Below are 72,089 nucleotides of genomic sequence, written 5' to 3' on the forward strand. Positions count from 1 at the left end.
CATTTAACTGAGCAACCTATCATTTCCTGCACTTCTTTATATGTTTTCCCCTCTCCAATCAACTTTTTAATCAAGGTACGCTGTTCTTCTGAACAATGTCTGGAACGACCCATTTTGCTCAGAATTTCAGAAAGAAATGCACTGTAACCAGAATGTACAACATTTGCTGCCTTCCTTCCTTAAATAAGGGCAATAATTGCCACCTGTTTTTCAAAGAATGAATGACCTCACTAATAGAACTCCACACTGCTATTATTTTGAACATGCTCCTTTCAATTAGTGATTCAATTACACAGAATCAGCAGCATGCATGTCATGACTGTTGGGTCTGTTGGATTTCTATTACTCTACTACACCTGCTAGTAAATTATTTGCCATGTAGAAATATCATTTCTACCAAAAACAGTGATTGATCAGGTTAGTGATGTCTGACTGCTATTATTTTGAACACAACTGTATTTGTAAAAAATTTTGAAAACCATTTATCATTTTCCTTCCACTTCACAATTATGTGCCATTTTGTGTTGGTCTATGACATAAAATCTGCATTTTGCGTTTTATTTGTAACATGACAAAGTGGAAAATTTCAAGGGGTATGAATACTTTTTCAAGGCACTGTATGTGCATATGTTATTAAAAGAAATAAAGGGACAAACTCCATTTCTTTTTATTAGCCCACAACTAAGGTGAACAAAAACAGAAAATTGAATGAGAGATATTTACTGTAATTTTCCTTTCCGGACTCCATGTCAGCACAGCTGGGTAGAGGCCCCACCCCCCCATGCTTCCAGGACCTAAATTTGAGCCCACCCGCAGCCCTGGCATTCTATAGTACACCTACCAAGCTGGGTGGGAATTGTACTGATATGGAGCTCGTCAGTAAAGGAAAATTATGTTAAGTATTTGTCATTCAATTTTCCATTTTCCTGACAGTTCCATGTCAGTACAGCTGGGAACTAGCAAATCACAGAGGGGAGGGATACGGCTACACACTCCTCAATTTTGGCTAAAAGTAGAAGCCAGGATGCCTCTGCCAAACTCAACTGTCATTAAGACTACTTCTATACAGGAAGGTACAGTCAGGTCCATAAATATTGGGACATCGACACAATTCTAACATTTCTGGCTCTATACACCACCACAATGGATTTGAAATGAAAAGAACAAGATGTGCTTTAACTGCAGACTGTCAGCTTTAATTTGAGGGCATTTACATCCAAATCAGGTGAACGGTGTAGGAATTACAACAGTTTGCATATGTGCCTCCCACTTGTTGAGGGACCAAAAGTAATGGGACAATTGGCTTCTCAGCTGTTCCATGGCCAGGCGTGTGTTATTCCCTCATTATCCCAATTACAATGAGCAGATAAAAGGTCCAGAGTTCATTTCAAGTGTGCTATTTGCATTTGGAATCTGTTGCTGTCAACTCTCAAGATGAGATCCAAAGAGCTGTCACTATCAGTGAAGCAAGCCATCATTAGGCTGAAAAAACAAAACAAACCCATCAGAGAGATAGCAAAAACATTAGACGTGGCCAAAACAACTGTTTGGAACATTCTTAAAAAGAAGGAACGCACCGGTGAGCTCAGCAACACCAAAAGACCCGGAAGACCACGGAAAACAACTGTGGTGGATGACCGAAGAATTTTTTCCCTGGTGAAGAAAACAGCCTTCACAACAGTTGGCCAGATCAAGAACACTCTCCAGGAGGTAGGTGTATGTGTGTCAAAGTCAACAATCAAGAGACGACTTCACCAGAGTGAATACAGAGGGTTCACCACAAGATGTAAACCATTGGTGAGCCTCAAACAGGAAGGCCAGATTAGAGTTTGCCAAACGACATCTAAAAAAGCCTTCACAGTTCTGGAACAACATCCTATGGACAGATGAGACCAAGATCAACTTGTACCAGAGTAATGGGAAGAGAAGAGTATGGAGAAGGAAAGGAACTGCTCATGATCCTAAGCATACCACCGCATCAGTGAAGCATGGTGGTGGTAGTGTCATGGCGTGGGCATGTATGGCTGCCAATGGAACTGGTTCTCTTGTATTTATTGATGATATGACTGCTGACAAAAGCAGCAGGATGAATTCTTAAGTGTTTTGGGCAATATTATCTGCTCATATTCAGCCAAATGCTTCAGAACTCATTGGACGCTGCTTCACAGTGCAGATGGACAATGACCCAAAGCATACTGCAAAAGCAACCAAAGAGTTTTTTAAGGGAAAGAAGTGGAATGTTATGCAATGGCCAAGTCAATCACCTGACCTGAATCCGATTGAGCATGCATTTCACTTGCTGAAGACAAAACTGAAGGGAAAATGCCCCAAGAACAAGCAGGAACTGAAGACAGTTGCAGTAGAGGCCTGGCAGAGCATCACTAGGGATGAAACCCAGCGTCTGGTGATGTCTATGCGTTCCAGACTTGAGGCTGTAATTGACTGCAAAGGATTTGAAACCAAGTATTAAAAAGTGAAAGTTCGATTTATGATTATTATTCTGTCCCATTACTTTTGGTCCCTTAACAAGTGGGAGACACATATGCAAACTGTTGTAATTCCTACACCGTTCACCTGATTTGGATGTAAATACCCTCAAAGTTAAAGCACATCTTGTTTGTTTCATTTCAAATCCATTGTGGTGGGGTATAGAGCCAAAAATGTTAGAATTGTGTAGATGTCCCAATATTTATGGACCTGACTGTATATATTGAAGCCCAGGTAGCTGCCTTGCAGATAATGTCTGGGAACACTCAGCCTGATACCGCTCACAAGGTCAAGACCCTTTGAGAGGACAGTGATGTGATACCCCTGGCACAGCCAACCCTTTCCATTTGTAGGCCAAGGAGATGAGCTTCACCAATCAAAAGGCAATAATCTTCTTGGAAGCTGTAAAATCATTACACACTCCACCTGGAATGACAAACAAGTGCTCTGACTTCCTGATGCCAAATGTCGCCTTGAAGTAACATTTTAAAGCTTGGCCCACTTCTGATTTTCTAACTTCTTGGGTGCTCCCCAAGAGGGACGTAAGAATGATAACTTTTTGTATCATATGGACTCTGAAGGCCATTTAGGCACGATCTTGAGCATCAGCAGGAGTACCACCCTGCCCGGGATGAATGTAAGAAAGGATTCTTTAAACCCCAGGGCCGCCAATACGTACACTCTTCTGGTTGATGTAATTGTCACCAGGAAAGCAGTTCTCAGTGAGAGGTACCACAAGGGGCCACTTTGATTGATGGCATTTGATGCAAACAAGTTCAACACCAATGGGAGATCCCACTTCACAAACAACAATCCCTTGGGTAGGTTTTAACCAAGTTTCAGCTTGAAGAACAGTATAATGAATTGTTGGATGCCATTGTAAGCCGATGAAGGCAGAGACAGCTGAAATGTGGGCCCATAATGTTCTTACGCATAAAGCTAAATCAAGCCCCGCCTTCAGAAACTTCAGAATGTGACAGACTTGTGAAGAGCCCAGTGTAAAACCTTGATCAGCAGCAATTCTGTGAATTTATGTCATATTCTACTATAGGTACTGTTAGTGCTGTATTCTTTGCTTTCATCAGAGTATTCACAACCTTTACAGAGCGCCTGAGAACTATTAGCCTGTGTCTCTCAAGACACAAGCCATGAGCTTGAGCCTGTCAGGTGTTGGACAAATGGGACTTTGGAGAAGATCTGATCTTACCAGCAGAGGGAGAGGATCCTTAACACTCATTGGAGAGGCAGAGGGCACCAAGGCCTCTTCAAACATTCTGGGATCACCACCAGAACTATCACCTTTCCATGCCACAGCCTCAGCAGGAAGCTGATAATCAGGAGAGGCAGAAAGGCATAGGCTATCCTGGAGATCCATTCTGCGACCAGCACTACCACCGCGATTGCTTGTGGATGCCAGACCCTGGCATAGAACTTCGTCAACTTGGTGTTGATTGGGGATGTGAACAGGTCTACCTTTGAAAGAAATAACCAAGCCCTTTAGTTATTGAAAGACTTGAGGCAGTCTGGACCATGCATTGTCGTCCAGGATTATCCTGGAGAAATAGTTTGCTTAAAAATTATTCCGACCAGGCGCATAGGCCGCAGTTAGCTGCAGGATATTGACTTGGGCCAATTCTACAATCGGCGAAACCTCCTTCAGGAGGGAGGTACCTTGTTTCTGAATGCAAGCCACAGTTGTGCTATTCAACTTCACCAGGACAGGTCCACCGTGGATGAGATGACTGAAGGCTAAGAGAGACTTAAATTCCGTTCTTAACTGCAGGATGTTGGATCCTTAAAAAGGCCAATGGTCCATAGCCCATTGCTCCTGAATTAGGGTTCTCCAACTACTTTGCTGGTGTCTGACAGCACCACCAACCTCTTTATCTTCTAATGGGAATGACATTGCAGAAGATTCTGCTTCTCCAACCACAAGTTTAGGCTCGCTTTCCTACAGGGCATTATCCATATCTTCTGACCTAGGCCCTCTGATTGCTACGAGTCCAGAAACCCGACTTGAAAGGGGGTGAGAGTTCAACTGAGCCTACCTGACCTGCTAGAGCGAGGCAATTTATGCGGCCCAATCAGAGTATGAGACTTCTAATTGCCAGTACATATAACCCTTTCACAGGGTGAGTAGAAACAACTCTTTTTGAGTGTACTGGCCACTTGTTCAATGAATGTAACAACATGTTAGGTGTCATCAGCCTCATTTCTGGTTGCTTGAGCAAAGCAAAATTTATACTGTCATGTTCATCTCTCTTCCCCTTTGGAGAACCCGAAGAGGCTGTTTTGCCTGGGAAGGCTATGAGACTGCTCATTGTTAGCACATATAACCCCTTCACAGGGTCAACGGAACACTTACATTCATGTTCATCATAGTTATGTTCATCTGCATCGTCTTTTTTGAAAAGTGTGAAGAGAGTTGTTTTGCTTGGAAAAGCTCTGAGACTGCTCATCGCCAAACTAGATAATCCTTTCACAGGGTTTTGCTTAAAGCAGCTAAAAAAAAAAAAATCTAATGAAGAAGAAAATAGCTTGCTTAGTAACAAATTCTAAAGGGTTAACAACTGCTAGATGGAGGTTGATACTGCAACTTCCAGCCACAGCCCTGAAGTCACCAGGTGGTTAATGAACAAAACCTTAGCTTACCAAAAAACAGGACATGCGGAAAATGTTTTAAGAAGAGCAACAAAAAGGAATCTGGTACAGAATTACAATAATATTCTGCAATGTGTGGGCAGCACAGTGGCTAAATGGTTAGCACTTCCACCTGGCAGTACTAGCGTTGTTGGTTCAAATCCCAACCACAGCACCGCGTGCTTGGAGTTTGCATGTTCTCCCTGTGCCTGCATGGGTTTCCTACCACACTCCAAAGACATGCTGGTAGGTTAATTGGATCTAGGGGGGTGCTGGTGTGGGCTAAGCCCACCCAAATTTAAGTTGCACCCCCCAAAGCCAACTTCCACCCTGGACACTGTACCTGTCTGCTGAATGATACTTCAGACAGCTGCAGCTTCTCCCCTGCAGCTTTGTAACCATAGTAAATGTACTGCCCAGTTGATCATCAGGTCAGTGGGGTGGAGGAGGCTGTCTGCACCTCTCCCCTGTCATCTAATACAGGTCAGCTATCCCTCAGTACTCTTCACTATCCTCTGAGGTTGGTGGGTGTGGCCAGGGGTATGGGTGACTCCTTCACTCAGGAAGGGGAAAAGTGGATACAGCAGCCCTGGGAAGTCTTCAACACCAGCCATGCTGTAAATAACTGAGCACACTGTCATTACACACTGCCTCAGCCCTCCCACTATACAGCCCCAGCCCTCCTACTGCACTGTTACTATACTGCCCAAGCCAGCCACTATAGTGCCCTAATCCGCCATAGCCTGCCATTAAACTGCTTTACCTTGGCACTGTACTTCCCTTACCTGCTTCTAGCCTGCCACTATGCTGAACTAGCATAACCACATCTCTCTTATATGTGTGTGATTAAAGTATAGCATTAGGTTATGGTCAAAAGGTCCCCAGCTCATAATTGCAGAGCTACTATTTATGGCAAGTTGCTGCTGGTGCATCATGGCCACCATTGAGTTCCATCATGTGTGGTGTCAAAATGAGACCCGCTGGGCTAAAAGCTGATCTTCTGCCAAGAGAACCATGGCTGATATGATGACCTAAAGTGCCCATAAATTCTCCAAGGCTGAGGACCACAAAGTCGAGGATATACACAAGAAACATGTTTGAATTTTCTCTGCCAAAGGGAAGCCAATAGGTTAGTGCCGTTATCACACACAACATTTCTTGACTACAGTATGGTGTCAGCCACCTCTCAAGCCTTGGCCTGAATTGCTGGCAGCTGCTCTAGCTCAGTGACCCCCAGGTATCCCAGCTGCAACATAGCATGGCAGCTGGTACGCCTGTGGGACATACTTAATGCAATCCTGTCGCTGAAAAAGAGATTGAACAAAATTGATGAGAAGGAAGATACTTGATAGCCAGTAGCAGTTATTCACAATAAAATGCACTTGCTCTGTAATGCTGAAGACGCTTCACTGCCTAACCAAGTCACTTCTTTAATTTCTGAAGCTGCTTGATTAAGTTGGAAAATGCCTACATTACAGAACAAGTACAGTGAGACACGACTACTACTAGTGGTACCATGACCTGGATGAATAAGGACCTTCACAGACAAGTTACTTTATACTTACTTGGTCCAGTGCTTGTTCATGGATTTTTTCTTAGTTGCAGTGCTGCACCTTCTAAAGAATCAATATGGGTGTGTCAGCTGATTGTGTTCTCTGCCAGGCTCTGTGGTTCCTCCTGCCACCCCAACCACTTATACTTACAGCCTGCACATGAAATTTTAAAACAAGCTCACAGCTTAATGCCATGTAGTGTTGTACAGGTCAGTAAAGATTCATTTTAAAGTGTATCCAAACCCAAGGCTACAATGTGATATACTGCAGCTTACCACCCCTTAGATAACGTGACTGCATTAATTTTCCTTTTTCAGCCTCTTTTTCCTCTTTATTTTCATCTGGTTATTCTGAAGACAGCACATGTCCTGCCCTGGGTGACTAAGTTTTCTCAGTCCACTCACACTGTACTACAAATATGTTTTGCTTTGTTCATCTCAAGTTACATGGGTGTTGGGGAGATTAGCAATTTATAGAAGAAAGAGAACATATTTTTAGATTGGCACACAGGAAGTGACAAGGACACTGCATTTCTCTCAAAAATAAGAGGTAATTTCTGTACTTGCTAGAAATGTTCTTAGCCTGAAACATCCAAAAACTGTTAAGCTGTAATACATTACAGTGTCGTTATTAAGGTTTGATATCCTTTACCTTTAAAATGTCTCCACTGAACCTAGGAGCCCCAATCCCTTGTAAGTCATTTCTGACTGAGAAAGTCAATCTTAAAAACATTCCACCATGTGCTACCATGCAATAGAAATCCGAAGGTGCAGTGAAAGTGCTTTGAAGACAACGGGATTGATTTACTAAATCTAAAGAGTGGAAGATCTGGTGCAGCTGTGCATAGAAACCAGTCAGCTTCTAGTTCTTTTTTTTGTGAAAGCTTAAATTGAACAAGCAGCTTTGCATAGAAACCAATCATTTAGAAGCGGATTGGTATCTATGCAGATCTGCACCAGATTATACATTTTCAAAAATCAATCCCAATATCGGTATTCTGCAGGGATGACATCAATTAACAGAATATTCTGTATAGTTTAACCAATTCAATACCGTGCAATTTTACACCTTCCTGCCCAGGCCATTTTTCAGGTTTCAGCGCTCTCACACTTTGAATGACAATTGCGCGGTCATACAAGATTGTACCCAAACTAAAATTTTATCATTTTCTTCACACAACTAGAGCTTTCTTTTGGTGGTATTTAATCATCAGTGGGGTTTTTATTTTTTGCTAAATTAACAAAAAAGACCGAACATTTTGAAAAAAAAAACACGTTTTTCTTTGTTTCTGTTATAAAAGTTTGCAAATAAATAATTGTTCTTCATAAATTTAGGCCGAGATGTATTCTGCTACATGTCTTTGGTGAAAATAACCCAAATTAGGATGTATTTTTTTGGTTGTAGGAAAGTTATAGAGTTCACAAACTACTGACAGCCAATCTAATTTCTTGAGGTCCAAGAATGTCAGAACAGTACAGATATCCCCCAAATGACCCCTTTTTGCAAAGTAGACAATCTGACGTACTTCATAAGAGGCATGGCGAGTTTTTTGAAGTTGTATTTTTTTGTCATAATTTTTTGGAAAATGAAAAAAAAATTTATATATATTTTCACTATTTGTTTTTTACATACTGTCACCAGTGCAGTACAGTGTCATCATATAACTGGCATGGCGGTGATCAGGGACACTGACTGGTGACAGTGTGAAAAAAAAAAAAATAAAAAAAAAAAAAAAAATTATATATATATATATATATATATATATATATATATTTTTTTTTTTTTTTTTTAAATTTTTTATTAAATTTTTTTTCTTTAAGATTTTTTTTTTCATATTTCACTATGTCCAAAGTAGTACAATGTTACCATAGTAACATTGTACTACTTTGGGGAAGTGATCAGTATTTTTTTTTTTTTTTACACAATTTGCTTATAGTAAAGAATTACTTTGCTATAAGCAAGCATTTACCTGTGACATCGATTCATTCAGGGGTTTTTTTTTTTGTGCTTAGCTGTGATTTGGCCACAGCTAATCACATGACATGTGCATGTGATTAGCTGTGACCATTCACAGCTAGACACTAGTATACAATGGATGGCATGAATGAAGCCATCCATTGTATACAACTGTCATGTGACCTGCTGTGATTGGTCACAGCAGGTCACATGGTACTGGCAACGGGGGCCGGTACTCAGATCTGTCATCGGCCGTGTCCGAGGTACACGGCCGGTGACAGCTCGCGCCGTTGCGCGGTTGTGCAAGCACGCGAACTGCGCATGTGCGGGAGGACGCCATATGGCGGCCTCCCGGAAAGCTAATACATTTTTACGGACACCATTTGGCCATAGGCCGGGCGTCAAATGGTTAACATGATGTTAATATATATAGGTTTGGTTTATTATTCAGATCCAATAGGATCACATGGCATGCAGTGATGGACATGTCAGGAGAACAGAAAATTATAAACAGAACATAACAGACAATTTTGTTGGAAATGATACAGAAGTATAGGGGGGAAATCTAGATCTGGACCATGTCACAATCCATATCTGGTCTTGGTATCACAAAACACACACTGTGAAAGTCAGGTGGACTTATATTTGAGAATATAATATACCACAACAAAGAGATATTTTACACTGGGAAAGGTATTTTTCAGGATACTAAATGAATAAAAAGAGGAATCGTGATTAAGGCTTCAACGGTTTACCGTTCCCTTGCTGTCCAGAAAATCCATAAAGATTCATTGTATGCCCAACCAGCAGGAGGGTTCTCCATAGCTGCTACCACAGAAATGAGCCTCTGGTCATTACATAAAGTCTTTTCACGTATACTATTAAGTGCTCAGCCATACATCTTAATGTGGAGCTGCAATTAACACACAGCATTTAATGTCGTGCAATCTCCAGGCCCTTGTCTACTTGTAGAGTAATCCCACGGCCGCCTGTTTTCTGCAAATCCAAACATCTTCCTTAAGGCCACCCGAGCTGCCTCCTCTTCTGCAGCAAAAATGGTCTCTCCTGGTCCCTCTGCAATTAACTGCTTATTGCTGGAGAATGGAAAGGAAAATGGTCTGTCATTAACACATGGATTAAAGCTGTACTGTTCAGTATATGTTCACCAGATGTCATTAATTATATTATTTATATAAACCAACAGGTATCTCTGTGCGTACATGATTCTGTTGTCAGAATTTTCTTTGCCTAGCAAAAATATAGAAATGCATACACTTGTATGGAGATCACATAAGGCACTGTTTAAATTCTCCCTTAAAGCCCACCTCTGTGCAAAATGTTCCAAAACAAAGGTCAATATAAACAAAGGTTTAAACAAAAGGTGAATTTAGCCTTTAACCCTTTCACTGCCAGAGCCATTTTTGCATTTATTTTTTTTTGCACCCATTTAAAAATAATTTTAGGCCTGAAGATTACACAAAACCCCAAAACATTATACATTCTCTTAAAGCAGACAACCTACAGCAGGGGAAGGCAACCTTTCAGAGGTTGAGGTCTACCTGGACAACATGGAGTAAAGCAAAGATCCCCGGGGGGAGGGGTTTAATAGGTGGCACCCTTATAAAAAACATTACTCCCCCACAGTAGTGTCCTGTGTTCTTCTTTATACATCACCCCCCAATGCAGTGTCCTCTGCCCCCTTTTCATCACCCCTCCCTACTGTAGTATTCTTTGCCCCCCCCTTTCCCTTACAGTAGTGTCTTGTACCCCCCCCCCCCAAAGCAGTGTCCTGTACCACCCCAATGCAGTGTCCTCTGCCCCCTTCACTCCACATCCCCCCACCGTTGTAACATATGCACACTCCCGCCCCCCTCCACAGTGTCTCCTAAGTCCCCCCCCACAGTGTCTCCTGTGTTCCCCCTCCCATAGCATCTCCTAAGCCCCCCCCCACACACAGTTTCCTGTGTTCTCTTCATATAACACACACACAAGTAGCACAGACTGTCAGCATGTGTAGAGCAGAGTGGAGATCAGATGACACACAGTGCTGGGTGGAAGGCACAAGCAGGAGCTGCCAGAGTTCATAATCTGGTGATTGGTTGCTAGGACAGCCTAGCAACCAATCACTGAGCAGCTTCCACCCCCGCCTTCCATCCAGCACTATGGTGCCTCCTGCTCTCCGATCTGCCTGTAACATGAGACTGGAGGAGACAGAACCGGGGTCACGATCGATCTGTTGGCTTCCTGCAGTTGACTGGTTGATCGTGATTAGCGGCTTACCAACCTCTACCCTAGAGAATAAGTGGTAGTTCCAATTTTTTATGTCACACAATATTACCACAAAAGGTCTAGGAAACTCTAGATTTCAGAAAAAAAAAAAAAAAAAACCACACTAAAGTAAATTTTAGGGTAAACAAACCCAATAAATTACCCAAAACGTTTGGGAAAATATAAAAGATGAGGTTGCCCCGAGTAAATAGATACACAACATGCCAAACCTTAAATTTGTGTGTGCCTATGAAATGGTGACAAACTTCAGTATCCTATATTTTCTACAGGCAACGCTTCAAAAGCCCCTGTAGGTCATCAGTTTAACGTTACAGAGGAGGTCTTGTTCTAGAATTATTGCTCTCACTCTCTTATGTTCTTAACTATTTTTTCATAGCATGGGGACACAAAGTCCTCTATGTGATGATTTTAGGTACAGGTCCTCTTTTTTGAGACATGCAGGTTCTAAAAGACATCTGGACAAGCAAGGCCTGGAAACATGGCAGGGGCGCATGCGCTGGGGGGTGGGGCACCGGCGGCAGCACAGCAGCTCGACTGCTTCAACCTGACAGGCAGGAGTCTACTTGTCAGTTTTATACACAATATCGGTGGCTGCAGCCATCAGATTGTGTATAAAACCCCCTGCTGTCAGGTCCCTATGACGTACAGACCTGGTGGTGAAAGAATTAACCAGTTACAGATTCTGGGCGTGTTAGATACGCCCAAAAATGTCATAATTGTACACAGGGCATATGCAACACATGCAGTCCTTTTACCCTGCTGCTAGGACCTCTCCTGTCCCAGTGACTAATCAAAGCAATTGCCCTCCACAGAGAGAGTTCTGACAGCTGGAGCTGTCAAAGAAAAGCAGTCTGGCAATGTTTATCAACAACATTGCTCAACCATGAATACAGAAACATAAAGAAACAATGTTTCATTTTGTATCTTTCTGTGTATTCATCTACAGATCTAAGCTAAGGAATGAAATTTCATCTGCAGATAAAGTCAGTTAACCACTTGCCTTCCAGAGGATTTACCCCCCCCCCCCCTTCCTGACCAGGCCGACTGACAATTGTGTGGTCTTGCAACGCTGTACCCAAATAAAATTTACGTCCTTTTCTCCCCACAAGTAGAGCTTTCTTTTGATGGTATTTGATCACCTGTGCGTTTTTTAGTTTTTGCTATAAACAATTTTGAGAAAAACATAATATTTATGACTCTTTGCTATTAACCACTTGCTAACTGCGCCATAGCTGAATGACGGCTACAGTGCCGTTATCCAGTTCTGGGCGGGCGTCATATGACGTCCTCCCAGAATGTACCCTCCCACGTGCCCCCAGCGATCACTGTGATTGCTATGTCCTACGGACACAGCTGATCACGTGATGTGGTAAAAGGTCAATTACAGCAGTCTTTTACCACGTGATCAGCTGTGCCCAATGACACAGCAGATCACCGAGTAAATACAAGTTGCCTGTTATCGGCAGCACTTTCCTCACAGCGTGAGGAAAGTACTGCCGATAACCAGCAGCTGTCACAGAGCAGATCAGCACTGATCATCAGGGCACTGATGATCAGTGCCCTGCAGTGCCACCTATCAGTGACCAGCAGTGCCGCATATCAGTGCAGCATCATCAGTGCCTCCTCATCAATGCCCACCAGTGCCACCTCATCAGTGACTATCAGTGCCGTCTCATCAATGTACATCAGTGAAGGAGCAACATGTTATAATAAAAATAAAGAAACTTTTTTTTTTTCAAATTTTTTGCTCTTTGTTTATAGTGCAAAAAAATTAAAATACCCAGTGACAATTAAATACCACCAAAAGAAAGCTATATTTGTGTGAAAAAAAATTATAAAGATTTCATATGGATACAATGTTGCATGACCGGGCAATTGTCATTCAAAGTTCAACAGTGCTGAAAGCTGAAAATTGGCCTGGGCACAAAGGGGGTAGAAGTGCCTAGTAGGTAAGTGGTTAAACATGTCCAGTAGAAAACATTTTAAAACCTCAAATTTTGTCATAAATTTAGGGGAAAATGTATTCTGCTCCATGTCTTTGATAAAAAAAAATCCCAATACGTGTAAATTAATTTGTTTATGGCAAAGTTATAGCGTTTACAAATGGCGGTATATGTACTGGAATTTCCTTCTTTTTTTTTTTACTAGTAACGGCGGCAACCAGCGACTTATAGTGGGACTGTGGCGGGCATGCTGACACTGGGGGGAACTGACTTGGTATAACTGACATCCCCCGAGATGCCAATACAGTGATCAGTGCTAATAAAAAGCACTGACACTGTACTAATGGCACTGGGCAGGAAGGGGTTTACATCTGGGGCAATCAAAGGGTTAACTGCATACTGTGTGTGTTTCACTATGTGGGCTGTGTGTGCTTTCCACTGTATGCACACTGCTTTGTATGGCTCTGCTATGCAGAGCCATACAAAGCAGTGTGCTGGAGCTGAGAGAACTGTATTGTGTACATACAGTTCTCCCCCCCGTCGGTATTACTTGGCGATCACTGGGTGCCGGCGAGTAATCACTGGCTGGGACCAGGTGATTGACAGCCAAGGCCACGAATGGCGGCGCGTTTAGGGTACGTGAGCGCCCCCTACGTGGAAATGCAACATCAAGTATATATACGTGATTTTGCGCACCCCTGCTGCCCTGTAGCAGTATTTCTGCTAAAGGGTGGCAGTAAAGCATAGATAGTCTGGCTGAAAAAAGATAAGTCCATCCAGTTCAACCATTAAAAAAAAAAAAGTTATAATCCTATACCCACAGTTGATCCAAAGGAAGGCAAAAAAACCCCAGCAAAGCATGATCCAATTTGCTCCTGCAGGGACACAAAATTCCTTCCTGATCCCCCAAGAGGCTATTGGATATTCCCTGGATCAACTTTATCACTTGGCTACCGGACACTTTTACCCCCATCCTGCCCAGGCCAAATGTTCAGTTTTTAGTGCTGTCGTACTTTTAATGACAATTGCACGGTCATGCAACACTGTAGCCATATGACACTTTTATAATTTTTTCTCACAGAAATAGAGCTTTCTTTTGGTGGTATTTAATCACCACTGCTGTGTTTTTTTTCAAAACAAACGAAAAAAGACTGAAAATTTAGAAAAAAAAAATTTTTTCTTAGTTTCCATTATAACATTTTGCAAACAGGTACAGTTTCTCTTTCACTGATGTGCACTGATGAGGCTGCACTGATGAGGTGGCACTGGTGGGCATTAATAAGGAGACACTGATGAGGCTGCACTGATATGTGGCACTGATAGGTGCCAATGATGGGCACTGATAGGCAGCGTTGAAGGGCACTAATAGGCGGAACTGACTGGCAGCACTGATGGGAACTGACTGGCAGCACTCCTGGGCACTGTTGAGGCTGCACTGATAATCAGGGCACTGAAAATTAGTGCCCTGATTATCAGTGCAGATGTCTCCTTTCACACTTACTGGTCATTGGTAGTACTTTCCTCACGCTGTGACAGCGTGAGGAAAATGCTGCCGATAACTGGCAAGTGTGTTTACATCGTGATCAGCTGTGAATGGACACAGCTGATCACGTGGTAAACGGCCGCTATGATTGGGCCTTTACCGTGACATGTCGCGTCCTAAGGACATAGCGATCACAGCGAGTGCCGGGTGTGTGTTGCAGCAGACGCGGTTCAGGGAGGACATATGACGCCCTTCCAGAACTGGACGATCGCGCTCTTGTGCGGTCAGCAAATGGTTAAACTAACACTGCTCAAAAAAAAAAAAGTGTGTTGTGTTACAATTGTTTAAGTATTGCGAAAAAAAAATCATTGTTACAAGACAATATTCAGGAATAGAAAGCCTTGTTTGTCCTTAAAAAAAAAAGTATTAAGTTTTTATCTTAAGTAATGACAAAGTTATCGCCGAATAAACAGGCCCATATCAGAAATGTAAAGATTGCTCTGGTCCATAGGGGGTGAACAGGTGTTAGAGAAGTTAAGTGTTACTAAACCCACAACAGTAAAATCAGTCGGTATATGCAGTAAAGTATGGGTGCTCAACCTGTGGTCCTCCAGGTGTTGCAGAACTACAAGTCCCAAGAGGCATTGCAAGGCTGACACTTACAAACATGACTCCCAAAGGCAGAAGCATGATGGGACTTGTAGGGCCACAAGTTGAGCACCCATGCAGTAAATCATGCTTGTTATACTCAATGTGGAACCTAAGGGGTTAATCCCCTGCACTGTGTAAAAAGGCTGTTTGATGCTGTCTTCTCTGGTCCTCCCCTTCTTTTACTGCCCAGCAATCCATCTGCCATATACAGATCAGTAGTGGCAAGTCTGCACATTCTCTGTATGATGTGTATTGTTAGAGTGTTTTTTTGGTAGGGAGCATGTGATCGGCACAGGGCCAATCAGCACTGTTTGGACAGAGGGTTTAGGGGTCATGTAGCCACATAAGACACTCTCAAGACAAAACTCATCCTACAAGATTAACCAGTGCTTGGCTGGTTAAAGGAGATTTTAGTTGTGCGGCTGAACAGATTTGTTCCCTCTTTTCCTCACCAGGCAATACCATTCATTTCCTGAACTGTGTACGAATACCATGCACATTTAATCTACAGGACTTATCAAACAGTAAATAGAAAATACTAACCAATAGAGACCCACAAAATAGACAGGCAGCACAGTGCTGGTTCCAGATTGCCTTGTAAGCCTGGGTTCAGGAGGTGGTACATTTCGCTTTGACAGTTGTTCAACCAACAAAGACATAGGATCCATAACAGACCAGATATCAAACAGATCCTTGCCAATCAGTTCAGGAATGAGGAAATCCTAAAGAAAAAAAAAAAAAAACACAAACCATTAGCACACATTCACAATTTAAAGACAGGGATTGCAATGGAACCGCAAAATTGATATACCTGGAGAAATACCCCAGCTGCATCAGCACCAGAGCTTTGCAGAAGGGCTCCAATAACTCCACAGAAGGTTCTTTGTAGGGTCTCTGGAGACAAAGGACATTCAGAGCTCAGTGTTAGGTCCCCAACCCCAAGATTATTAGCGATATGACACAAAACTTGCTGGCAGGTGAGGTAGTCAACTAATGCTTTCACTCCAACAATAGGGAGGTTAGGGAAGGTTTGTTGTATTGTACTTGTAAGATAAGGAACCGTAAAGTCCAAAGCATGTTGTGCAAGCTCTCTGTTGTCTTGTAGGTTCAAGCTTGCGGTTTCTTTGTCTAAACCAAGCTCATGGCGTTCTCTCTCTTCTTTTACCACATAGGAATGGTTCACAAATGCAGTTTTTAGAAGCTCAGTGGCAAAGGATTCATTTAGACGTTTGGAAAAAGCCACAATTTCTGCATGATAGTCAAAGTGTAGCTGCTGGTACCTGTGGAGATACAAGAGGCAGGCAATTATAGAATGGATCTGACACACACACACACACTTCAGCGCTGGGGTTGGACCGCACATTGAAGAGCTCAGAAACAGGACTAAAGGTATTACAGTGTGCAGGCTACACTAAGGAGGAAAACTTAAAGTTTATGTTCATCTTTTCACAAAAAATGAAAAAGTGAACTAACACCCTACGTTCCCCGCTGCACTTATCTCCGTGGGTGATTAGCTGCCACTGCCCACTTAGCTGCTGTGGTGGTCCGGAAATTTGAAAGCCCCACTTTTCTTTCCCTTAGTTCCTCAGGGCTTCTGGGATGGATCAGACCCATTCTAATTGGTCAAAGTGGTCACGTGCCAGCATGCGATCAATCATAATCACTCTGATCCGTACTGGAAGCCCTAAAAAAAAGAAGGGGAAGAACAGGGGCTTTAAAATTCTTGGACAGCTGCATGGTGAAAGGTAATAACCGAGGGGGGGGGGGGGGTGTTGGGATGTTAGCTCACCTTTTCTTTTTTGGTGAAAAGGTGAACTTTAATGAATGGTTTCACTAAACTTGAAGTTGTCTTTTAAAGCATAGCTAAAGGCAAAACTTTTTTATCTTAGTTTTGGATAGGGTGGAGTTAGAACAACTGTCAGTTTTTATTGTTGTCTGTGCCCCTATTACCAGCCCTTCTGCTACTGTCCATCCTGAAAAGATCCCCCAACCCGTGCACTTGCAGAAGCTGAAGGGAGAGAAGAGGGGGAAACCAGCAGAGCTGTGGAGGGGGGGCACAAAGGGTACATTAAATCATGCACTAGTACACTAGTAGGGTGAATGATTAGTTCACTGTGGGGGAGGGGGGGCACAGGGAAGTTGATCTCCCTGCAGCAGCTGAAAGCCAGCAGAAGGGAGAGCAGGAGAAGCTGGATTTCAGTGAAAGGGAGAGACACACAGGGGATCAGTGCCTGGAATTGTCAACCCCCCACCGCACTTATCACCCCTTCTCCTGCCCACATTCAATTCACCTGCTGCTTGGGTGCCCCTTTGGCAGCCAGTTTGCTAAATGGACACTCATAGGAAGAAATGGATTGCCAAAGAGGAGGTAAGGGACTGCTCTGTCTAATATCATTACACAAAACAGGTAATTTTAAGGAAAAAAAACTCCATATGCATTTTTAGGCTAGACTTACACCCAACTGTGCTGCTATGGTAACATGTATAGTAACACCACACAGTAATGTGAGCTGTGTTATGGGCTGGCAATGCACCTTGATGGCCCAGCCAATGGACCTACACCTTTTCTGGCATGGCCCGTTAGTCTGTTACTATACACTGGGGTGCCATTGAGAATGACAGCAAAGTTCAGCACTAACACAAGTAGAGTACATTTCTACGCCCTTCCATAATGTAATCATGTGAAGGGAACCTCATGCAGAGCACACACCGCCATACATGTGAACAAGGCTCATAGAGAACTATTGTTTTCTACGTGTCCTTGACTGGAGCGTGAATTAGAATGCATAACCCCAATGCACACGTTCATGCGTTTAGAGATGGAGTATAAGCAGGTGCTGCAGCGACCATCGGCTGGAACTGAGAGAAGTCAGAGGAGAAGAATGTCACCAGATCACTGAGGATGGGCCCAAAGCTTTAATAAGCGATCACGTAGTTACAGCAAGAGCAATGTTTCTGAGCTTCGCAGGACCCTTTCATCAGGCAGATGTCATCACAGGCGTGGCTCCGAAACATTGCTCTTGCTGTAACTATGCGATTGCTTATTAAAGTGGAGCTCCACCCAAAAGGGGAAGTTCCGCTTTAAGGACTGCTCCCCATTAAGGATTGGTACCTTTGGGGGCAGGGGGGGAGCGGGTACGTGAATTTGACAGGTACCCGCTCCCACTTCCGGTCCGATCGCCTAGGCGAAAGTGGAAGGTGTTCTCCCTGTAGTCTTGTGGGACATGTGACAGGTCCCAGAAGACTACAGGACCATTCACAAAGAGCAGCGCTACTTGCGTATGCGCAGTGGGTACCCGGCTGTGAAGCTGCAAGCTGTCATAGCTGGGTGCCCACACTGAAGATGCCGGCCTCCTGGAATACAGGACGGCTGGTGAAACGGGCTGCGGGGGACACACCGCGGGACCGAGGGACAGGTAAATGGCTGTTTTTTAAAAGTCAGCAGCTACAGTTTTTGTACCTGCTGACTTTTATTTTTTGACCTGTGAGTGGAACTCCGCTTTAAAGCTTTGGGCCCATACTGGAGATCCTCCGTGTGCTGGTGACATTCTTCTCCTCTCTCTTGCCTTGAACCTGTGATCTACATAGGTCCACACAGCTCAACTGACATGGTGTGCCCCAGTCTAGGAAGGAATGGGAATCTCTGTGCACAGTGCTGGTCTATGATGTTCTTGTGAAGGCAATGACCCCTCCAGGCCTAGTGGAGATCCATGACCTACGTCTCCAGGCCCGATGGAGATCCATGTCCTGAGCCCCCATTCCCATCCCCCCATGGCTGGCCTTATACTGATTCCGGGGTGTCTGGTGCAGGGTGTCCCCTATGAAGGAAAGAGGGCAGTCAGCTCTCACCTCGGCACCGGCTTCGGGGGCTCCTCCAGCCGCTTCTTCCTCTCCAGCATCATGAGATAAGGCCGGAGCCATCTCTTCGTTCCCCTCACCTGGGTGTAACGGGTCCCCAACACCGCCACACACCGCACACCGAACAGCAACGAGGACATTGCAAAGTTTGATGACAGGGGGAGCGGTAAGGAGAATGCACACTTCCTACCGGAACATCAACTTCCGCCCAGATCCGAGATTCATTCGTTCCGCCTCTCCAGGGTTCCCACTGTGCAGAGAGTCAGGCTAAGCCGGGGAACTCTGAGCAGCTGGCTGGTTACCATGAGTTAGCTGAGAATGTTAAGAATGAAATAAAAATAGGTCGAGAAGGAAAAATGGAGGGTTCTATTGCTGGCCTGAGAGAAATCCTAGATGTCTAATGGCCATGCGAACCTTCTGAATTATACAGGTCATACAGCACAATTCCGAACAAATTTCTTTCGAATAATCGGAAATCTCCTGCGTTTTGTAATCTGATGGGCGTCACCACTGATTTTAAGATTCAACCAAACAAGCCTTCAATTTTACCTCATGTTGCTACAGAAAAGAATTTTCGTGGCCAAGAATATTCTTTTCTTCCAAGGTCACAGCTCATGCTTGTTTCTTTTTTGTTTCTCACACGATTCTCCCATCATTGATTCGAAATGTGTTTGTTTTTCAAAAAATTTCCAACATGCCCGATTACTCAAATTTGATAGTCACACAAAAACCGTCCATTTCTGTGATCCACTAATGGTGCCAAATTTGAATGAAAATTCTTAGAAAAGATATTCGAAAGAAAATTATTTTCGACCCATGTATGGCTGTCTTTAGGAGACACCAAGGACTCATTTACAACAGAGGTATTCATGGTACCCTGGCTGCCCTTTGTAGCACAGCCCCAATGCAAAGGCCTCATTCATATACTACAGCATATGCCCGTGTGGCCATGTTTACCCTCATGGGGATACACAGCTGTTCTCTGCAGTCCAATTAGGCCTCATTCACACCTGTCCGATGCGTAACATTTTTACCACGTTTGTCGTATGACAGCATAGGGTTGCCCTACATACACCAAAGTAGCTCAAATACCTCTGTTTGGCAATGAGCCGAGTGTGATTTGTTGCAGGACAAAGCACTGGACTGCTACTACATTTGGGGGTGCTATTAGGAAATAATGGCACTGCAAGTGCGATTCATATTTTACCACATTGTTTATGTTTCTGGAAACAGAACACTAATGCAGGCCATAGATGGTTCGTTTATCGGGCGATTTTTCTTCCAAAAGAATAATCGGCAGATTTTCGCACTGTTAGTGGGGAATGGCATCGGCCAATTTTTGGGGTTCCTCCTCATATCTTTTATCAGTCATGCTGGAAAATTTGTGAAAAATGGCCGATTTTCGCAATCATTGGTGGCAACAGAACGACCGATGTTTCCTTTTTTCGGATGAAAAATCGGCCGATAAACGAACTGTCCAGGGGCGGACTGACAACTCATGGGGCCCCCTGGCAATAGGGGATCATGGGGCCCCTGTTTCCTTGCCCAAACTCAAAAAAGCCTATGAAAAAAGGTACTAGGGGCATCTCATGGGGCCCCCTACTGACCCCGGGCCCTTGGGCAGTTGCCGAGTTTCCAATAGTCCACCCCTGGAACTGTCTATGGCCTGCATTAGGTGTAAAAGCAGCCTAATGTAGGCCATACATGGATCGAATTCCAAAATAATTTTCTTTAGAAAATCAGAAATTTCCTATGTTTTGTAATCCGATGGTGCCACCATTGTTTTTGAAATTCAAACAACCAAAGTTCTGTGGAAATAAAAAAGTACACAATGTGATGTGCTGGGATCACCGGAGTGAATGGGTCCTGCTGTGAAATTAACTTCTGACCTTCCTGTCTATGTAATTGCTCCAGGTAGGCCATTCAGAAAATAGGGTGAGAGCTAGGCAGCTAGCATTTTCAGAAGCATATTCATTTCCTGCAGCTTCTGATATGTTTTATCCCTCAGACCCCTGTCCGTTTTTACTGTCGTCTCTGGACTTGTTCTATTGTATCAAAATCTCCATTACTGGACACCGTATTCTAAATTAGGTCTAATTATAAACCTACAGTGCCTTGAAAAAGTATTCATACCCCTTGAAATTTTCCACATTCTGTCATGTGGCGTGCATTTGTATTCAACTCCCCTGAGTCAATACTTTCTAGAATCAACTTTCACTGCAATTACAGCTGCAAGTCTTTCTGGGGATAACTCTACCAGCTTTCCACATCTAGAGATACATTTGTTGCCCATTCTTCTTTGCAAAATAGCTCAAGCTCTGTCAGATTGGATGAAGAGCGTATGTGAACACCAATTTTCAAGTCTTGTCACAGATTCTCAATTGGATTTAGGTCTGGACTTTGACTGGGCCATTCTAACACATGAATACGTTTTGATCTAAACCAGTGATCTCCAAACTGCGGCCCCTGGGCCAAATGCGGCCCTTTACTTGCCTCTATCTGGCCCTCGGGGTACTATTCCTCCCATTGACACCAACAAGGAGGCACCATTTCTTTCACTGGCACCAACTATGGGGCATTTTTCCTTCCACTGACACCAATGCTGGGGCACAATTCCTCCAACTGATATAAACAATTAGGTACTATTCTTCCAACTAATACCAAGGATGGGGCACTATTCCTCCAACTAATACCAAGGATGGGGCACTATTCCTCCAACTAATACCAAGGATTGGGTACTATTCCTTCCTCTGATACCAATGATGGGGCACTATTCATCCCACTGACACCAATGATGGGGCACTATTCCTTCCACTAACATTAATGATGGGGCACTATTCCTTCCACTAACATCAATGATGGGGCACTATTCCTCCCACTGTCACCAATGATGGGGCACTATTCCTCCCACTAATTCCAATGATGGGGCACTATTCCTCCCACTAATACCAATGATGGGGAACTGTTCCTTCTAGTAATTCCAGTGATGGGGCACTATTCCTCCAACTGTTATTTTTATTATTATACAGGATTTATATAGCGCCAACAGTTTGCGCAGTGCTTTACAATACAAGGGAGACAGTACAATTACAATACATTTCAGTACAGAAGGAATATGAGGGCCCTGCTCATGGAGCTTGCAATCTAAAGGAAGGGGGAGGTGGTACAAAAGGTGATAGCTGTGGGGGATGATCTTGTGGAGGTGATTCAAGTACAGTTCTTAGGTAGAGGTGGGGTAGGCTTCCCTGAAGAAGTGAGTTTTCAAAGATTGCCTAAAGGCAGACAGAGTGGGGGCTGACTGGACACACTGTGGTACGGAGTTCCAGAGGATGTGAGAGGCTCTGGAGAAGTCCTGGAGGCGAGTGTGGGAGGAGGTGATGAGGGAGAGGAAGATGTCTTGGGAGGAGCGGAGTAGGAGAGTTGGGCGATATCTGTGGAGGAGGTTGGTGATATACAACTAATACTAATCATGGGGCACTATTCTTCCTAGTAATACCAATGATGGGGCGGCACTATTCCTCCCACCGATACCAATGATGGGGTACTATTCAGTCCACTGTCACCAAAGTTGGGGCATTATTCCTCCCACTAATATACAATGATGGGTCAATATTCCTCCCACTAATACCAAAAATGGAGCAATATTCCTCCCACTAATACAATGATGGAGCAATATTCCTCCCACTGATACCAATGACTGGACACTATTCCTCCTTCCACTGACTACAAGCATTATGTTATTATTATTATTATACAGGATTTATACAGCGCCAACAGTTTGCTCAGCGCTTTACAATATAAAGGGAGACAATACAGCAACAATACAGTTCAATACAAGAGGGTTAGGAGGGCCCTGCTCCTTGGAGCTTACAATCTAAGAGGGAGGGGCTGATGGTACAAAAGGTAATAACTGTGGGGTGTGAACTTATAGGAGAAATAGAAAATTCAGTTATTAGCTGAAGGCAGGATAGGCTTTCCTGAAGAGATAGGTTTTCAGAGATCACCTAAAAGTGGGCTGAGAAGGCGATAGTCTGATAGATTGGAGTAGAAAATTCCAGAAGATGGGGGAGGCTCTGGAGAAGTCCTGGAGATGCGCATGGGAGGAAGAGACAAGGGAGCTAGAGAGAAGGGGGTCGTGGGAGGAGCAGAGAGTAAGGTTTGGGTGATATTTGGAGACAAGATTGGTGATGTAATTTGGGCAGAATTATAAATGGCTTTATCTATTATTGTTAGTGTTTTGAATTTTATTCGTTGGGCAATGGGAAGTCAGTGGAGGGATTGGCAGAGAGGGATAGCAGATATGGAACGGTTGGTAAGGTTGATGAGTCTGGCAGTATCATTCATGCTAGACTGAAGAGGTGATAGCCTGCGATGAGGTAGGCTAATGAGGAGGGAGTTACAATAGTCAAAGAGAGAGATAACAAGGGAGTGAATAAATTGCTTAGTGGTTTCAGTTGTTAAAAACGTGAGTATCTTGGAGATGTTGCAGAGGTGAAGTCTACAAGATTAGGACAGTGATTGAAGTTGGGGCTGAAAGGACAGATGGGAGTCCAGGATTACACCTAGTACCCTGGCATGAGGGGAGGGACTGATGATTTTATTGTTGATCTTGATGGAGAAGTCAGGGGAGGGGGCACGGGCTGGATGGTATAGTATGAGCTCCATTTTAGAAAGATTTAGTTTGAGGAAGTGGAGTGACATCCATGCTGATATGTTAGTAGGTTCGTAATGTGCGAGGAGACTAAAGCGGTGAGGTGAGGAGTAGATAGATTTGTGTCATCAGCATAGAAATGGTACTTGAAGCCATGGGAGTTTATCAAGTGACCAAGGGAGGAGGTGTAGATGGAGAAGACAAAGGGTCCAAGGACAGAACCTTGAGGGTCCCCTAGAGAAAGAGGAAGTGGAGCAGAGGAGACAGAGTTATGGGCAATACTGAAAGAGTGCTGCAATAGGTAGGAGGAGATCCAGGAGAGACCAGAGACTTGGAGGCCAAGAGAGTGGAGTTTTTTCAGGAGAAGGGGATGGTCAACAGTATCAAAAGCCGCAGAGAGGTCAAGTAGTATGGAGTAGTGGCCATTGGTTTTAGCAGTTAGTAAATCATTGAGTTTTAGTAGGGCAGATTCAGTGGAGTATAGTGAGCGAAAGCCAGACTGTAAAGGGTCAAGAAGGTTGTTGTCAGTGAGGTAGGAGCTCAGGCGACTGTAGACTGTAGACTAAGCATTCTAAGAGTTTAGAAGTAAACGGGAGTAGGGAGATGGGTCTTAAGTTGTTCAGGATGGTGGGGTCCAGTGAGGGCTTTTTACGTATTGGAGTGATCTGTGCATGCTTTAGAGTGGAGGGGAAGGTGCCTGTAGAGAGGGAGAGATTGAAGATGTGAGTGAGGGAGCATAGGATAGAAGAAGAGGGTGACTATAGTAGTTGTGAGGGAACAGGATCCAAAGAGCAGGTGGTAAGATGGACTTCTGAGAAAACTTTAGTGACCTCTTCAGTTGTAGCAAAGTCAAAAAAGTGTTGAGGGAAGTTTAGTATAAGGTATGCGAAGTGGAACAGATGTCTGTGTAGTGGAGATGCCCCTATGAATTGCATCAATCTTGTTTTTGAAATGATTGGCAATCTCGTAAGCAGTGAGTGAGTTAATGGGTGGAGGTGGAGAACGTAGAGAGTTAAAAGTAGACAAGAGATGACAAGGACTGGATGACAAGGTATTAATAAAAGTGACAAAGTAGGCTTGTTTGGCAGCATGGAGGAAGGAATTGAATTTTAAGAAAGCAGATTTATATAGGGTGAATTCTTGCTGAGATTTGGTTTTATGCCACAATCGCTCCAGTGCACGACTATGTCTCTTAACCACTTCAAGTCCAGTCACTTTTAGCCCCTTCCCGTCCAGGCCAATTTTCAGCTTTCAGCGCTATCACACTTTGAATGACAATTGCGCGGTCATACAACACTCTACCCATATAATTTTTTAGCATTTTTATGAGACAGATAAAACTTTATTTTGGTGGTATTTATTCACCACTGGGATTTTTATGTTTTTGCTATATAAATGAAAAAGTCCAAAAAATTTTTTAAAAAAGTGTTTTTTTGTTGCAAAATTTTGCAAATAAATAATCTTTCTTCATAAATCTTAGCCAAAATTTATTCAGTTATCCTTTTAGCAAAAAAAAAAAAAAATAACCCAAATTAGTTTAGAACCAACAATTATAATTTAAACATTTTTTTTTACGTTGTTTTTTATATTAGGTTTTTTTTACATACTGTCACCCTAGCAGTACAGTGTCACCATAGTGACACTGTACTACTTGTGGAGGGTTATGAAGATCTTTTTTTTTTTACACTGATTGCTTTTACACCCATAAAGGCTGTAAAAGCAATCATTTCTCCTCTCTGGCTGCATTCTTGCAGCCATTGAGAAATACTGTGTGAGCTGTGATTGGTCACAGCTTGTCACATGGTACAAGGACATTATGAATAGTCTTGTACCATGTGACCTCTGATCATTCACAGATTTCACACGTAGTAAGCAATGATGTCAGAAGTGACATCTTGCTTAGTACTCTGCAAATGATCACTGATTGGCCAATCAGTGATCACATGATCGGGACCTCAAACAGAGGTCCTGTACAACGATCGGTGTTCCACTGTGTCCGGAGGACACAGTGGGCAGCGGATCACGGTGCTTTGCCCTCCCAGGGAGCGCAGACAAGCAGGGAGCAGGGAGGCCGTTTATAAACGTCCACCCGCCCCTACACTGCTCCCATCTGGTCATTTATATACATGGGCCGGACAGGAAGTGGTTAATATTTCTGATGTTAGGCTGCCAGGGCAGGACAGGGGAGAGATTCTGTTGGTCAGTTGCAGAGTGAAAGGAGCAGGGTTCAAGTTGTGCAGGTTTCTGCAGGTAATTGTTTGCTGCTTGGAGGGATAAGTGTTTGAAGATGAGAACACTGTGAAGGTGATGAGATTGTGATCAGAGAGAGGAAAGGGGGTGTTTGTGAGTTTGTAGGGAGTGCAAAGACGGGAGAAAACAAGGTCTAATGTATTCCCATCAGAGTGAATGGAGGACTATATACATTGTGTTAAGGCAAATGATGAGGTTAGGTTGAAGAGTTGGGATGTAGCTGTGTTGTTCACATTAATGGGGATGTTAAAATCTACAAGAATGATAGTGGGTATTTCAGAGGAAAGTAGGGTAGCCCGGCAGAGAAGTCATCAAGAAAGAGCGACTCCGGTCCAGGAGGCCAATAGATCACTGCAATCCTCAGAGAAATGGTAGAAAACAGCCAAATGCAGTGAGTCTTGAAAAAAGAGAAGGATAGAGAGGGAGGTGTAGGGAGGACTTGAAAGCTGCTCAGTTGGGGATAGAAGCAAACCAACTACACCTACTTTCCGACCACTGGGTCTGGGCGAGTCCAGTGGATGCCTCCATAGGAAAGAGCTGTGAGAAAAGCAGACTCTGATGCTTGAAGCCAGGTTTCTGTAATTGCTAGTAGGTTAAGGGACTGGGAGACAAAAAGGTCATGGACAGAGGTGAGCGTTCCAGAGTTCACATGAAAAAGGGAGGGTGGTTTTTGGAGCATGGGGATTGAGATTGAGTGGATTGTGGCTATTCCTGAAGGAAGGCAGGTGCCTGGTGTGGGGGTGAGATACTGGAGGACCAGGGTTCTGGGAGATATTATTATTATTTATCGAGTTTATATAGCGCCAAGGGGTTTGCTCAGCGCTGTACAATAGAGGGGGGGGACAATACATGAAACAGAACAGTAACATCAAACAGTACACAAGGGGTAAGAGGGCCCTACTCTTTCGAGCTTACAATCTAGGAGGGAGGGGGTAGAGGCACAGGAGGAAACGGCTGTGGGGGATGGAGTGGTAGGAGGAGGGAAGGGCAGCGGCTGCTAGGTGAGGGTGGGGTAGGCTTCCCTGAAGAGGTGGGTTTTCAGGGAGCGCCTGAAGGTGAGGAGGGAAGGTGACAGTCTGATGGATTGGGGTAGTGAGTTCCAGAGGATGGGGGAGGACCTGGAGAAGTCTTGCAGTCGTGCGTGGGAGGAGGAGACCAGGGAGCAAGATAGAAGGAGGTCCTGTGAAGAACGAAGGGTATGGGTAGGGTGGTACCTGGGAATCAGGTCGGTGAGGTAGTTAGGGGCAGTGTTGTGAATGGCCTTATAGGTCAGAGTGAGCAATTTGAATTTAATGCGTTGGGCAATGGGGAGCCAGTGGAGGGAGAGGCAGAGGGCGGTGGCAGAGCTGGAGCGGCTGGTGAGGTGGATGAGTCTGGCAGCTGAGTTCAGGATGGTCTGAAGCGGGTATCCGTGAAGATATCCCCAGAGGTTAGAAGAAGGAGGGTGAAGAAAGTAAGATGGTAGCAGGATGTATATGAGTGTACATGCCTTTCTGTTCTGGTGTTTGGGTCAGCAGGTGAGTTAAGTATCATTGGGAGGTGATGAGAGCAGTAGTAGGGAGATGGTAGCAGTGAGGGTGATATGTATAAGCTTTGGGGTGGAGTAGAGGGGTAAAGAAATGCGATTTTGAGAACAGAGGATAGTAATATGAAAAAGAGGAGTAGATGGGGTATATTAAAAAGGTAGATGGAGTGGGAATCAGACTTGTAGGAGATGTTTCCCAGGGTGTTTTCCTTGCAGTCCTTTCAAAGTGCAGTAGAGTGCTTCGTTGTATCTTCTTGCTGCTTTAGTTAAACTGCTGTTTCGCACTCCAGCAGAAAATGCCCTAACGCAGGACAATGCCCTATCTGTTGCTGTACCCCGTCTGTGACTTCCCCCATAAGCTGGTCTAAATTTATAGGGAGATCATCAAATGAGCAACTTTTCTCCGCCCCAATTAGGAACTGATAAGGAACACATGAATTGGGGGGAGATTGGTCAAAGCCAGACCAGCCACAGACACAGGCCAAAGTCATAAAAGATAATTGATTCCCCGATGGCAGAGGCAAAAAGGAGGTGAGAATCAATCACCAACAGACAAAAATATATAGATTATTTATCGTGAGTTTTGCAGAAAGTCAGTGTACAGCACTGAGACAGTTTAAGGTGGAGATGAAACAGCAGCATTCACACAAGACTATGTCATTTTGTTTTACTCCTACTGACGCTGAGACATTTTATACTCCCACTGGGTACTCCTGCCCTCCTAAAGTCTGAAGGTCAGTAAACTGGCCTTTTGTTTGGAAAGTTTGAAGATTCCTGATCTAAACCATCTATCATAGCTCTGGCTGTATGTTGGGGGTCATTGTCATGCTGGAAGGTAAACGTCTGTCCCAGTCTCAAGTTGTTTGCAGACTCTAACAGTTTTTCTTCTAAGATTGCCCTGTATTTGGCTCCATCCATCTTCCCATCAACTCTGACAAGCATCCCTGTCCCTGCTGAAGAAAAGCATCTCCACAACATGATGCTGCCACCACGTTTCACGATGGGGATGGTGTGTTCAGGGTGATGTGCAGTGTTAGTTTTCTGTCACACATAGCGTTTTGCTTTTAGGTCAAAAGGTTCAATTTTGGTCTCATCTGACCAGAGCACCTTCTTCCACATGTTTGCGGTGTCCCCCACATAGCTACTCACAAACTGCAAAAGAGACTTCTTATGGCTTTCTTCCTGCCACTCTTCCATAAAGGCCAGATTTGTGGATTGCACGACTAATAGTTCTCCTGTGGACAGATTCTCCCACCTGAGCTGTGGACCTCTGCAGCTCCTCCAGAATTACCATGGGCCTCTTGGCTGCTTCTCTGATTAATGCTCTCCTTGCCCGGCCTGTCAGTTTAGATGGACAGCCATGTCTTGGTAGGCTTGCAGTTGTGCCATACGCTTTTAATTTTTGGATGATGGATTGAACAGTGCTCTGTGAGATGTTCAAAGCTTGGATTTTTTTTTTATAACCTAACCCTACTTTAAACTTCTCCCATAACTTTATCCCTGAACTGTCTGGTGCGTGCCTTGTCCTTGGTCTCTAAATTCTGTCTAGTCTAAGGAAAGGCATGCATCCTAGTTGATGTTTTTGGGGTTCTTTTCCCTCTGTCACCCGTTTACTATCCTACTATCTAGTCTTACCAATTTTCATCATATTTTCTCCCCTCCTTTCCTTGTGGAAATGCTGTATACCATACATGTCTAGAAACTGCATTTAAAAGCAGTATTAAACCCAAAAAGCAAGCAATTATTATATTGAAGCTTACCAATTCATAGATATGATGTCTGCATTAGTTTTTTTTCTTCTATTTTCATCTGGTGATCTAGCCAACAAGTCAGTTGTTTTTCTATTTTTTGTTTTTCTATTTTATTAAACAAGCTCTCCTGCAGATGTATGCGTTACAGGGATGAGTCAAACTATTTACCACTGATGGGGTGCTTGGAATGATCAGCTTTTGTTTATTCGTGTAAAACCTTTATCCCAACAGCAAGAAAAAAAATGTTTGCTGTAAATGCTTATTAGCTATTAGATGGAGTTTAGCTTCAATTGTATTGTGTATTTAAATCTGCTAGCAGATCTAACACTTTCCTCCCCCAGACTGACAATGCTGTTGCCCAAAGGTACCCCCTGTGCTCCTTCACCTAGAGTGGGGGTACCACAATACACAAGGTGTGTAATTGGCCCGATCACCAGCTGGGCAATCTCTTGCTCAGATGCACCAAACTTCTGTTGTCTGGGATATGGCGTCTGTGTGCATAGATGTGCCACTAGCCTTTGCCAGGTCCAAGATACCTGGGCATGCACGTTCAGTAAGACTGCTTCTTGGTAATGTGTGAGGTGGCAACCCCAATAGGCAGAGAGGGGAAAGCAACCAAATGAGAACAGGATGATGTAATTTTTATTGAGAGAGAAGGGTTAGGACTTTTCTCAGATGTTTTTTTTCTGTCACATTCCAGGAGAAGGTTGATACCAGGTTAGATTCAAGTACTTACACTGCAGGCATTTAAAATGTATTTGAAGAGGAGGTTCACTGTGGAAAAAAAAATGAAGTCAGCAGCTACAAATCCTGCAGTGGATGACTTGTAATTAAAAAAACAGGCTAGTTCTTCACTAGGCTTTGGGTTCCCAGCCCCAGCATCCTAACCGTGGGGTCTGCCTTCATTATAATGGCATTAGCAAATCTCAATGTTCTAATGAGAAAAGATGCAGGGTCTGCATCCCTTCACATGTAGGAAAGTTGGTTGCAAACAGAAATAGCAAAGTCATTTTTGATCACATTAAATCACCTTGACTTGTGTAAAAATTAACTAAAAGTCTTTCTTTAAAATTAAAGATTTTAAAACAGCATCCCTAACAGCCCTCGACATGTGCTAACCATTTACTATAACAACTGTGGGGTCTGCCTTCATTATAACCGCACAGTATATGCACACACTGCCCACAGTGAATCAATAACACAAATAGCTGTGTGTTTAGATTTTATTTGACTAGTGTATAGTTACATCATCTTTGTTGAAGTATATGTACTCGACAAGCAGGACATAAAAAATGTAATAAAACAAATAGAGCACACAATCAAAACAAGAAGATAAATAAGTTATAAAAGTATTGTACACAAAAAGCTTCAGGAACTTAAGTACATCACACAAAAACCAAGACCCAGCGTGCATTGCATTTTAAGTGTTGCCTGGTGCATAAAAATGAGACCTCTGAAAGTATGGGCATGTCAACAATTTATTCTGGGTCATGTCATATTTTAATTTAATTCAAACATCCTGCAATACACATTAACATACTATATAATATAACCTATCATCGCTAATGTTAAAGCCTTACAAAAAAAAAAGTTTAAAGCATATCCTTTCTCCCAATCGCTCTACACCTACAGACCTTCTCTAATCCTTTGCACAGCATTTTTACATGCCTGTAGCATGTAGTGACCAAATGGGCCCAAGTCTTGTGTGTGATATGATTAGTTTGTCATTTACGCCATGCAATGTCCAAGAAACAGACAGGGCCAAATTAGAAAAGAAAAGAGGGGGAGGAAGGGGGAGAGCGCCTCTGAGTGTAATATTAGGACAGTTACACACGCACACCTTGTGGTCTCCATTTCTGCCTGTCGTTCTGATAGATGGCCTTGCTTCCGGACTCCCACTGGAACGGTCATTTTGGGAGGACAGCAGGGTGTGGCTAGATATTTTGGAGCATGCGCACTCCTTTTTCGAGGCTGATGGCTTGGGAAAAGAGCGTGCAAGCTTTGAAACACGTAGCCGTGCCCTGCTGTCCTCCAAATGTGGTGTTACTTACACCCGGCAGTGCATTCCATCGGAACTCCGAAAGCAAAGAGGCCATCTGTCAATGCTGAAGCCGCATAATATGGACAGGGACCACCCCTAGAGTGACAGGCAAAGATGGAAACCACAAGGGCCGTGTATATATGCGAAGAGTGAGCTTTCTACTTCCTAAGAGGAGTTGCCATTGGTGATTTTAACAATAACACTGTCCAAATACTAAACTCAAAGCCCCCCACCCCCATTTTTTTTTACATCCACAGAGATTGCTTCACTCTCGTGATAGCAGCCATAAGTGTTTATTGAGCTTTTTAACTTTTAGAGACTAATATTTTGGACCTTTGCATATTATGGTGTATACTACATTTCCCTAGGTGGTGCCATTTTTCCTATTTGCCCCATTCACTGTTTTGTTTTTGGAGAGCCAAATTAGAGCCTGATAAAACGAGGGACAAGATGTGATGTGACACCATTTCATCACATGTGTAAACTACCTATGGGGCCTCATCCAATACCGTAAATCACGTGAAATTGCTAAGCTGTCTAAAATGATGTAGTGTGTTTGGTCACTTGGAGCAAACAAACTGAAGTTAGATATCATCTTAACATTTCGGCATTATTATGCCACTATGTGCTCCCAATTTTTTTTACAATGTTGCCACAAGCACCATCTGGTATGCTAATTTATTTGATGAAAAACAACATCTAAAAAAATATAAATTCTGATTTACTGATTAACAAAAATTCTGTCACTTGCAAATATAAGGGCCTTATATGAAACCCGCATTGATGTTGAGGACCAAGAGAAGACTATAATTTCTTGAATTTTTTTCTCCTAGAAGTCAAGTCTCTCACTTTACTGATTTTCTCCACCATTTAGTTAAATGGATCCCTGAACTGAAATTGTAGGCTGCAAATGACTGACTGTCTCTGAGTTACTGACACAGAGCAAGCATGTAGTGAGTGAAACTAGATGAAAGTAAGAACTCAATCTATATACTAGGGATGCACCGAAACGTTGGCCACCCAAACACATCGTCCTAAAATAAACCCTATCGGCATTTTGCCGATAAGAAAAATTTAGCTGATGCAGGAGACTGTGTGTACTGCAGATGTGAGGGGGCGGCTGAGAAAGGCAGGAGAGGAGCAGTGTATACAGTGGCTGGCTGTCACATCAGTGTCAGTTTTTAAATGTAATTACCAGCTTTTTTTTTTTTCACTATAGCTCACAGAATTAGCTGTCACTTTCCCCCCAGATAAAAGAAACAAAAAGTTTCCTTTTAGTTTATTTCTGAGATAAAAGAAACAGTTTTCTTTAGCTCTGGGAAAAGTTGACAGCTAATTCTGTGAGCTATAGTTAAGAAAAAAAAAAAGCCAGCAATTGCATTTAAAAAAACGGCACTGACTTATAGTGACAGCCAGTGAGGGAGCCTCTCTGTATACACTGCTCCCCTCCTTGCACACACTGCCCTCCCCCCCTTACAAAGAGGACCTGTCACTCATATGCTATCACATAGGGGACCATTGGTTCCCTATGTGATAGCAATAAAATCATAAGTTAAAAAAAAATAAAAATATACATGAAAGTAGAAAAAATACAAAAAAAATTGGAGCCTCCCCACCCCCACATACGCAGACATTTTGCTTACGGTTTGGTTTTCGGCAACATGCATTCTGAATTTTCGGTATCGGCACCAGAATGTTCATTTTGGTGCACCACTACTATATACATGTTCTAAGTCAGAGCCTAAAAGTATTAAAGCCTATCGCAATAAATATTAAAAAAAAAAAGTGACAACCTATGTATTTTCACAGTAGACATTTCCTTTCATTAAACCCAGTTTTCATTAAGACACAAAATGGACAGGAGAAGAACGACATTAACTGGAGTTTTAGTCCTCTGTGGTCGTATTAGGTAACTCAAGTCTTGCATTTTCTAAAGACCAATGGAATAAACACTTCAACTATATTTTGAAACATCAGTTACAGCACGCAGACCATTTAGTGAATGCACAAAAAAGGCATTAGGCACATACATTACTAAATTGTACAAACGCTTTTCCAATAAATCTTTGCAATAAGTGGTACATTTCACCATGAATAAGTGGGAAACGTACTGTTCCCCCTTCCAGTGTCTGTCCAAACATGTCCATGGAACCAATTTGTTGTGCTATAAAACTATGTCTTTCATTTTATAGTGGCAAAATAATATCTGAACTTTGAAATCTGAACTAATAAATGCGGCAATAGCAAGAAATATTTACAAGGTCTGTTATAAAGATAATTTTATTGTACCTAAGCACCTTTTTAAAATCAATCCAACCTAAAATGGTTTGCTGTTTTAAATGTGACTAGTTGGAACTTCTACAAAGTCATTAAAGGAAACTTTTCAGAAAGTAAAAAACACCTGCAAGATGCCAAAGATCCCATTCTATGACTCCCAGACCATGTAATATAGTACTCCAACCACATCGCTGGCCTGGAACTAGCATTCAAACTAGAAATCCGGGGCAGCTTCTAGTTGAGACATACATGTATGTAAAGTCAAAACATTTGGGCATGGTCAGACCTCAAGTCAGTTTTTTTTTTTTTGTAGTCTGTGTCCTCCAGCAGAGATCTCCCTTCACTTCTTGTACCAAAGGCACAGCAAGAAGTAGAAAGATGTATCTTGAAACCTACAGGATATCCCTTCTAAGAAAAAATTCACCAGAACAAGTTTCCCCATTGGAACAATACCCCCTATTGCCTGTTTCAGTTACAACTAAAATATTCTGTGTTCTCTGTCACTTTTCATACCTGAGGCAATGGTCTCCAGGATAAATAGAGGAGTGAATCGCCAAAGTGAGGACACAGAGAGCAATAAAATATGACTAATCCTTTTATATTTTGTCCAAAGAAAAAAAAGTTTTGAATTTACATTCACTTGTAAGATGAACTCCAGGTAAATCACCAAATACCAGTTTTAATACATATATGGAGAGATTTCATTTGCCAAAGGATTTGGAATTTTGTCTTTTCAGTCCTGAGATTTAGCACAGGTAACCTCACTTATTTCTACTGTAATTCGGCAAAGCAGCGAGGTCACTTTCCTGCCCCTTGCCTGTAGTTGGGTCAGTAAAAAAGCAGACTGGTGAGCTCTCTATTCTCTCTTACTGTAATTATGTTCCTTGTCAGAACAAGTGTAAGTCGCAATCCCTGATAAGCTTAGAATACCAAGCTTTCACAGTCAGAATGTTGTTAAACTGGTGTTTTAAAAAAAAGCCAGTATCAAGACAGATGAAGATATTTACATTAGTTGTATTTAATACACATTAAGTGAATTTTAAACTGTGTATATACCTGGAGTTCAGCTTTAACATATAGGTGTTTTTAGCTTTGTGGCAGATTCCCTATAATGTTGTATAGGACTGTGCCAGAGAGATGCCCACCTGGTAGTCATTATGTCACATGCAGCGTGCTGGGTTCCCTATAGGAACATATGGAGATTTGAGGAGACACTAATAACAGAGCTGTTCATTTTAAAGTAGAACGATAATAGTGCCGGGACTCAGCTAGGGAAAGCTCACCTTGCTGGAGTCCCAGAAACCTTCAACAGCCTGATAGGGTATTGGGCCAAACCCCAGTAGACCCAATCTGCATCAATACACTTTAGGTTGAGTTGCTCTACAATGTTTCATGTGCCCATTTCAAAATTTTCTTCGGCTCATCACATAAACCTACAAGACAAGGTCATTATACTCCTACAGGTCAGGAATGATTCTAGCATGCCATATATAAAAATGAATTAAAATTTGCTCTCCGTGATGAAACAGACCCTTCTTGAGAATGAATATATGTAGTTTACTTGAACCCTATCACAGTCAGAGTTGCATGCACACTATGCAGGCCAGCTGGGTTTCAGGGAGTAAAACCAGGAGCAGGAATGCACAGTGTTTTTAGCTAGATTCCTGCTGCTGGCAAAAAATTGTGCCACGAACCTGGATCTGCATCATCCAAGACAGTTTTTTTTCAGGTTTGGTAGTTCTCTTTATATTTCTCTGTATGGTCAGCTCCTCACAGGTTAACGAGTAGAGAAGTTTTTAACGTCTAAACCAGAACCAACTGTTGAGTAGCCAAAAGGCCACTGTGATGGAGTACATGACCATCTCTCTCCTAACCCGTTCTTTGTTCTCCTCTTCCAAAAGAAGAAGCCGTCTGTTCAGCTTGATAATCTATGAATCATGAAATGAAACCTCATTTAAATATTATGTACAAAAAAATTAAACACTTAATGCAAACATCCCTGGCAAATGAAACATTTCAAATTGTTATTTTAGGATACCCCGCTGCAAAAAAGGAAACTACTATACAAGCCATAATTACATTATTTATCCACTATAGAGCCATACATTTGAACCTCAATATTGGTAACCTAGTGCTCTTATGCACCTTTCATTCACTGGGTGGAAGCAGATTACATATATTTCTAAAAAAGTTTTTTGTCTTTTCACTTACTAATTTAAGTGTGAGTTTATTACTTTACTGGTTTTCCAAAGCCTTTGGAAACAGGTCTGCCAGTGCATTGGCAGCACAAATCCACTATTTCCTTCTTTTTATCTGCTCAGACAATGATTGGTTGCTTGTGACACCAAGGTTATGGACTGGAGGCAGGTGATATCAGGAGGTATCCATACCCTGTCAAGAGTGGGCAGACCAAAAGAAGTTGGTAGTCTGTAGGTCACCGGGGCATTTTGCTGGAGACTTAACAAAACCAGTACAGTGAGCATGTTTATGTGCAAGCCTAGATTTGTTCAGCTAATGAAAGTTCCCTATAAATGTGCATAGACAGGTGCATCTCAATAAATTAAAATATTAAAAAGTTAATTTATTTCAGTAAAGAAATATAAACAATTAGGCTCTTATATTATATAGATTCATTACACACAGAGTGATATATTTAAAGCATTTATTTCTTTTAAGTTTGATGATTATGGCTTACAGCTAGTGAAAATCCAAAATTCAGTATCTCAGAAAATTAGATTATTAGATAAGACCAATAAAAACAAAAAGGATTTTTAATACAGAAATGCTGGCTTACTGAAAAGTATGTCCACATACAGTTTAGTATGCACTCAATACTTGGTTGAGGCTCCTTTTGCATGAATTTCTGTATAAATGTGGTGTGGCATGGAGACGGTCAGCACATGGCACTGCTGAGGTGTTATGGAAGCCCTAGTTGCTTTGATAGCAGCCTTCAGCTCTTCTGAATTGTTGGGTCTGGTGTCCCTCATCTTCCTCTTGACAATACCCCACAGATTCTCTATGGGGTTTAGGTCAGGCGAATTTGCTGGCCAATCAAGCACAGTGATCCCATGATCATTAAACCAGGTATTGGTACTTTTGGCAGCGTGGGCAGGTGCCAGGTACTGCTGGAAAATGAAATCAGCCTCTCCATAAAGCTGGTCAGCAGAGGGAAGCATAAAGTGCCTGGTAGAGGGCTGCGCTGACTTTGGACTCGATAAAACACAGTGGACCAACACCAGCAGATGACATGGCTCCCCAAATCATCACTGACTGTGAAAATTTCACACTGGACCGCATAGAATTTGGATTCTGTGCCTCTCCACTCTTCCTGCAGACTCTGGGACCTTAATTTCCAAATGAAATGCAATAGTTACTTTAATCCGAAAATAGGACTTTGGGCCACTAAGCAACAATCCAGTCGTTTTTCTCCTTATCCCAGGTAAGATGCTTCTGATGTTGTCTCTGGTTCAGGAGTGGCTTGACACAAGGAATGCTTCAATTGTAGCCCATGTCCTGGATACGTCTGTGTGTGGAGGCTCTCGACACCAGCCATAGTCCACTCCTTGTGAGTCTCCCCCAAATTCTTGAATGTCCTTTGCTTCACAATCCTCTCAAGGCTGCGGTTATCCCTGTTGCTTGTGCACCTTTTTCTACAAAACTTTTTCCTTCAACTCCACTTTCCATTAATATGCTTAGGTACAGCGCTCTGTGAACAGCCAGCTTCTTTAGCAATGACCTTTTGTGACTTTCCCTCCTTATGGAGGGTGTCAATGACTGTCTTCTAGACAACTGTCAAGTCAGCAGTCTTCTCCGTGATTGTTTAACCTACTGAACCAGGTGTTTTGAGTTAATTAACTGATTGCAGTGTGACACCAGGGGATTTACTAAAGCTGGAGAGTCCAAAATCAGACTCCCTTCTGCATAGAAACCAATCAGCTTCCAGGTTTCATTGCCAAAGCTTCATTGAACAAGCTGAGGTTAGAAGCTAATTGGTTTCTATGCAGAAGGGAGTCTGATTTTGGACTCTCCAGCTTTAGTAAATAAACCCCCATGTGTTTACAAAATTGAACTTTATCACAATATTCTAATTTTCTGAGATACTGAATTTTGGGTTTTCACTAGCTGTAAGCCATAATCATCAAAATTAAAAGAAAGAAATGCTTGAAATATATCACTCTGTGTGTAATGAATCTAATGAATAATATACGAGTTTCACTATTTGAATTTCTTTACTGAAAAACTAACTTTTTGATGATATTCTAATTTATTGAGATGCACCTGTATGTTTCACATTGCTCTGGTAAGGATAATGATAAGAAACATTGCTAAACATTACAAAGGCATGGAAAATGCACCCAGAATATAGTAGGAAAGTACCTGTCTTCTAAGTGAAGCTGCATCCACTAAAGTCAGGTCATCTGGTGTCCCATCCATAGTAGAGTCTAATGATGCAACTGCATACCTACAGAAGTGACAGTATACATGGGTATGAATGACAGTTTGAGAATCTGCTATGCATGAAAATGGACAATATATGTGTAGCACATTATTATGTGTCATCACAAAATGATAGTAAGTGTATTAAATATAACGCTTACACAAACCTGCTTGTTGAAACTGACTTTATTCTGTGGGGGAAAACAAGCAGTGAAATGCTGATGCAGGGCAGTTACCCCTAAACATCTGAAATATGCAATAGTATGAAGATATTAAAGGGTCATTCCAACCAAAACGAAATTATTAGGTAATAACCTGTTGGTGGAATCATCCACTAGCTTCTTCTATCTCTCTGATGTCCAGGGAAAGACCTCTATTTCTAGCGTTACCTACAGCCACAACAAGGAAGTCTGTTGGAATGTACCATTTTGTTTACATTACACAGAACACAGAAGTGTACAACTCCCCTTGCCGCTACAGGAGAAGTGAGATTCTTTACAGTAATGAACCCCAGTAGGGAAGATCTCACAGCTGGTGTCACTAAGAAATAGAAGACATCAGTGAGTTATTCAGGCTAACAGAATTTACCCATAACAGAAACATCTGTTTTTGTGAGTGACCCTTCAATACCCCAACTTGCAAAGAAATGGTTTCTAACAAATTGTCAACATTCTTTTAGGTTTGTTTTATTAGGTGATCAGTTAAACTGCAACAGACAAAAGCAGCACTTAAATCACAAACAGCAGAATTTGCAGCTGCCACGCAATCCAGATTTAGAAGCATATAGCTTGTTAGTTAACACACTGGAGGGAATTACACTCAAATTACCTGGTATTATCATGATGGGGAGCAGGAACAGAGGCAGAAGACCCTCCACGCAAGACTGGCCTGGAGTGTTCAGGATGGGAAACAAGGACAGAAAAGGAAGGCGTGAAGACAAGAAGGGCAGGAATCATGGAGTCACTCAACGATTGCAACATGTATAGGAATCACAAGGGTCCACACTGATATATTAATTACTGGAAGCACTGCATGTTTGGGCGACAGGGGTATTAGGAGACAGAAGAGGGAAGACATTCACCTGCGGTTGTCATCCAGCACATCAAGGACCTGCTGATAAGCCCTGCGGGTGGAGGTCTGGATGAGCGACAGAATGCCACGGGCAGAGAAAAGATCTGCTCCATCTGCAGGGGGTGAGGGAGCAGGGCACGGGCGGCCTGTGGGGGCAGGTGGAGTCGGGCTGACCGGAGGAGAGTAGCAAAGAGAAACACAGAAGTCAGACTGTGTGTGACTGTGCGTGGTGGTCACATGAAAAGGCGGCATGGAAGGAGAAGCACAATATGAGCAAAAGAAAAATCACTGAGGACAGGCAACAGTGGGAGGAGGAAGGAAGATTATTATGAAATAAGTATGGACAGAGAAGAGTAAATAAAAAGTGACAGGGTTAGAGAGAATAGTAATATAGATAAAAGTGTGGTTAAAATAAATGGGAGAGCAAGGCTCACAAAAAAGGAAATGAGACCACTAAAAAATTAAACATGAAGCAATGAGAGAAGCTGGGCAACACTTAATTCATGCACTCACCAAAGAATACTAAAGCTAGCAGTGCAATGGATACAACACAAGGAAGAGGCAGGCAACAAGAGTACTTTACTAAAATAATAATAATAATAATAGTAGTAGTAGTTGTGATCTCCTAAGAGGTCCATGTTTCAACCTAGAATTCCCTAAATTAAAGTCAGAGTACAGGTAATGCTAAGGCACACTGATGAGCTCAGGCACGTTCAGACACCAAGGCCAATGGCCAATCATATGTAGCAGAGGCATTCCTCACTCAACAGCCGCACGTATACATGGTTGGGGGGGCCGGGAATGCCTTCACCTCCAATGATTGGCTGTTGGCTTTGATAGCTTCCTGTTGGGATAGCTTAGATGGGTTGGGACTTGTGTTCGACATGCCTGAGCTCGCCCCTAGTAAGAAACAGACCTTTTAGAATATCACTTCATAAGAGTTAAGTGCTGCTCAGTTCAACACATAAGATATACATTTATATAGACAGTCACGGAGCTCAAGGTCAGATGTCTGAGCAGCTGGCTGAACAGAAAATACTGGTCTTGCTGCGCATGCTGTTGGCGAGTGTTTTGCAATGTGCATACCCACAAAGTCAAGCACAGAAGCTTGGTGCTGGCTGCATCAAGACATCAGGACACCAGGAGAAAAAAAATCACTTACAGCTTCACACCAGGCAAACAGCTAAACACACAGCAGAGATACTTATATGTGAACTCTCTTATCTGCCAAAGAACATGCATTTTGATTCTGGCAATCCTGTAATTCCCCCATCCTGCCAGACAGCATAGCAAATAAGGCAATACATTTATTTCCCAATTTAGCCTCCAATGTCACCGGTATCTGCTCACTGAAATAGACGGTTTCATATACAGGCATACCTCGGTTTACGAATTTAATTCGTTCTGCGGGACTTTTCGTATAGCGAAAAATTCATAAACCGAAACGCCGTTTCCCATAGGAATGCACTGAAAACCAATTAATCTGTTCTGGAGGTCAGAAAAAAAGTAAACGTTACTAAAATACGGCATTAGTTACTTTATCAAGTCATGTGGTATTTTAGTAGTGACAACCATATGTTAATGTTTCAGCTCTCACCGGGGTTCCCTACTGACAGCTGAATGTAAAAGAATTGTCGGCAATTAAAAAATAAAAAAGCGGCATGGGGTCCCCCCTCCCCATCCATACCAAGCCCTTCGGGTCTGGTATGGATTTTGAGGGGAACTCCCACGCCAAAATGTTTAAAAAAAGAAAAAAAAAATGGCGTGGGCCCCCCCAAAATTAATACCAGACCCTTATCCCTTAGGGTTGTGGGGAAGAGGCCCTAGTCCCCATCATGCTTGGATAAGGGTCTGGTATGGATTTTGGGGGAGACACGCAAGCCATATTTTGTTTTCAATTTTGGAGTGGAAGTTCCCCTCAAAATCCATACCAGACCAAATCCATATAGCTCAGAGATTCAGCGTTCACTTTACCCCCAGCTAAAATAAAGAAAGTTTCTTTTTAGTTTATTTCCCCAAGTTAAAAGAAACAATGTTTCCTTTTAGCTAATTCTGTGAGCTATAGTGAAGAAAAAAAAAAAGCCAGCAATTGCATTTAAAAATCAGCACCGAAATACACTTCGTATTGCGAAAACAATTTATAAAAAATTTGTAAACCGAGGCATTATTTTCAATGGATTTTCATTCGTGAACCAAAAATTACGTAAACAGAGGTACACCTGTGTATCCCTTATGTGTAGGCTATACCATACTGAAGCAGACAGTAACTCTTAACCTAATTCCTAAAATGAGAGAAAAAAAAAAATCCACTCGGGGCGATCCATGTACATTGCTCAGATTTCAACAAACTTTGTAGTAAAGTCCTGCATGTTTCTGTTCTTAAGAAAAGGCTGTATGTTCCACTATGTACTTAACAAGCATTATAAAACGAAAACCAGTAGGAAAGCCCATACAAAAAAAATAAATAAATCATTAACCACTTCCTGTCCGGACACTTTTACCCCCTTCCTGCCCAGGCCAATTTTCAGCTTTTAGCGCTATCACACTTTGAATGACAATTGCGCGGTCATGCAACACTGTACCCAAATGAATTTTTTACCATTTTTTTGAGACAGATAAAGCTTTATTTTGGTGGTATTTATTCACCACTGGGATTTGTATTTTTTTTGCTATGTAAATTAAATGAAAGTGTTTTTTTTTATAAAATTTTGCAAATAAATAATATTTCATCATAAATCTTAGCCAAAATTTATTCCGTTATCTTTTTAGTAAAAAAAAAAAATCCAAATTAGTTTATAAGCAAAGATTATAATTTTTAAAAAATTTTTTTACATTTTTATATTATTTTTTTTTTTACATACGGTCACCCTAGCAGTACAGTGTCACCATGGTGACACTGTACTACTTGTGGGGGGTGATGAAGATTTTTTTTTTTTTTTTTTACACCGATTGCTTTTACACCCATATAGGATGTAAAAGCAATCATTTCTCTTTCTCTCTGTGTGCATTCTTGCAGTCATTGAGAAGTACTGAGTGAGCTGTGATTGCTCACAGCTTGTCACATGGTACAAGGCTTTTGTGAATAGCCTTGTACCATGTGACCTCTGTGATCATTCACAGATTTCACACGTAGTAAGCAATGTCGTCACAAGTGACATCTTGCTTACTACTTTGCATGTGATCACTGATTGGCCAATCAGTGATCACATGATCGGGACCTCGTACAGAGGTCCCGTCCGACGATCGGTGTTTCACTGTGTCCCAGGGAGCGCGCACAAGCAGGGTGCGGGGAGGCCGTTTATAGACAGCCGCCCGACCCTGCAGTGCCACCGTCCGGCCGTTTATATACAACAGCCGGATGGGAGGTGGTTAAACATGTCAGAGCTTCATGCTTGTCTGCAAAGATCAAACTCTTCTAAATTCCTGCAGCTACCGAATGAGTCTGTTGGAGCAGTCTGTCATTGTACAGCTATAATTGATCTAAATGAATATATATATATATATATATATATATATATATATATATATATATATATATATATATATAAACACACACACATACACAGCTCTAAAAAAAAATTAATGGAACACTTTTTAAGCAGAATATAACATCAAGTCAATGAAACTCCTGGGATACTGATCTGGTCAGTTAAGTATCAGAGGGAGGTTGTTAATCAGTTTCAGCTGATTTGGTGTTAATGAAATTAACAACAGGTGCACTAGGCAGGCAACAATGAGACGCCCCCTAAAGAATGGTTTTACAGGTGGAGGCCACTGACATTTTTCCCTACTCATCTTTTCTGACTATTTTTCACTAGTTTTGCATTTGGTTAGGGTCAGTGTCAATACTGATAGCATGAGGCGATACCTGGACCCTACAGATGTTGCACAGGCAGTCAACTCCTCCAGGATAGCACATCAATACGTGCCATTGCCAGAAGGTTTGCTGTATCTCCCAGCACAGTCTCAAGAGCATGGAGGAGATTCCAGGAGACAGGCAGTTACTCTAGGAGAGCTGGACAGGGATGTAGAAGGTCCCTAACCCATTAACAGGACCGGTATCTGCTTTGTGCAAGGAGGAACAGGATGAGCACTGCCAGAGCCCAACAAAATGACCTCCAGCAGGCCACTGCTGTGAATATCTCTGACCAAACAAGCAGAAACAGACTTCATGAAGGTGGCATGAAGGCCCTGTGCTCACTGCCTGGCACCACAGAGCTCGATTGGCATTTACTATTAAACACCAGAATTGGCAAGTCAGCCACCGGTGCCCTGTGCTTTTCACAGATAAAGGCAGGTTCACCATGAGCACATGTGACAGACATGAAAGGGTCTGGAGAAGCCGTGGAGAACGTTATGCTTCCTGTAACATTGTTCAGCATGACTGTTTTGGTGGTGAGTCAGTGATGGTCTGGGGAGACATATCCATGGAGGGATGCACAGACCTCTACAGGCTAGACAATGGCACCCTGACTGCCATTAGGTATTGGGATGAAATCCTTGGACCCACTGTCAGACCCTGCGCTGGTGTAGTGGGTCCTGGGTTCCTCCTGGTGCACAACAATGCCCAGCCTCATGTGGCGAGAGTATGCAGGCAGTTCCTGTAGGATGAAGGAATTGATACCATTAGATGACCCCCAAGCTCACCTGACCTAAATCCAATAGAACACCTTTGGGATATCATGTTTTGGTCCATCCGACTCCGCCAGGTTGCACCTCAGACTGTCCAGGAGCTCAGCGATGCCCTGGTCCAGATCTGGGAGGAAATACCCCAGGACACCATCTGTCGTCTCATTAGGAGCATGCCCTGATGTCAGGCATGTATACAAGCATGTGGCGGCCATACAAACTACCGAGTACCACTTTGAGTTGCTGCAATGAAATTTCAGCAAAATGGACTAGCCTGCTGCATCATTTTTTCACTTTGATTTTCGGGAGTGTCTTTGAATTCAGTCCTCTGTAGGTTGAGAATTTTCATTTCCATCAAAGGATGGGGCATCCTTATGTTTCTAACACATTACCCAATCCATATTGGTATAGATATCCATTATGATATCTTTCCCCATTAAGATCTGATGTTTTCAAAGTGTCCCTTTAATTTTTTGGAGCAGTGTGCGTGTCTCTCTCTCTCTCTCTCTATCTAATTCAGCCATCAGGGCATGCAAGTGTGGCCGCTCACAATCTATTCTATGTAAGCAGCTCTGTTGTCATACTAAACCACACTAACACCGTAATCTGGATAAACAACACTATATCACCAAAGGAGAATAGTTTACAATCATTGAATTGCAGAAAAACAAAACCTTAACATGCCCAAGCTTTAAAAGGGACACTTTCTCTTTGGCCACTGCAAAGGAGACCCTAACCATTTATACTTACCTTGCTTGTGCTCCCCTACCAATCCTTCCTCTGTCACAAGGGGAAATGTGACAGTGTCTTTAAGATTAAGCATCAATATACTATTAAAATTGCCGGCTGTCAACTACCAGCTTTTTACCTTCCAAAGGAAAACTGCAATCAATAATAAAAGCTGAACCAGCACGATTTGGGGTATGATTCTTGCTGCCCACAAAAACCTGTTTCTACATTTTACTTCCCACTCCAGTATTAGAGAATAAAATGAAGAATGACAGAAATAAGGACTGTCCTTCCTGTAAGGATCAATAATCCTAAAACAAAAAGATTATGCCTTATCAAATGAGCTACACGTAACATTATCATGCATGCAGGTGTACACCCATAACTACTCAGGAATGTCACACTGGACATTTATGGAACTTACTTATTCAAACCACTCTTACTTCAAATTATGTTGTCAGGTTAAAAAGTATAGAATGTATTATTGTGGATTTGTTTTTAATTGTGCATGCTTTGTAGTGCTCATCCTTATACCTTGCTCACTTAGTGAGTCACTGACTTGGAGCAAGCATGTGAGGTGTTGGGACACATATATATCTTTGCCAGTGACTCACTAAACAGGGTACAAAAAAATCAGGAGCAAATGCACTCAAAAATAGATCAGCAGTGGTAGCTACTATATTTTCACCCTGAGAAGATTCCTTTAAAAAAGTGGCAGTTAAAAGTTATGGGAACACATACCAAAATGCCTACCAACTATATTCAGAGTCTCTGTAACTGCAAAGGTGACCTTGCATTCACTCCAGATACTTTATATAGAAAACCCTGGCAGAAAGTATCCTGCAGAATCATTCAATAAAACCCTTTAAAATGTTTTAAACTTTTTTTCCCTAATCTTGGTCAGTCCTCGCCATGCTGTGATTCTCACCTAGGTGAGAATAAAACGAAGCCTCCTCCTGCGTCCTCCTGGGATACGGACATCACATATTTCAGGAGGCTACAGAAGGCTTCCCCACAATACCAAGTGAATCATCACTCATCAGGTACTACGTTAACGACTCCTGTTGACAAAGTAAACAAGGGAAGCGATGTGGGACAGGATGTGCAGCAGAAGAATGGCGAGGGGACTCAGGATTTGCTGAGTTTGTGAGTATGTTTTTGTTCAATAAAAGACCATCAAAGAAAAGTGACAAATTGTGGATATATTTCACCCATATTGAGGGTGTAATATAAAACACAGTCTCATTCCCTAACCCCCCCCCCCCCCCCTTCAAGCCAGCATAACCTCAACACAACTGGTGTGAACAAGTCCTTAAGGTCCACAGGGTGCTCTTACACACTTGTGAAAATGAAGCTGCAGGAGAAATGGACAATATATGACTTTTATGTTACACAAGGCAAATTAATGATTTCAGGAAACATGAAGAAGATAATGAAAGCCAAGGGATAAACATTTACAGTACAATACATACAAGGTGGACGTCTTGCTATACTTACATTGAGTCATTTCTGACCAACTGCCCATTGTGTCGTATGGTGTTTTCACTAACTGACCTCTCTCTCTTCTGACGTCCCATGTGACGTACCTAGAAATTTAGGACAAGAATGTTGGTAGGAAAACAATTACACTTTAATATACCTTGAAGCTCAGGTAATTCTAGCAATCATCTATGATAGCCTTTAAGTACAGGCAAATAAGTTTAGGAGAATAGGAGTATATGTATGACAAAATGCAAAAGTATACTTTTCTGTGGGGGACCACTCACGCCATTACATCAAGTGGTACTTGGCAAAAAGATATTTCTATAAACATACACAATAGATTCATGGCTGGTCTATAAAGTAGAGTTTTGGATATGCAGTCAAAATTAAAACCATCATTAAACATGCAACCTTAAACACAAAAAGCAGTCTTGTGAGATTAGCCTATGCAGAGAGGCAGAGGAGGCATGCTGTAGAAAGTTCTAGTGCCAGCTTTTTAGAGGAAAAAGAGCAGCAATAGAGAATGGATTTTTAAGTAGGCCAATCACTATTTCCCCTGATGAGTCTTGGCCAGCCGAACCTCAAAGATTTCTGATTGTGTTCCAATCAAGCTGCATTGGCAGATGATAATCCATTGTTAACTGCTTCCCGACCGCCCTATAGCAGAAATAATGCTATATGGTGGCACAGGTGCGCAAAATCATGTATGTATGTATGTATGTATGTATGTATGTATGTATATATATGATTTTGCATTTCCACTGCCATTCGTGGCATCAGCTGTCGATCACCAGGTCCCCGCCGGTGATTACTTGCCGGCACCTAGTGATTGCCGAGGATCTCTGACGGGGAGGAGAACTGTATGTAAACAATACAGTTCTCCTCCCTGTCAGCTTGTGCACACTGCTTTGGATGGCTGTGCGTAGCACAGCCATCCAAAGCAGTGTGCTTACAGTGAAGCCACACGGACACAGGACAGAGTGAAACAGCACACATTTAACCCTTTGATCGCCCCTTATGTGAACCCCTTCCTTCCCAGTGCTTTTTTTTTATAGCACTGATCACTGTATTGGTGATGTTAGTGACACCAAGTCAGTTCCCCCCAGTGTCAGAATGCCCGCCACAGTCCCGCTATAAGTCGCTGATCGCCGCTATTACTAGTAAAAAAAAGTGTAAGTGTGTGTGTGTAAAACTTTCACGTAAACCAATAAATTTACACGTATTGGGATTATTTTTATTTTATTTTATTTTTTTTTTAGCAAAGACATGTAGCATAATACATTTTGGCCTAAATGTATGACAAAATCTGATTTTTTAAAAAATTTTTACTGGATATGTTTAATAGCAAAAAGTAAAAAATATTGTTTTTTTTTCTCAAAATTGTCGGTTTGTTTTTTATAGTGCAAAAAATAGAAACCGTGCAGGCGATCAAATACCATTGAAAGAAAGCTCTATTTGTGGGGAAAAAAAGGACGTAAATCTCATTTGGCTGCAGCGTTACATGACCGCGCAATTGTCAGTTAAAGTAACGCAGTGCCGTAATGCAAAAAATGGCCTGGTCAGGAAGGGGGGTAAATCCTCAGGAGGGCAAGTGGTTAAAGGACAACTTAGGAAGAAAGTAGGGAAACCGACATACAAGACCAGTATCAGCCTTTCAGGGGAAACAACAGTTATCCCACTTGCTGGTTCACTAGAAAACTGCTGGGGTGTTTATCAGTACACACAAACCATGAGGAACACAGACATCGTCATCTACCACATATGGATGGAAGACCTGGGTCATGAGAATCTTTATACAATGGAGGCACTGTTGAATGGTCAAATCCCTTTGCCAACTTGTCATTCATGAGGTGGCATGTTTATCAAGTTCTAACTGAAAAGCAGATCTGTCATAAGATGGGCCATTACATTTAGAGTATTGATCTAATGCAAAATAAATATGCTATACACAAAAGTAAAAGGAGGTTGGGATAATCCTTCTAGCACTGGCACTTTTTGCAGTGTTACCAGCCAATAAAACAACCCTGATCCCAAATATTTAACATATGTAATCCTTTTTCATACACACCTTTATATTTTTCCCTGTTTTCATCACGTAAATTTAGAATTTTTATAACTGTCTGTGGTTTATATATAAAAAGGAGAAAACCCCTAGGTATACAAACCCTCAACTAAAGGAAGCTACTTATAGCTTGAGGAACTTTCTTGTTTTTACTATGACAATGACACTTGCCTCTTCATTCTGTGGAGTGACTGCTGTGGGTCTTTCCAAGTCCAGGAAGTCTAGCGGCCTCTCACTGAGGGTCAGAACCCGTGGTGGAGTCTTCAGAGCCAAGGGCTCAAATGGGGTGGTCTGAATAAGGTCCAGATCTGCAGGCCTTGAGAAAGATCCATCTTCACTTTGACCTGTAGAATAATTTATGTACAGACAACATAAAGGTACATGGACAATTTGTCGTTTAAACACAACTATTTTACCATATAAAATTATCAAAATAATTATTTGGCAGGGTCATTATACGGTAACTATCATGTTGAAGCATGTCAAATCTAGTCTCCACCAAACAAGTCCACTTTGCTGCCAGTACTGACCTACTTCAGAAAATAATAGTTTCCAGACTTCAACACTTTCTGAGAGACTGACCTGGAAGAAGCATGCAAATAAAAAAGTCAAAGCCCCTAAATGTACAAACTTGTTTTAGGTCAGTACTTTAGAAAGTTCTGAAGCCACTGGATCAGCATACCTACAGGTTTCCTTTAAGGATAACTGTACTTCACGTAATTAACATGAAGTATGTAAAAGACTGGCTGCCTTTAAAGTTGTTGTAAAGGGGGAAGGTTTTTTTTACCTTCACACAGTTTATGCACGATGGTAAAAAACGTTCAGTGTACAGCACCCCTAACACTTACTTGAGCCCAAATCTCGACTCAGGGAGGTGCTCGAGGGCAACGGCTCTCCTGGGTCTCTCTTTCCTCATTGGCTGAGCAGCCACTGATATGGGAGCAGGGGGCAGGACAATGCCATGCTCTGTGTGTGTCCCATATACACAAAGCCAGCTTAGGAGCAAGCACGTATGAGTGCCTCCAGAGAAAATAGCTTGCTCTAGGGGCACTTGGCAAGGGGGAGGAGCCATAAGCGTTGGCAGGGGACCTGAGGACCAGAGAAGTAAATTGGGACTGCTATGTGCAAAACCATTGCACAGAGAAGGTAAGTATGTTGTGTTTATTATTTAAAGAATAAAAAAAAATATCAAACCTTTAAACCACTTTAAATGCTTTCCTTGTCACATCTGGAATAGCAGTGCAGCGCTTAAAGCTCCTCTTACCTCTGCCCAGATGAGTTGTGTCAATGCAAGCTGCAGATAAAGTGTACGGTATCTTTTGCACACTGCCCCACACTTTCTGTAAGCTAGCTTAAGACAGACCCTGTGCTCACATCTGTTCAGAAGCGTGACTTACTCCCAAGTGAGAGTACTTAGGCCTAGAAATTGGCCGCCAGGACCAAGCACCGTTACATGACAGTGGGAGAGGTGACGTCACTAGCCCCCTTACCTTCAATATCAGGCATTTTGGTGCCAGCTGTGAAGAAAGCGAGGCAGGAGAGTTCTGACAAGGTGAGGATCGGGGCAGGGGGAGCCTTTATATGTCACTGTTCATTTTTGCCCTTAATGGTGATAGCATCTCTTTAATACACATGTAGCCTTCAAGTAGACATGGGCTTGCATTGAAAACCAAAGAAGAGTCTTAAGACATTAGTTCTAGATGTCATTTCTAGGGTATGTTCAGCCCAGGTTAAATGTTTTCTATGAAGTGTAATTTAACACAGTATGTATAATATTTACCTGCTACAACAATTCTCTCTGGTACTTGCATAATAGCGCCAGGGAAAGAAATGTCACCATCTGCTTTGGGATCTGATTCAGTGTTACTTGGAGCAACCTTTAGCTTTTCAGGGACCCGCATTCTCTGACTGATACCCTCTGTGTATTCAATCTCATACTGCATCCGGTTTATCTCTGCCATCTCTGCTGCAGGTGGTGAGAAGCCCCCGTTGTTCATCCTAAAGAGATGGAGGAATGCACAATATACTTCACAACTAAAGAAATTAAATCTCACAAATGTCTTCTCTGCAGCATTTGTGGAGACAAGTATAATCTAGGACTTTTATGTCTTATTTGTGTCCTTTGTTTCAATATGACATACAGTAGCAAAATCTCTGTTCTCCATGCAATTTAGGATCCTGGTGCTACTGTGTGACTTGAAGCAGTCATCCCATTGAAATGAAGTACAGCTCAGGACAGAGCCCAGCAACCAGAAGTGTGCCAATAGTGGCTGACCTAAGGGGAGGGCAGAAATTTCTTTGTGGTGTATCTGCCAAGGATAAATAGGAGGAACACGTATTATACAGATTATAGAGGACTTAAAAATACGTATACTACTATAAGTTCTCAAAGGGTACTTCTGTATATCAAAATATTTATAACACAGTTCCAGCACCGAGACCGAGCTGTCGGTGACAGCTCTGGTTTTTGTGCCAATGATCAGGAGCCAGTAAAACTGAATTCCGATCATGTGATTAGACAATCACAGTAATCACTACTATGGTTAACAGTGTAATGCCTGCACCAATGTTGTTTTGGTTCTGTGGAGGAAAAGATACAATGTATTTTTTCCTCTTCAAAGTCTAGAAAAAAAAAAAATCTGTTAAAAAAAAAAATAAAGATTAACTAGTTCAGGGCTTGATCTAGTTTAGTGAACATTTGAGTAAGTGTCAGTGTGCTTTAGGTAAGAAAAAAAAAGAAAGTTTTATATTTTGTGTCAGTGTGTTTTGGTAGGACAAAAACAAAAAATAGCACACTGTTGTTTCTTGACCCTAATATGGTATACTAATAACACATACACATGTGGCATCACTAGGATTGTCAGGAGAGGGAGAATTTATTTAGTATTTTTTCTGGTAGTGGTTCATGGTAGTGGAATAATAATATACAGCTACATTTACAAAATTATATTTGGTATGATTTTGGACCAGTTTTTCTTTCATAATAAAACAAAAATCAGGAAATATCAATTACCATTTACAACCAAACAAAAGCCCAATCTGTACTAAAGAAAAAAAAGCTATAATTCACTTGGATACACTAAGTAGTTGCCATGATACGTACAGTTTTATGAAGACATATCAATGTTGTAAAACTCGGTTTGGGCGTTGGAGTGGAGGTCCAGTCAAATACTAACTAAGCTTAACCTGCACCCACCCCATTCTAAGCCCTACACCAACAACCCAGTAAAGGAAAGATGTGTATACTTGCCTAATCAAAGGGCGCTCTGGTCCTGTCACATGATCTCCCCTGTGGCCGGTTTGTGAGGAGAAGAGAAAGCAGAGGCAATGGCTGTAGAGCCTGGGTGGTGACATCACTCATAGGCTTACTATGGGGCATCCTTTGTCGGCTGTCCCTCCTCTACACTGAAACTGGCACTGGGAGCGGATCACACAACCGAACCAGAGTGCCCTGAGAATAGGTACATATTGACATCTTTCTCTTACAGGGTAGTTACAGGGGTGGGAGTAGGTTTCAGCTTAGTTATGTGTCAACTGGACTTCGACTTTTAAAAAGCAGATTATTTTCCATTGTTTACAATTTGGGCTCTCCCCTTGCCTCCATTCTTGTCTAGGAGGGAATGTAGTGTCCCCAGCTCCTGCAGCCTCCTGGACAATCCCCAGAGTGTGCAGGAACAGGGACACACAGCTGCTGGAGGGCGGTTCTGGCAAAGCATCACTACGGGGTCAGCCACAAGAACATGAAGAGATGGCTGGCTCCTGATGACATAGGAAAGAAAGATGGTGGCATGGGACCCGGTGTGTGACAGGGGAGCACCGAATCACAGCAGGGCAACATTGGATTGGCTACGCAAGCATTTGTATTGAAGAATAACCCTGCAAAGAATGAAGGATGGGGAGAGGGGGGTTGAGAAGAGAGAGAAAAAAGCATGTGGATGGGGGGTGAAGCTCCTCATTAATATCTTAAAGGTGTAGTTTACCTTTAACAAAAAGCTGCCTGCACAGAGCAGAGGTGTCTGTAGATAAAAACATACTGGGCAGCTTTGACTAAAATGGAATAATCCCTTGCTAATAGGTGTAGGCCATTTACATACCTCATGAAGCCTGCCTGGAAAACTCGCAGAGCGTTGCCAAGAGATGTCCAGCTAGTATTGCTCACCTCCACCATCACAGCAGTGAGCTCTTTCTCTGGTTCAAACTTCCTCACATGCTCTTTCCCTTCCCTGATGTACTGGCTCTGAGCTCAGCATGACAGCTCACTCCTGTGATGGTGAAAGTGAACAGTAAGTGTGGATTTACACATGTGAGGTGCGAATTGAAGGTCCATTTTTACAGCTAACAAAGTAGTTTTTCAGGCTAGGATCAGGTCAGGATTTTATCCTGTTTACAACTGAAAGACATGTGCGACTCAGAAGAGCTCCCATAGAAGTCAATGGGCCTGAAATCGCACCCGACAGCTCGGAAAACTGACTGGACTCTTTTTCAATTTGCACCGAATCCGCACCGGACATACACTATATTGCCAAGAGTATTGGTCGGCCTGCCTTTACACGCACATGAACTTTAATGGCATCCCAGTCTTAGTCTGTAGGGTTCAATATTGAGTTGGCCCACCCTTTGCAGCTATAACAGCTTCAACTCTTCTGGGAAGGCTGTCCACAAGGTTTAGGAGTGTGTCTATGGGAATGTTTGACCATTCTTCCAGAAGTGCATTTGTGAGGTCAGGCACTGATGTCGGATGAGAAGGCCTGGATCACAGTCTCCGCTCTAATTCATCCCAAAGGTGTTCTATCGGGTTAAGGTCAGGACTCTGCGCAGGCCAGTCAAGTTCCTCCACCCCAAACTCACTCATTCATGTCTTTATGGACCTTGCTTTGTGCACTGGTGCGCAGTCATGTTGGAACAGGAAGGGGCCATCCCCAAACTATTGTCCAAAAAGTCTTGGTATGCCAACACCTTAAGAGTTCCCTTCACTGGAACTAAGGGGCCAAGCCCAACCCCTGAAAAACAACCCCACAGGATAATGCCCCTGCCACCAAACTTTACACTGGACACAATGCAGTCAGGAAAGTACCATTCCCCTGGCAACCACCAAACCCAGATACAGCCATTGGATTGCCAGACAGAGAAGCATGATTCATCACTCCAGAGAACACATTTCCACTGCTCTAGAGTCCAGTGGCAGTGTGCTTTACACCACTGTATCCAATGCTTTGCATTGCACTTGGTGATGTAAGTCTTGGATGCAGCTGCTGGGCCATGGAAACCCATTCCATGAAGCTCTCTACACACTGTTGTTGTGCTAATCTGAAGGCCACATGAAGTTTGGAGGTCTTTAGCTATTGACTCTGCAGACAGTTGGCCACTTCTGAGCACTGTGCGCTTCAGCATGCACTGACCCCGCTCTGTCATTTTACGTGGCCTACCACTTCATGGCTGAGTTGCTGTTCCCAGTTGCTTCCACTTTGTTATAATACCACTAACAGTTGACTGTGGAATATTTAGTAGCAAATGAATCTCACAGATGGACGTATTGCACAGATGGCAACCTATCATGGTACCACGGTTCAATTCACTGAGCTCCTGAGAGCGACCCATTCTTTCACAAGTGTTTGTAGAAGCAGTCTGCATGCCTAGGTGCTTGATTTTATACACCTGTAGCCATGGAGGTGATTGGAACACCTGAATCCAATGATTTGGAGGTGTATGCCAATACTTTTGGCAAAATAGTGTATGTGAACAGGCACCATAGGAAGCAATGTTCTTTCACATGTCATGCAAACTGGATGCGGTTCAAAACACGTGTGAAGCGGCTCTCTCAGCTGGGGCTCTCTTAGCAACGACCTTAGAAACATTCTGGGAGTTTCCCAGTCAGGCTCCAAGAGAATGGTTTGTGACCCCTAATCTCTGTGCCAAGCAGACTATTCATAGAGGAAGACATGTGACCCCAGTGTAACACTGTCCACAATTCTGGATGACACAGACCATGGCTGTCAGTGTTCAGGAAGAATCCCCTCCCGGGTCACTACAATGGTGAGAATGGAGGGGACAGGGTAGGGCCTGTACACAGCACTCTCTCCCCTCACACGGCGCCCTATAACCGGACCCCACTCACAGCTCAGCGCCCGAAAGCTCCGCAGCTCGCTAAAGATGAGCCTGGCCGGCCGCCGTACCCCGGAAATCGGCCTCTCTCGGTCACATGACCCCAGCGGAACAGGAGGACGTTTCAGGAGCGGCAGGTGACGTGACGTAGAAGGTGACAGCTGTCAGTGCTGGGGGAGGCGGAGGTGACGTATGAGAGCCCTATGGAAGGAGACGTGTGAGGGTCACACAGCGCTGTGCTGGAGACTGAGAGCGGCCGCTGTATGGAGAAGACCTGGGTGTTGTTAGATGGAAGTTCCTACGGCTGTCCGCTGGGTGGCGCTGTAGGCTCACTTCTTCCTTAAGACTGTATGTTTTGTCTGTGTTAAATAAAGTTGTTGTATAGCTCAGCTGCATTATATTTTCTCACTGTGTTTTTCAAATACTTTTATTACATCTTTTATTGCATCTCAGTGCTGCTGATCCCCTGCAGCTTTTTTACAGCCACCTCCTGTGTTATGCATGCTGGGTGACAACAGTGGACCATGTCTGTGTGTTCAAACCTTGTGGTCAGGATGACAGCGTGTGATTGGCAGATGAGAGCAGAGTGTTGTCACCCCAAACAAGGACCCTCTTGGCAGGATCACCAGGAATTCATTTAATAAAAGGTGCAGATTTGAAAAATAAAAAAATACTGCAGATGACTTCTAAATGACATAAACTGGTTAAAGCTTCTATGTGACTAGTTATTGGGTTATTTTTATCTGTTTATAACTCTCAGGGCAGAAAATGTAATTATTTCTGTTTATATGTGAATCTGAAATGAAAGTTTTATATTCACCCTGTGAAGGCAGCACATGGAGCTCTAGGACTTTACTGCTATGATCTGCATAGCCTATGCTAAGAATAGACCTCCAGAGCAGCAGATGGGATTACCCACATTGCTGAAAAATGCAGAGAACGGACCCCTCCTTTTTCTCTTCTTACCTGTTTTCATTGCTGCAGCTGACAGCAAAGTGAGCAGCTGGTGCTGGGCTTTCTCTTCAGACAGCCCAGCTCTGTGCACCTCCAGCCCTATCTGTAACCTAACAAATGTTAGCACTATGGGGCCTTCCCCAGCTGGTCCCCCTTCTCTCCCTCTCCATTGTTTATCCCTTTCTCTCCTATGTATACATAGCAGTAGAGCTAGAATCCCCCCTAACCACGTTCAGCACTTTGCTTACTGTATACTACCCTATACTGCTTCGTACCAAAAATAAAAACAATTTACAAAGTCACCCACACCTCTGCCCCCAGCTACATTACCAATCCCCTCTCAAAATATCACCCTCACCATCCTGTGTGCTCCCCCCTAAGACCTCCTGATCTCCAGCTCCCTCATCACCTCCTCCCATGCACACCTCCAAGATTTCTCCAGAGCCTCTCATATGCTCTGGAACTTCCTACTCCAGTATGTCCAGCTATCTCCTACTCTCCAGAGCGTCTCCTATCCTCTGGAACTCCCTATCCCAGTATGTCCAGCTATCTCCTACTCTCCAGAGCGTCTACTATCCTCTGGAACTCCCTACCCCAGTAAGTCTAGCTAGCTCCTACTCTCCAGAGCGTCTACTATCCTCTGGAACTCCCTACCCCAGTATGTCCAGCTAGCTCCTACTCTCCAGAGCGTCTCCTATCCTCTGGAATCCCTACCCCAGTAGGTCCAGCTGTCTCCTACTCTGTCCACCTTTAGGCAATCCCTGGAAGCCCATCTCTTCAGGGAAGGCTATCCTGCCTCCATCTACAGTGCCTTGAAAAAGTATTCATACCCCTTGAAATTTTCCACATTCTGTCATGTTACAACCAAAAACATAAATGTATTTTATTGGGATTGTATGTGATAGACCAACACAAAATTGCACATAATTGTGAATTTTAAGAAAAATGGTTTTAAAAAATGTTTACAAATAAAAATGTGAAAATGTGGCGTGCATTTGTATTCAGCTCCCTTGAGCCAATACTTTGTAGAACCAACTTTCACTGCAATTACAGCTGCAAGTCTTTCTGGGGATAACTCTACCAGCTTTGCACATCTAGAGAGACATTTGTTGCCCATTCTTCTTTGCAAAATAGCTCAAGCTCTGTCAGATTGGATGGAGAGCGTCTGTGAACACCAATTTTCAAGTCTTGCCACAGATTCTCAATTGGATTTAGGTCTGGACTTTGACTGGGCCATTCTAACACATGAATATGCTTTAATCTAAACCAGGGGTCCTCAAACTACGGCCCACGGACCGGATACGGCCCGCCAAATCCATTTATCCAGCTCACTGGGCCAGCTGAAAATAAATAAAAATCGGAAAACAAAAAACAAAAAAAACTGGACCAGCAAATAGCTAGGCTGCTCACGGGGTCCTCGTCCTCGAGGACCCAGCGAGTGGCAGCCTGGAAGCCCCTAATTTCACCTGCTGCAGCCACAGGAGTAACAGCAGAGGAGGAGAGCACACCAGGCACCAGGTACAGTGCATTGTGGTGTCTAGTGTGTCAGTGTACAGTGCATTGTGGTGTCCAGTGCGTTACAGAGTACAGTGCATTGTGGTGTCCAGTGCGTTACAGAGTACAGTGCATTGTGGTGTCCAGTGCATTACAGTGTACAGTGTATTGTGGTGTCCAGTGCATTACAGAGTACAGTGCATTGCGGTGTCCAGTGCGTTACAGAGTACAGTGCATTGCGGTGTCCAGTGCGTTACAGTGCATTGCGGTGTCCAGTGCGTTACAGAGTACAGTGCATTGCGGTGTCTACTGCGTTACAGAGTACAGTGCATTGCGGTGTCCAGTGCGTTACAGAGTACAGTACATTGCGGTGTCCAGTGCGTTACAGAGTACAGTGCATTGCGGTGTCCAGTGCGTTACAGAGTACAGTGCATTGCGGTATCCAGTGCGTTACAGTGCATTGCGGTGTCCAGTGCGTTACAGTGTACATTGCATTGCGGTGTCCAGTGCGTTACAGTGTACAGTGTATTGTGGTGTCCAGTGCATTACAGAGTACAGTGCATTGCGGTGTCCAGTGCGTTACGGAGTACAGTGCATTGCGGTGTCCAGTGCGTTACAGTGCATTGCGGTGTCCAGTGCGTTACAGAGTACAGTGCATTGCGGTGTCTACTGCGTTACAGAGTACAGTGCATTGCGGTGTCTACTGCGTTACAGAGTACAGTGCATTGCGGTGTCTACTGCGTTACAGAGTACAGTGCATTGCGGTGTCCAGTGCGTTACAGAGTACAGTGCATTGCGGTGTCCAGTGCATTACAGAGTACAGTGCATTGCCGTGTCTAGTGCGTTACAGAGTACAGTGCATTTTGGTGTCCAGTGCGTTATGTACAGTGCATTTCGGTGTCCATTGCGTTACAGAGTACAGTGCATTGCGGTGTCCAGTGCGTTACAGAGTACAGTGCATTTCGGTGTCCATTGCGTTACAGAGTACAGTGCATTGCGGTGTCCAGTGCATTACAGAGTACAGTGCATTGCGGTGTCCAGTGCGTTACGGAGTACAGTGCATTGCGGTGTCCAGTGCGTTACAGTGCATTGCGGTGTCCAGTGCGTTACAGAGTACAGTGCATTGCGGTGTCTACTGCGTTACAGAGTACAGTGCATTGCGGTGTCTACTGCGTTACAGAGTACAGTGCATTGCGGTGTCTACTGCGTTACAGAGTACAGTGCATTGCGGTGTCCAGTGCGTTACAGAGTACAGTGCATTGCGGTGTCCAGTGCGTTACAGAGTACAGTGCATTGCGGTGTCCAGTGCGTTACAGAGTACAGTGCATTGCTGTGTCTAGTGCGTTACAGAGTACAGTGCATTTTGGTGTCCAGTGCGTTATGTACAGTGCATTTCGGTGTCCATTGCGTTACAGAGTACAGTGCATTGCGGTGTCCAGTGCGTTACAGAGTACAGTGCATTTCGGTGTCCATTGCGTTACAGAGTACAGTGCATTGCGGTGTCTAGTGTGTTACAGAGTACAGTGCATTGCGGTGTCTAGTGTGTTACAGAGTACAGTGCATTGCGGTGTCCAGTGCATTACAGAGTACAGTGCGTTACACAGTACAGTGCATTGTGGTGTCCAGTGCGTTAATGTACAGTGCCATGCGGTGCCAAGTGCATTACAGTGTACAGTGCATTGCGGTGCCTACTGCGTTACAGTGTACAGTGCATTTTAAATATGGCATTGTTTTTTCCTGTTTTTTTGCACTAGAAATAAGATATGCGCATAGGAATTTGCTCATATTTTTTTTCAAGCTATAGTCCAACCCCCCAACTGTGTGAAGGTCTGTGAACTGGCCCCCTGTTTAAAAGGTTTGAGGACCCCTGATCTAAACCATTCCATTGTAGCTCTGGCTGTATGTTTAGGGTCGTTGTCCTGCTGGAAGGTGAACCTCCTCCCTAGTCTCAAGTCTTTTGCAGACTTCAACAGGTTTTCTTCTAAAATTGCCCTGTATTTGTCTCCATCTTCCCATCAACTCTGACCAGCTTCCCGGTCCCTGCTGAAGAAAAGCATCTCCACCACATGATGCTGCCACCACCATGTTTGACGGTGGGGATGGTGTGTTCACTGTGATGTTCAGCATTAGATTTTCACCACACATAACTGAAGGGGAATGTATGTCTTTTAGGTCTGTCATTTTGTTTTCCCCCAACTCCATTCTATATTTTGCACTAACATGTTGATTAATTGTTTTGTATTATACCCAGAATGAGTTAATGAAAATATGCTGTGTCAGTTATGTCTTACAGAACTGTACTCAAAATATTCTTCTATTTTTTTATCTTACACACGGTAGAGGGGCCTTGGTAGAGATGGAGATAGTATCCAATTATTTCTTTGTATTAACAGCACCTGTTTATGATATAATTAAAAGTCAAATACTTCTGTCCCATGGGCAAATAATTGTTGGATACTTGTAACTGATTTCAAGGCCTGAGAAAGTCATGTTCATAGCCTTGACAAGTATCTAGCGAGATTCTATTGTATGTAGTAGATAAGTGTTTTAGAAACAATGTAGAAACTTTCTTTATTGTTGGGAAAATGAAACCCCGCTTCTCATCACTTTTCAGAATTGACGTCAATGTTTGTCTTTTTGTATTCAGCCAATCAAATACTGACAACTCAGCTTTTTGATACTCTGTGCCCCCCACCTTTCTTTTTTCTGTTATATTAATTTTCTTCCCACTAATAAACTTGAGAGATTGATTTTACCTATCACTGTGTGTATGTGTATGTCTGTCTTTTCTGAGATGAAGTCAATCTCCCCGACGCGTCCGTACCTGAAACCGACTATAAAGACTGATAGCCAGGGGCTATGGACAACCTTTCAATAACGTTTTACTTTTAGGCCAAAAAGTCCAATTTTGGTCTCGTGATCAGAGCACCTTCTTCGACACATTTGCTGTGTCCCCCACATGGCTTCTCGCAAACTGCAAACGGGACTTCTTATGCTTTCTTTCAACAATGGCTTTCTTCTTGCCACTCTTCCATGAAGGCCAAATTTGTGGAGTGCACGACTAATAGTTGTCCTGTGGACAGATTCTCCCACCTGAGCTGTGGATCTCTGCAGCTCCTCCAGTTACCATGGGCCTCTTGGCTGCTTCTCTGATTGATGCTCTCCTTGCCTAACCTGTCAGTTTAGGTGGACGGCCATGTCTTGGTAGGTTTGCAGTTAAGCCATACTCTTTCCATTTTTGGATGCTGGATTGAACAGTGCTGTGTGAGATGTTGAAAGCTTGGGAAATTTTTTTTTTAACCTAACCTGTTTTAAACTTATCCGCAACTTTATCCCAGACCAGTCTAGTGTGTTCCTTGGCCTTCATGATGCTGTTTGTTCACTAATGTTCTCTAACAAACCTCTGAGGGCTTCACAGAACAGCTGTGTTTATACTGAGGTTAAATTACACAGGTGGACTCTATTTACTAATTAGGTGACTTCTGAAGGCAATTGGTTCCACTAGATTTTAGTTAGGTTTATCAAAGTAAAGGGGGCTGAATACAAATGCATGCCACACTTTGCAGATATTTATTTGTAAAACAATTTTGAAAACCATTTATCATTTTCCGTCTACTTCCCAATTATGTGCCACTTTGTATTGGTCTATCACATAAAATCCCAATAAAATACATTTCTGTTTTTGGTTGTAACATGACAAAATGTGGAAAATTTCAAGGGGTATGAATACTTTTTCAAGGCACTGTATAAATTGTACTTCTATATCAGCTCATCTCTCACATTTATGACTTTTTGTATCATTTGCTCCTGCATCTAGAATAGATTGTAAGATCTCATGAGCAGGGGCCTCAACCTTCTTTGAATTGTTTTCTAATTGTATTGTCTCCCTTTAGTTTGTAAAGCACTGCACAAACTGTTGGCACTATATAAATCCTGGATAATAATAATACTAAAACTCTACTGTTCAGGGGCGGACTGACCATTTGGGAACCAGGGCCCTGGGTCAGTAGGGGGCCCCATGGAATGCCCCTGGTACCTTTTTCATAGGCTTTTTTGGGTGTGGGTGAGGACACAGGGGCCCCATGATCCCCTATTGCCCGGGCTCCCCATGAGTTGTCAGTCCGCCCCTGCTACTGTTACATACAGTGGGGATCGAAAGTTTGGGCACCCCAGCTAAAAATTTGTATTAATGTGCATAAAGAAGCCAAAGAAAGATGGAAAAATCTCCAAAAGGCATCAAATTACAGATTAGACATTCTTATAATATGTCAACAAAATTTAGATTTTATTTCCATCATTTACACTTTCAAAATAACAGAAAACAAAAAAATGGCGTCTGCAAAAGTTTGGGCACCCTGCAGAGTTAATATCTTGTACTGCCCCCTTTGGCAAGTATCACAGCTTGTAAACGCTTTTTGTAGCCAGCCAAGAGTCTTTCAATTCTTGTTTGAGGTATCTTTGCCCATTCTTCCTTACAAAAGTCTTCCAGTTCTTTGAGATTTCTGGGCTGTCTGTCACGCACTGCTCTTTTAAGGTCTATCCATAGATTTTCAATTATATTGAGGTCAGGAGATTGTGAAGGCCATGGCAAAACCTTCAGTTTATGCCTCCTGATGTAATCCCCCGTGGATTTCGAGGTGTGTTTAGGATCATTATCCATTTGTAGAAGCCATCCTCTCTTTAACTTCAGCTTTTTCACAGATGGCATCAAGTTACCATCCAAAATTTGCTGAAATTTTATTGAATCCATTTTTCCTTCTACTCGTGAGATGTTCCCTGTGCCACTGGCTGCAACACAACCCCAAAGCATGATTGATCCAACCCCATGCTTAACAGTTGGACAGAGGTTCTTTTCATTAAATTCTGTGCCCCTTCTTCTCCAAACGTACCTTTGCTCATTCCGGCCAAAAAGTTCAATTTTAACCTCATCGGTCCACAGAACTTGTTTCCAACATGTATCAGGCTTGTCTATATGTTCATTTGCAAAGTTCAAACGATGATTTTTGTGGTGAGGACGTAGAAGAGGTTTTCTTCTGATGACTCTTCCATGAAGACCATATTTGTACAAGTATCTCTTTATAGTGGAATAGTGTACCACAACTCCAGTGTCTGTCAGATCTTTCTGGAGGGATCGTGCAGTCAAATGTGGGTTTTGAATTGTTTTTCTCACAATCCTGCGAGCTGTTCTGTCTATTTTTCTTGGTCTTCCAGATCTTGCTTTAACTTCCACTGTTCCTGATGACTGCCATTTCTTAATTACATTCCGAACAGAGGATATTGACATCTGAAAACGCTTTGCTATCTTCTTATAGCCTTCTCCAGCTTTGTGAGCGTCAACTATTTTCAGTTTCAGTTTTCTAGACAACTGCTTAGAAGAACCCATGGTGCTGATTGTTGGGGCAAGGTCAGATGAGTCTGGGCATTTAAAACCTTTGAGATTGACATCACCTGGTCTTCCCAGATGATGATTGACAACAATCCATGACACTGGCAGGTCTCAACTTGGCAAAGGGGGCAGTGCATGCTATAAATTCTGCAGGGTGCCCAAACTTTTGCAAACGCCATTTTTTTGTTTTCTGTTATTTTGAAAGTGTAAATGATGGAAATAAAATCTAACTTTTGTTGACATATTATAAGAATGTCTAATCTGTAATTTGATGCCTTTTGGAGATTTTTCCATCTTTCCTTGGCTTCTTTATGCACATTAATACAAATTTTTAGCTGGGGTGCCCAAACTTTCGATCCCCACTGTACATAGTGTACAGGGCAGTGTTTCAGCAGCAAGATAGGTACCCATCTGCTGGCGAAGCAAAATGGAGCTGCTCATCAATTCTCGGAAAGTCTTGTATTTTATCAGTGAATGCAAGGCTTGTTCTGATTGTCTGAGGTGGAGAGGTGGACAGATGACATCACATCATAGGAAGCCTTGTATTCATTGAAAAAAATACAAAGTTTCCTGTGAATGACTGAGAGGCAGTCAGACTGATTGATTTTGCTCCAGCAGCAGAAGTCCTCCTACCACTGCCGAAACACAGCATTATATGCTCTATGTAACTGATACTACACACAGTGTATACAGCGCTGACAGCAGCCTCATTTGTTAGTACTGGAAAAAGTTTCTCAATTAATGCAAAGCATGATTGGATGAAGTGCAAAGACGGGGGAATGTTTTTTTTTTTGGTAAGCTATGACACATTTTTAAATATTTTTTCCAAGGATATTTATATTTTTATTTATTTTTCTGTAGAATTAAACTAAAATATGGTAGTCTTAGTAATGTAGATACATTGGTTAGAGAGGTGCATTTTGGAATGTGTAACTGTGAGCCGTTGACATGAGGACTATGGGGACTCACCACTGTATTCACCCCTCAGCATAGTACTATAAAAGGATTCCTTTACAAACAAATCAATTCATAAATGTTTTTTAAAAAAAAAGTAAAAATGATAAACACAGACATAGGTTTTAATATAAAATAATTCTATGTTCCATGTCCTGTACAATTATTTACATATTTTGGTGTATTATTTGAAGTGTACCTGGTGCTGCAGATGGCTTCTCTCCCCTCTCACTGCAGCTGGCAGGGAGGATCTGATCCACCTGCACCTCCTGGCATGGATTTGAGACAATCAGGGAGCATGACAATTGAAACAAATCAGAGGCAGGACTTGCATGAAGACAACAGAGGATGCTGGGAAATGTAGTCTTAAAGCAGCATTGTACAATATAATTGAATTACTTGAGACAGAGAATTGCTATGCCTTCAGGATCGGAGCCAAGAGGCTGTCCCCTTGATGAAGGTCTGGAACCTGCTGATTGCCAAGCCATTGGGGCCGAGCTAGTTTCCTGCCTGGAGTGGTGAGCTGAACTATACATCTTAACCTCTTGCCATACACATTAAATGCTGTAGAGACTGCTCTTACCTAGCTGTTCATGCACATTTACTGCCAACACTCTTCACATGCACCACCTATAGAAGGACCCCACCAAAAATCAGTCAGCGTTAACTATTAGGCACCAGGTACTTTCAGTCACCTTAAAGGGTACCCGAATTATTAAGAACACATAACCACACCCACTGTGCAGGTTTTGAGTTAGTTGATGATGCTGTTATAGAAACTCGTTATAGATGTATCCGTTATAGTTCATGATGACTTTGCTACAGTCTTTTAAGTGCAAGTATTATTTGTTGCTCGCTTTTCTATTACAGTGCTCTTCTGTTTATGCATTTATCTGTTTGTTGATTTACACCATTTTACATTGAATTGCCTTAAAACAACCACTTCCAGCCCATACAACGTCGTGAACTTTGGGAGGAGATGATGCTTGCAAGCATCATCCAGATATCTTTTTTTTTCAGTCGGCAATTTCTTGAAATGTAAAAGCCATACTAGTGGCTCATTAGCTACGATTGCTTGTACAAGCGTTGTAAGGGGACATCCCCCCCCCCCTCATGCTGCCCACCAGCGCTTTTCTGTGGTCTCCCATGCGATCGGGGAGCCGGAGAATCGATCAGCTGGCAGCCGTTTACCATAGAGCTGACCGTGGACCAGGACCCTGGAAGGCCATAAGTCATGACGTCACTTCTGGCACTGGCAGATGTAAACACTGCCATTTTTTTTTTTGCTGGAAGCTTGAGATAATTTTTTTTCTTTCCAGCATAGAGGACCTGTTATTCTTTATTCCTATTATAAGGGATGTTTACATTTCTAGTAATAGGAATAAAAGTGCTAAAAAAAAATGAAAGAAACAGTGTAAAAATAAAATAATAATAATGAAAAAAACCCATTTAAAGCGCCCCCGTCCCCTCGTGCTCGTGTGCAGAAGCGAACGCTTACCTAGGTTGCGCCCGCATATTAAATGGTGCTCAAACCACACATGTGAGGTTTCGCCGTGAACATTATAGCGAGAGCGATAATTCTAAACCTCTTCTGTAACTCTAAACTGGAACTCTGTAAACATTTTTAAAGCATCACCTATGGAGATTTTCAAGTACCATAATGAGGGGCCATTGCAAGAGTGAGAAAAAATGAGTTATAGATTGTGTTTGTTTTTTTTGTTTTTTTTTTAAATCATTAAAGTGTATTATTTTCCCAAAAAAACTGCATTTGAAAATTTGCTGTGCAAATACCATGTGACATAAAAATTGCAATGACTGCTATTTTATTCTCTCTGCTAAAAAATATATATAATATTTGGGAGTTCTAAGTGATTTTTAGCAAATAAATGACGATTTTTACATGTAGGAGAGAAATGCCAGAATTGGCCTGGGTGGAAAGTAAAGTGTTACTAAACCACCAACAGTAAAATCAGTCTGTATATGTAGTAAAGCATGCTTGTTATACTCACTATGGAACATAAGGGGTTAATCCTGTGCATTGTGTAAAAAAGACATTTGATCCTGACTTCTCTGCTCCTTCTCTTGTTTAAATGTCCACACCTATCTCCTGATAAGACAGACTGAACCATAGCCATTCTGCACATACTCAGTTTAGTGTGTATTGTTAGAGAGGTTTTTTTTTGGGATCAGCACAGGGCCAATCAGCACTGTCCAGACAGAAGTCAGGGGTTTTGCATCCGCCTAGAACAGAAAACTCCTCCTACAAGCTTTAACCAGTCCTCTGCTGGACACTGATATAAGTCACAAGACTGCTCTAACTGCTGATGAGAAAAGGTATTTAGCAGTTTATATTTACTAAAATAATTGCATTTCCATGTTCTGTGTACTGTGGGAGACCAGATATAGTGAATGCAGGGTCCTGGGTTTAGTAACACTTTAAATAATTTACCTCCAAGTTGTTGTGGCTTAATTCCTGTGAATTATTATAGAATCGTAGTTTACTAATTCTTAAGTCACACAGGTGTATGAGGTATTTAGTCTACGACCAAGTGTGGCAGAGGGGATTGAGAGCAGTTAAGAGACTCGTGGCAGAACAGGGAACCCACCATCACCAGCAGCTCCTGAAGGGGTAAGCGCTAGAGAGGCATTTTACAAAATAAAAGGAAATAAAGTCTAAATAGTAACTTTGTACCTTTATCCCTTTTGCTGCCAGGCCCTAAACTCAAATGGCCAGACCATTTTTGCAATTTTTACCTTTTGTTTTTTTTAATTTTTCCCTTACAGCTTTCAGAGTTTGTTGAAGCCCCCCCCCCAAACCATATATTATCTGAAAGCAAAGACACAGGTAAAACAAAAAGTAGGCACTACTGATTTTTTTATATCCTGTGATAGTTGTGCAAAATTCTATTTTCACTAAAGATCCACTAAAATCATTATTAACAGACTCAAACACAACATGAGCATTGTGCTAATGCTCACTCGTAGTGGCAAAAGACTGCCAGGTTACCCTGGCAGCCATCTTGGGTCAGCAGAGTCTTTTTAAGTCCCTGCTCCCAGGTTTTGTTGCGTATTTTATGAAGTGGCTAGTGTAGAGAGAGCTTACATGCCTGTCAGGGACAGCACTAGCGGTAGGGAAAGATTCCAGAGAAGTAGGGAAAGAGCAGGGCCTATGCCTCCACCTCTTCAAGTGCCCTCTTGAGCTAGAGTGGCCATGCCACACTCCACCTCCTTTGGCAAGCTGTCTCCTCAGCTCGGGCCTACTACTGCTGACTCTCTGCTGCTTTGACTGTGAGTTCATGGTCGGGCGTTCCTATTGTTCTGCAAGTTCTTTAATACATTGTTTTCTGCTCTTCGGGCCTCGGTGTGATTATTGAAGTCACACCACGCTGCCCCTACCCCATACTTGGTGGCAGTTGGCAGGATATGCCCTTATTTGCAGCGGGTGTGGAAGGAGGAGTAGGGACCCTATATGGTGCGATTAGGAGCGCCATTGACATTAATGCCTACGTTTATTGGGTCGCACATCTACCTGCTTGAATGGGAGGATATTGCTGCCAGAGGATGCCTGGTCCAGCTTGGAACAGATTGTGGCATGCCTGGAAGGTCTGTTTTGGAAAAAATGTGACAGTCCCAGAGCTGAGGCAGAGGTTCATTGTGTACAGACAACAAAAAGAGGATAGCCTTGCGGTAGCCCTCCAAAATCTATGGAAACTCCTTGAAAAGAAGGATATGCACAGCTGTGCCAATATCGCCTCCTCAAATACACTAATGAGAGACCAGTTTGTGGTAAGAATGAAGGCTGACCCTGTGCGGAGAGCACTTCAGGTGGACATCAAAGCACTACCCACTCTTTCCTTTAATGATGCTGTGATGGAGCGGTAGCACAGGAGCAGGTAGATGCAGATGCAATGGTGACATTGACCAAGAGACAGGATCCCATGCCCCTGCAGGAGGCCTTGGCCCCATGTCCTCTTTCAGCCATGCAGACTGCCCTCAGGGAGCTCACCCAAGGCCTGGCTGCTGTGAAGCTTTAGATGTCCACCTTCAAACAAGAACTGGCTCAACCCTCCAAAGGTGAGAATCCATTAAGAGGAGACCCGGATGTTGACCTGAAGTGCTGGAGGTGTGGCTGCTTTGGGCACCTAGCCAGGAATTGCGGTTGGCCTGAAGCTAAAAGCAACCACATGTCGCCATTAAACTAGAAGCACCTGGGACTGAGGGATGATCCCTGGGACCATCAACCCAAGGTCCCACCAGACCAGAAGCCATGGTTGCACCCAGTCTGGTAGTCACTGCCTTGGTAAGCGGTCAGGTGGTCCAGTGTTTAATTGATATAGGTTCAGAGGTGACTGTTATGGAGTACAATTTGTATGCCTAGAGATTCAGGACTAGAGAGCAACTGGTCCCCTCCTGGCTATCCCTTAAAGTGGCCAACAACTTACCCAACTGGTGGACAGCGTCACCTGAGTGAGGATTCAGTTAGAGGACCAAGTGATCAAAAGAGTGGGGGTGGTGGTGACTCGCTGCCCAGTGAGAACAGCCATACTCATTGTCCTGGGTATGAATGTGCTAAAAGACTTGGACTTACCTCACTTGCTGGCCAAGTTTGAGCACTCAGGCTGTCTGGCGCAGGGCTGTGGCCTGAGAGCAGTCTGTCTCAATGTGATCAAGGCCTTCGAGGGCCAGCAGCAATCCATCAAGAAGCAAGCAGAATGGTTGAGGGTGGTCCACACTCTACCCAAACAAAAGCTTCTCCTGGCTACACTCCAGCAGGTGGTCTTGTCCCTGCCCATAAGGGCTCACAAAAAACTACAAGGAGCCACAGTAATGGTGGAGCCACAAAAAGACATGGGGGTAACCGGGGAGTGATTGGCCTCCTGCACTCGGTCTAAAGTTCACAAACGGTCCAGCTTATCAACTTGGGAACCTCCCCGATCTCACTTCCTAACCAGACCACCATTGCAGACATCTACATGGTGCCCAGTCATTGTATCTCCTGGGCCCAACCCGGGTTGGAGGCCTTGTGTGCCCCTCTGCAGGCTGCCATGTCCTCCATGCACAAGGAACAATATAGATTGCTACTGAAGCAACTGGCCGTTCTGTTTCTGGACTACCCCTTGTCTCAACAATTCACCACCGGTCCTAAAGATTATGGCTGCACTGAGGCCATAGACCACCCCATCCACAGGGGGGGCGATCCACCCATCCGGAAGTGATACCGTCACATTCCTCCAGCTCTACACCAAGATATTAAGGACTTGATCCGTAACATGTTACAGAGTGGGGTCATCCAGGACAGCCATAGCCCATTGGTTGCTCCATTTGTCCTGGGGAGGAAAAGGGTAAGTACTATTGAAAATTGAACTTCTGCACCCCCTCGGGAAGCCTACCCACTTCCTAGGGTAGAGGAGTCCCTCATGGCCCTGGGCCAAGCCAAGATTTTCTCAACACTTGACTTGGCGAGTGGTTACTGGCAGGTGCCGATTCTGGAGCAAGACTGGGTGAAAACCGTCTTCATCACACCCCTGTGGCTGTTCAAATTTAACCTCATGCTGTTTGGGTTGAGCAATGCTCCCAGTATGTTTCAATGGCTAAAGGAGAGATATCTGGGGGACTTTAACTTTGAGAACTTTCTAGTCTATCTTGATTGTATTAGCATCGTCTCCAAGTCCTTCGAAGATCATATACAGCACTTAGACCAGGTGTTGGTATCGAATCCAATGTACCAAAGAGGCAGCACGTTGGAGAATAAGTGGGAGCGCACCCCGTACCAGGTGAAAAGGCAACCTTTCCCTCCGACAACATTATAGAAATTGGTATTGGAGGGCGCTACTTGTGTCAAGCATTGGCTCCACTACAATCTTCCAAGATTGTGCATGCTGAGTGGGGATTGTGTTGACACCCCCCTCTGCCTATTCCTTCACTGGCTCCCGATTGCCCAACGCATTAAATTCAAATTACTAACTCTGACATACAAAGCCATCCATAACGCTGCCACAAACTACCTCAATGACCTGATACCCAAATACCACCCTACCTGCACTCTTCACTCCTCACAAGACCTCCTACTTTCTAGCTCCCTGGTCTCCTCCTCCTACGCCCGACTGCAGGACTTCTCCAGGACTTCCCCATCCTCTGGAACTCCCTACCCCAATCCATCAGACTGTCACCTACCCTCCTCACCTTCAGGCGCTCCCTGAAAACCCACCTCTTCAGGGAAGCCTACCCCACCCTCACCTAACAGCCGTTCTCCTCCACTCCTCCTACCACTCCATCCCCCACAGCCCCTTCCTCCTGTACCTCTACCCCCTCCCTCCTAGATTGTAAGCTTGAAAGAGCAGGGCCCTTGTCCCCCTCGTGTATTGTATTGTTACTGTACTGTCCCCCCACTTTATTGTACAGCGCTGAGCAAACACTATATAATAATATTAATAATAACTTTCTTACAGACTAAATAATATACACAAATTTGGGGTATTTTCACCAAAGAAATGTAGCAGAATACATTTTGACTAAATTTATGAAGAAAGATTATTTGTTTGCAAAGTTTTGAAAAACTTTGCAAACAACTTTGAAACATTTTAGCAAAAAATAAAAAACTCAGTGGTGATTAAATACCACCAAAAGAAAGCTCTATTTGTATGAAAAATATGATAAAAATTAGTTATGGGTACAGTGTTGCATAACCGCGCAATTGTCATTCAAAATGCGACAGTGCTGAAAGCTGAAAATTGGCTTGGGCAGGAAGGGGGTAAAAGTGCCCGGTATTGAAGTGGTTAATACATAGTTTTCTGCACTTTGGGCCTCAGTTTGATGCACCATGGTGCACCTACCCCACATGCTGACTTGTCTTCCTTAACTGTACTTCTTTATGAAATACAGTGGGGTAAAAAAGTATTTAGGTTAGTGAAGACTTTAACTCTAAATAAATCTCAGTATGTCTCAAATAAAAATCCTGGCGGCTCAGGAGTTGAGTTCTGCTTTAACTGCTGCTGGCTTGTTATTGGTCAGCAATTTACAGTGGGGCAAAAAAGTATTTAGTCAGCCACCAATTGTGCAAGTTCTCCCACTTAAAAAGATGAGAGAGGCCTGTAATTGGCATCATAGGTAGACCTCAACTATGAGAGACAAAATGAGAAAAAAAATCCAGACAATCACATTGACTGATTTGGAAAGAATTTATTTGCAAATTATGGTGGAAAATAAGTATTGGGTCAATATCAAAAGTTCATCTCAATACTTTGTTATATATCCTTTGTTGGCAATGACAGAGGTCAAACGTTTCCTGTAAGTCTTCACAAGGTTGGCACACACTGTTGCTGGTATGTTAGCCCATTCCTCCATGCAGATCTCCTCTAGAGCAGTGATGTTTTGGGGCTGTTGCTGGGCAGCACACACTTTCAACTCCCTCCAAAGGTTTTCTATGGGGTTGAGATCTGGGGACTGGCTAGGCCACTCCAGGACCTTGAAATGCTTCTTACGAAGCCACTCCTTCGTTGCCCAGGCGGTATGTTTGGGATCATTGTCATTTTGGAAGACCCAGCCACGTTTCATCTTCAATGGCGTTGCTGATGGAAGGAGGTTTGCACTCAAAATCTCACGATACATGGCTCCATTCATTCTGTCCTGTACATGGATCAGTCGTCCTGGTCCCTTTGCAGAGAAACAGCCCCAAAGCATGATGTTGCCACCCCCATGCTTCACAGTAGGTATGGTGTTCTTTGGATGCAACTCAGCATTCCCTCTCCTCCAAACACAACGAGTTGTGTTTCTACCAAACAGTTCTATTTTGGTTTCATCTGACCATATGACATTCTCCCAATCCTCTTTTGGATCATCCAAATGCTCTCTAGCAAACTTCAGACGGGCCCGGACATGTACTGGCTTAAGCAGGGGGACACGTCTGGCACTGCAGAATCTGAGTCCCTGGTGGCGTGGTGTGTTACTGATGGTAGCCTTTGTTACGTTGGTCCCAGCTCTCTGCAGGTCATTCACTATGTCCCCCCATGTGGTCCTGGGATTTTTGCTCACCGTTCTTGTGATCATTTTGACCCCACGGGGTGAGATCTTGCGTGGAGCCCCAGATCGAGGGAGATTATCAGTGGTCTTGTATGTCTTCCATTTTCTAATTATTGCTCCCACAGTTGATTTGTTCACACCAAGCTGCTTGCCTATTGCAGATTCAGTCTTCCCAGCGTGGTGCAGGTCTACAATTTTGTTTCTGGTGTCCTGCGATAGCTCTTTGGTCTTCACCATAGTGGAGTTTGGATTGTGACTGTTTGAGGTTTTCGGACAGGTGTCTTTTATACTGATAACAAGTTCAAACAGGTGCCATTGATACAGGTAATGAGTGCAGAACAGAGGAGTCTTTTAAAGAAGAAGGTACAGGTCTGTGAGAGCCAGAAATCTTGCTTGTTTATAGGTGACCAAATACTTATTTTCCACCATAATTTGTAAATAAATTCTTTCCAAATCAGCCAATGTGATTGTCTGGATTTTTTTTCTCATTTTGTCTCTCATAGTTGAGGTCTACCTATGATGCCAATTACAGACCTCTCTCATCTTTTTAAGTGGGAGAACTTGCACAATTGGTAGCTGACTAAATACTTTTTTGCCCCACTGTAAATTGCTGACCAATAACAAGCCAGCAACAGTTAAAGCAGAACTCAACTCCTGAGCCGCCAGGATTTTTATTTGAGACATACTGAGATTTATTAAGAGTTAAAGTCTTCACTAACCAATAAATTGTGTGAATATTCACTGTAATGATCCACACATGTGAAAAGCAAATTCCTGTTTTCTTATGCAGCACAACCCCTAAAAGACACGCTGGTTGATGATGATAACAAAGCAAAATCACTACACTCCTTGTCAGGGCTCCGGGTATGACCAGAGGTATGTGAACTGACGCAGGGAAACGCAGGCTTCAGATATGTTATAAACAATATAATTTATTAATACTAACAATACAAAACGCAGTGCAATACTAAAACATAAACAAAGTGCAAACGAACCAAACCAAACCACCCACAGATAACAATACATACAATGCAAGCGTAGTCAGGCAGGCCGGGTCAATAACAATCGGGCAGGTAGGAACAGGAGGAGCAGGCAGAGAGTAGTCAGGTCATGAGCCGGGTACAGCAACTAACGGGCAGGTAGGTACAGGGGGTCAGGCAGAGAATGGTCGGGGTCACAAGCCAGGGATCAAACAGGAGAAGTCAGCAGAGGTCAGGATCAAGCAGGGTCGGCAACAAGTCAGTCAAGCAGGAACAGGACCAGGAACAGGAACAGGAATGCAGGTAACACGATACAGGGGCCCATGGAAAAACACACACCAAGGCACAGACTGCAGGTCTGGCCATCCCTTAAATACACCTCCGTAATCAGCTTCAGGTGTTTGGCTGACTGCAGGGTTAACTCTCTGATTGCTG

At 43.1% G+C, this 72,089-nt stretch overlaps 2 protein-coding genes across 4 annotated transcripts; both read right to left on the minus strand.

Moving 5' to 3' along the window:
• Positions 1-9,056: 9,056 nt before the first annotated feature.
• MRPL44 (mitochondrial ribosomal protein L44) lies at positions 9,057-19,063 on the minus strand. The gene is made up of 4 exons (XM_089683491.1): positions 18,852-19,063; positions 15,814-16,282; positions 15,546-15,724; positions 9,057-9,730 (listed from the first exon to the last, which is right to left on the minus strand). Exons 1-4 carry the CDS (start codon positions 18,998-19,000, stop codon positions 9,556-9,558), a joined length of 972 nt encoding a protein of 323 aa, XP_089539617.1. The 5' UTR covers positions 19,001-19,063; the 3' UTR covers positions 9,057-9,555.
• Positions 19,064-30,246: 11,183 nt separating this feature from the next.
• Positions 30,247-54,122, minus strand: MFF (mitochondrial fission factor). 3 transcript variants are annotated; one of them, XM_089683492.1, is made up of 8 exons: positions 53,881-54,121; positions 49,546-49,763; positions 47,937-48,109; positions 45,719-45,807; positions 38,874-39,032; positions 38,621-38,680; positions 37,733-37,817; positions 30,247-35,283 (listed from the first exon to the last, which is right to left on the minus strand). In XM_089683492.1, exons 2-8 carry the CDS (start codon positions 49,760-49,762, stop codon positions 35,152-35,154), a joined length of 915 nt encoding a protein of 304 aa, XP_089539618.1. In that variant the 5' UTR covers position 49,763; positions 53,881-54,121; the 3' UTR covers positions 30,247-35,151. The 3 variants fall into 3 exon arrangements, with proteins under 3 accessions (XP_089539618.1, XP_089539619.1, XP_089539620.1); XM_089683493.1 differs by lacking the exon at positions 38,874-39,032 and having other exon boundaries at positions 53,881-54,122; XM_089683494.1 differs by lacking the exons at positions 38,621-38,680; positions 38,874-39,032.
• Positions 54,123-72,089: the final 17,967 nt, after the last annotated feature.

The sequence above is a fragment of the Staurois parvus genome, unplaced genomic scaffold (genome assembly GCF_062004578.1).
Source record: "Staurois parvus isolate SC_StPar_1 unplaced genomic scaffold, SC_StPar_1.0 ptg000312l, whole genome shotgun sequence".
Taxonomy (NCBI): Eukaryota; Metazoa; Chordata; class Amphibia; order Anura; family Ranidae; genus Staurois; species Staurois parvus.

Excerpts from the sequence above, each read along its gene's own strand:
- MFF (XM_089683492.1), bottom strand. The coding sequence starts at position 49,762 with ATGAACAACGGGGGCTTCTCACCACCTGCAGCAGAGATGGCAGAGATA. Across the intron at positions 39,033-45,718 it reads TTGGTCAGAAATGACTCAAT|CCCGACTCCACCTGCCCCCA; the intron begins GTAAGTATAGCA and ends TCCTCCGGTCAG. Across the intron at positions 38,681-38,873 it reads GTGCTGGATGACAACCGCAG|GCCAGTCTTGCGTGGAGGGT; the intron begins GTGAATGTCTTC and ends TGAACACTCCAG.
- MRPL44 (XM_089683491.1), bottom strand. The coding sequence starts at position 19,000 with ATGTCCTCGTTGCTGTTCGGTGTGCGGTGTGTGGCGGTGTTGGGGACC. Across the intron at positions 16,283-18,851 it reads CCCCCGAAGCCGGTGCCGAG|GTACCAGCAGCTACACTTTG; the intron begins GTGAGAGCTGAC and ends GTATCTCCACAG. Across the intron at positions 15,725-15,813 it reads CAGCTGGGGTATTTCTCCAG|GATTTCCTCATTCCTGAACT; the intron begins GTATATCAATTT and ends TTTTTTCTTTAG.